Source organism: Magnolia sinica, chromosome 5 (genome assembly GCF_029962835.1).
Source record: "Magnolia sinica isolate HGM2019 chromosome 5, MsV1, whole genome shotgun sequence".
In the NCBI taxonomy this organism is placed as follows: Eukaryota; Viridiplantae; Streptophyta; class Magnoliopsida; order Magnoliales; family Magnoliaceae; genus Magnolia; species Magnolia sinica.
The window spans coordinates 27993506-28065594 of NC_080577.1; the positions used below are offsets into that span (position 1 = coordinate 27993506).

At 40.2% G+C, this 72089-nt stretch overlaps 3 protein-coding genes across 7 annotated transcripts in view; 1 reads left to right on the forward strand and 2 right to left on the reverse strand.

Annotated features, from left to right (window-relative positions):
* Positions 1-8864: 8864 nt before the first annotated feature.
* LOC131245854 (large ribosomal subunit protein eL14z-like) lies at positions 8865-14630 on the forward strand. Its single transcript, XM_058245581.1, has 5 exons — positions 8865-9024; positions 9186-9287; positions 12132-12261; positions 12387-12499; positions 14409-14630. Exons 1-5 carry the CDS (start codon positions 9022-9024, stop codon positions 14463-14465), a joined length of 405 nt encoding a protein of 134 aa, XP_058101564.1. The 5' UTR covers positions 8865-9021; the 3' UTR covers positions 14466-14630.
* Positions 14631-17647: 3017 nt separating this feature from the next.
* Positions 17648-44772, reverse strand: LOC131245855 (diphthine--ammonia ligase). 2 transcript variants are annotated; one of them, XM_058245582.1, is made up of 12 exons: positions 44620-44772; positions 44440-44511; positions 43521-43600; positions 38445-38670; positions 38301-38333; positions 36912-36994; positions 29846-29918; positions 28654-28993; positions 28223-28554; positions 20694-21019; positions 18361-18712; positions 17648-18139 (listed from the first exon to the last, which is right to left on the reverse strand). In XM_058245582.1, the coding sequence occupies exons 1-12, from the start codon at positions 44695-44697 to the stop codon at positions 17927-17929; spliced, it is 2208 nt and encodes a 735-aa protein (XP_058101565.1). In that variant the 5' UTR covers positions 44698-44772; the 3' UTR covers positions 17648-17926. The 2 variants fall into 2 exon arrangements, with proteins under 2 accessions (XP_058101565.1, XP_058101566.1); XM_058245583.1 differs by having other exon boundaries at positions 44610-44712.
* A 23578-nt stretch (positions 44773-68350) lies between these two features.
* LOC131245856 (COP1-interacting protein 7-like) overlaps positions 68351-72089 on the reverse strand; it is a 20518-nt gene continuing 16779 nt past the window's right edge. For 3 of the 4 annotated variants that reach the window (XM_058245586.1, XM_058245584.1, XM_058245585.1), the window contains 4 exons: positions 71534-72089; positions 70349-70757; positions 68765-68827; positions 68351-68628 (listed from right to left, as the gene is read on the reverse strand). The exon at positions 71534-72089 is cut by the window's right edge and continues 383 nt beyond it. In XM_058245586.1, the coding sequence (XP_058101569.1) occupies positions 68561-68628; positions 68765-68827; positions 70349-70757; positions 71534-72089 (1096 nt within the window). In that variant the 3' untranslated portion in view covers positions 68351-68560. The remainder of the gene's footprint in view (positions 68629-68764; positions 68828-70348; positions 70758-71533) is intronic. The other variant, XR_009171009.1, reaches the window with a different exon arrangement.

A 72089-nucleotide genomic window follows, 5' to 3' on the forward strand; every position in this document is an offset into this window, starting at 1 on the left:
TAGTATATTTTCGCTTACTCTGATATTGTATGATTCATGATCTTCTCAGTATTTACACTTATTCCGATGATATATGATTTATGGGCTTTATTGTATACTTGGCACTTATCTTGTGCACACACTTTCTCCACCCTTTAAGCTTTCTATAAGCTTATGCACGATAGATGTGTGAAGGTGGCGTTAAGTTGCAGCGGCATTGAGCATAGAGTGTGCAGCGGTCTTTTGGAGCTTTGATTTTATTTAACATATGTATTTTCCTTTCAGCATTGTATTCAAGTTTATATTAGTGGATATGTGATGATGATGTTGCCTTTGGTAAACTTATGGTTATGCTTATTACGAGGCAAATGTACATTGGAAAATCCTCCTTGTAGGATCCCAGGATCAGAATCTGGTGTATAGACGCTGGGATCCGAGAATAGGGTACTACGGAGGGTGTCGGCATCAGATTCAGCGATCGAGATTCCTATGAGTCCGATCTCTGGGTTTGGGGCGTGATAGATTCCTACCATAATCATTTAAAGTAGCGTGGTCGTCGGTCTAATATCAGACCCTGAGATCCTTATGAATGATCATCCAGAGTCTTAAATACAACCCACTTATGAGAAAATAGAAAACCGTATTCAGAGTAATGAGCTTTTAAGACGATTACATATAGAGAAAAGATTTGCGATTTCGGAGAATTGTATCGTCTATCTACAAGAGCATGAATTTGACATTAGGGCTGAAAACGATCCTTTGTCCTTTTCATAAGTCGAACAAAGTGCAAATTCTTCTCATTAGTTTGATGCCATGAAGGATGAATTGAAATCTATGAGGGATAACAAAGTTTGGGACCTTATTGAATTGCCTGAAAAGATTAGGCTAATTGATTGTAAGTGGGTGTTTAAAATCAAACGGGACTCTAATGGCAATATCGAAAGGTATAAAGTCAGACTAGTTGCAAAGGGTTTCAGTCAGCATGATGGCATTGACTTTAATAAGACCTTTTCACCTATGTCTAAGAAAGACTCATTTAGGATAATTATGTCTCTTATGGCCCATATGAATTTAGATCTACATCAAATGGACGTGAAAATTGTGTTTCTCAATGAATATCTAAGTGATAACATATATATATAGCAATCAGAATGTTTCAAATCTAAATACTCAGAACATCTGGTCTACAAGCTCAAAAGGTCCATTATGGTTGAAACAGGCATCACGACAGTAGTACCAAAAGTTTCATGAAGTCATTTTCTCATATGGTTTCATTGAAAACATTGCAGATGATTGTATATATGTGAAAGTCAGGGGGAGTAAGTTTATTATTTGTCTTGTATGTTGACAACATTTTGTTGGCCAGTGGTAATATTGGGTTGTTACGTGATACTAAGAAGTTTTTATCTCAAAACTTTAAAATGAAATATCTTAGTGATGCATCATTTGCCATTGGCATTCAGATTAGTCGGGACTGGTCACGTGGACTGCTTTGCTTGTCACATAGGGCCTATATTGATAGGGTTCTTGAAAGGTTTAACATGCAAGGTTGTGCTCTTGGCCAAACACATATTACAAAAGGTGACAAGTTTGACTAATTTCAGTATCCTAAGAATGACGTAAAAATGGATACGATGAAAGATATTTCATATACGTCAGCAGTAGGGAGTATCATGTATGCCTAGGTCTGTATGTGCTAGAATGTTGGGCGATACCTTAGCAATCTAGGGATGAGCCATTGGATAACTGTTAAGAAAGGACTCGACACTCATGTATAGGAGATCCGACCGTTTGGAGCTAGTTAGATATACAAATGTAGATTTTGCGGACTATCTTGACAGCAAGAAGTCTATATTGAGCTATGTATTCATGATGGTTGGTGGAGCTGTATCACGGAAGAGCATGAAATAGTCGATTACGATATCTTCAACCATGGAAGCAAAGTATGTAGCTTGCCATAAAGCCACGAGTAAAGCGATCTGCCTTCAGAGTTTTTTCTTTGGTTTACGGGTTTTGCGAATAGTCTCGAAACCATTGAAAATCTATCGTGATAGTTTAACTGCAGTTAACTTCTCTAACAACAATAAGCATTCGTCGACGTTAAAGCATGTTGACATTAAGTATCTTGTTGTGAAGGAAAGAGTTCAAAATCGTTAAGTGTCTATATAACTCATCAGCACAAGGCAGATGATAGTGGATCCTCTCACTAAAGGTCTTCCTATCATGCTCATTAATGAACATATGACATCAATGAGAGTTATAAATCTCAAGGATGTATTTGAGTAGTGGGAGTTTTTAGTTTTGATTCGATTATGTATAGCCGTTTTAGATATATCTTTTATATGCATTGATAATTCTATTATTCAGCTTATATCTTTCTTCTCTTTTAATGTGCACGTTCAGTTTTGAATAAGCAACACTTTACTTTGTATCTTGGAGACACGTTCAGTAGAACCACTTGAAGATAGCACATATGATCACATTAGACTTATAATCTTCATACCACACCTCATATCCTTAATCTATATCGTTAAGGCTATTGGTATTCGTGACTATGATTCATCGTACTTAAAAAAGGATAGATGTTATGTTGACTACCATGATCCAGTATCAGTGGTTTTAATAAACCGGATCTGATGAGCATTGCTCATAATTATCCAATGATGTTATTTTGAAATTCAGTAAGGCGCCCATTAGAAATTTTCAAAAGCAAATGTGTTTTATAAAATTATTTTTCACAAATAAAATAAAATATTTTATTTTCTTTCGAAGATCAGTGTAGCCCTAGTGGGAGAATATAAGACTCCATTAAGTGGGGCCACACATATCATGGTTTAGATATGACCATTGGATTATTTAGATTGAGCGATTCAGTGGGCCCCACTATAGTTGTGATCATTGCAAATAGGTTTGGGGCAGGATGCTTGAATTGTGGTCCCTATACATGGTTATTAAGTCGGATATGGAAAACTACGGTGTGGAGACTCTAAAGGAGAGAAGTGTGATGGGTAAGCTTCTCTGACTCTCCTTCTTATAAATACATATAAGCTTTCTTTGGTCCTCTCTCCTATAAATGCATATCTTGGTCCCCTCACCCATACAAGAGAGAGAACCTTAAGTCTCATTGAAGGTTCTCATAAGGGTGTGAGGTGCAAAAGACTAAGATCCTCGTCGACGATATCAAGGCATTGTGAATGTCTTCCTAATCAGGTACGGTTTAAAACTAAAGTATTAAATCTCCATTATTGATGTATAAACGATTCGTTAATTCCGCAATCTAGAAATAACAAACTTAGGCTTGATTTTATATGCCCTTATCTGTGGTTAACCACACCATTGTCAGATTCTCCACTATTAATGATCCCCCATGCCTCTCTCTCTCTCTCTCTCTCTCTCTCTCTCGTGAGAGAGGAGTCCTTGCAGGCTATACACCCATCACTACAGTGAGCCCCTCTTGATGTCTATTGAAGAGATCTAAACAGTTCATCCCATTGCTTGCAAGGCTAATGCCATGTGTGGCCCATTAAAATTCTAACATGTATAACATCCAACTTGTCCATCATGTCTACCCTAACATGAAAGTTTGACACTAAAAAAACTAGGCCAATTCAACTCTCATGTGAGCCACAACATGAATTCAGAGGTTTTTTTTAGTTGTCAATTGTTTTATATAGTTTAACCTTGAATGATTGGATAGGCCTGATTTTTTAGGCTTCCCATCGTCATGATGAGGTCACCTAATGTTCACACCCCAAGTATAGGGTTGCGATGTAATAATAATCTCAGTAAGACTAAGGTCGAATCCACATGGACTAAACCTTGTACGTATTCTGAAAGTAACTAGAACTAGAACTAGAACTAGAAAAAGATGTAATCTAAATCTGGAGAAGTTAAGGGAATAATTGTAAACTACTTAACTAAAACTTGTAAATCCATAGGTAGAGAAAACTAAGGTTTCCAAGGGTCCACTAGTAGAGATCAGGGAGATCTATGCTTGATTAAAAAACGCCACTGGAATTAGAGTCCCATCTTCATCCAATTGGAAGATATTTCATTAAAAACTCATTCTGAACTTCCTTTGATCTAGTCCTCAATAGATGAGAGGTATGAGAACTAAAAGTGATTCCATTACAAAACCATGCCCATGAGACAGAGTAAACAACAGAATTTACCAATTCACAAACATTCTGGGAGAATTATGAACATTAGGAAGGATTCCATCATCCAACCATGTCCATGAGACGATGGCGACCAACAGGGTTCCTAAGTTCACAAATGAAAAGAATATACTCAAAGCTATTGCAGATCTATTGTAATTTAAGTCACAGCAAACCATTAAAAACTGAAAGTATTCCTTATGGTCAAACTAGAATTAAAGAGAGTTCAATGTAAACATAAATCAAGTTGTAGAAAGCATCCCATCAAGCTACAAGCTTCACCTCTTAGTCCTAGCTAAGAGGTTTAGCTAATCATAGACATGATTAGCTAAAAAAATCTCAAGGAAAGATATAAACAAAAGGATAAAGAAAGGGGAGAAAAACTCCTGATGCCTGTCGGCTCCACGTCTTTCTCCTCTCTTGTCCTCGTCTGATCCCCCACAGCTGGCCCTCTCTCTCTCTCTCCCTTTATAGACGTGCGGCCAGCAGGTCGGTCTGCGTTTAACGCAGCCGACTTGCTTCGCAAAGCCGTGTGCGAGAAGAGAAGGTGCGTAAACAGATTGTGCAAAAGATCTTGTGACGGGTCCGGTTGCAGACCGATTTGCGTGCACGGTGGGTGTTTTTCGAGTGTGAAACAAGCTAGGTTGGGGCTGAACCTGTCCTCTGAACATGATAGATGGATTGGATTACCCAGTCCGATCACAGGGGTGGGCCACATCGAGTCGCAACGGCAAGGCTGCCTGTTCACGTGTGCAATGGGAAATCCCATTGATTTCGGGATTTCTTGTGAAAATACTTTCTATTTTCTTTTTCTTTCAATCCTTCTCCATGTGTGGCCCACTTCCTACAAATCCTCCAACCTGATGGACGATCTGAATCATATGTGGGTCCCACCATCTTGCAAACAGGACCTGTCCATCAACGCCGAGGTGTTTCTGCTGAGAAACATGTACATTTACGTGTAGATGTCCACAAACACACACCTAGGGTCCGGTCGGATTCAACCTGAGAGCACTCTGGACGGATCTGATTGCTCGGAATACTCACGATGGTGGGCCACATTGAGTCTCAAACGGACGTTGTCCGTTAGTATTGCAATGCAAAGGCTCTCTTTCTACCGGGAATCACGTGCACCGACGTGCACAGTCTCGCATGAAAACTCCTAGGTTTAGGACAGAGGTGGCCCCTGAACCTAATGAATGGTTTGGATCATTTACAGGAATGACCATGATGGGCCATGAAACGTCTCAAACGGACGTGGTTCGTCCGTCATGATGGGCCATGACACACGGAAAGAAAGAAGAAGGAGATTACTTCTCTGGAACCTCCGATCAGCATAATCTTGGCTAGCTCTTGGTTCTGGTGATCCGCGGGAGTGTACACATTTTGTGTACACTCATCATGTGTGTGGAGCCCACGGAGATGGTTAGAAAAATCTATACCATCCATTTGTTTTCTCATCTAATTTAAGGGGTTGAGCCCAAGTTTGAAGCATACCCAGAGATCAAGTGGGCCCCAAATCGGTAATTTATTGGCTGATCTGTCCATTGGACCACTTCCACAAAGATCCAACAATCGAAATTTTACGTGTATGGTTACTTTATGATCCTCAAGCTAGATATAAAGATTCGAACCAAATGGATGGCGGGAATCCCGTGATCTTGCATTCAGTATGATTTTCAGGCCCCTTTAACTTTAATCACTTGATTTTCTCGGATCTTTGGCGTGTGAATTCTTCAATCTCGGTCCCCTAAAATCCGACCCTTGCCTTAGTGATTTTTTAGCATTAAATTCATGCATTTAGCACCATTTTCAGTCCAAGCTCTTAAATTCACCTTGCAACAAAAACATGATTAAAATATAACATTAAACATTACAATGTTTGTAAAATCAAATAATAACTGGGGTCTAATATGCAATATTTGACCCTCAACACCTAACATGCAAGTTAGATAGCGTGCAGAGACAAAATTGTTCCACACAGATAATAGTATATAATCATGTGAAGTTTAACATTCAAAAAATTTTATTTTTTATGGGTGGATAACTAACTTACAAACTAAGCTTACTTTGCGCAACCTTTTTATATTTGTTTGAATGGCATCAATTAATATATTTTCTTTGGCAAAAAAATTCAATACTATGAAAGAGCGTGATTGTTAAACATTACATATGTGGACAATTAGGACCTGTTTAGATACCGGAAATAAATTACTTTTTAACTTATATTAAGTCATTAAGTTATTTTTTCATTTAAATTAGTTTGATGAGCATCATTATAAAAGTAATTTGTGTGTTAAAAGTTACTTATCTCAATAGTTTTTAATTTTATTTTTTAAAAGCTTTTTAACTTATTTCTTTTCTACTTATCTCTCTCTTCGTCTCATGGTCCATAGCAAATGAGGCTCTCTCACGTTCCATGTCAAAGGAGGCCCCACATGATAGACTATCTACATTAAAGGTGAGGCTCACACAATGGACGATCCACATCAAAGGTAGGCCCCACATGATAGACTATCCACATCAAAGGTGGGCCCCACATAGTGAATGACTCTATATTAATGTGGGCCCACATAATAGACCATCTACATCAAAGGTTGACCCATAATGATAAATAGCCCACATCAAGGTGGGCCCCACATAGTGAATGACTCCATATTAATGTGGGCCCACATAATGGACCATCTGCATCAAAGGTTGACCCATAATGATAAATAGCCCACATCAAGGTGGGCCTCACGTGATGGACAGTCCACATCAAAGGTTGGCATAATGATAAGTGACCCATATCCAAGGTGGGCTCCACATGATGGGTGGTGGATATTGAAGGTGGGACCCACATGATGGACATTAACATTGATTGCGGGTCCCACATGATGGATGGCCAACATCAAATGTGGGCCCTACCAAATGAACAGTGCACACTAAAGGTCGACCCCTAATGATGAATGACCCACATCCAAAGTGGGGCCCACTTAATGAATGATCGACATCAACGGTTAGCCTCACATGATTGACGATGGATGTGAGGTTGCCTATACAAACTTAAGGGATAATTATTTATGATGTTGAAAACCAAACATGCTTTTCTACTTTTTTGTTGATAAGTATATTGTTTACCCAATAGAGTTACCTACTATCTTATGACATATAAGTAGCTTATCTAAAGGAACTTACCATCCAAATACCCTCTTAAAAATTCCTTAAACTTGTCGCATACAAGTAATTCAAATTAATAAAGGAGTTTGGATGTACCTTAAACAAAAGGTGTGGTTGTTTTGTTTTTTAACTATCAAGATTTGAACATTTATTGGACACTTAATAATGAAATATTTGCATGGTCTTATTTCAACGGTTATAAAGAAAGAGTAGAAAAGTATGTTTAGCTTCCACCATTATACAAGTACTTATTTCTCAATTTTGTTTAGTCCCCCCTTAAAATTCACCATCTGTCGTGGGACCCAACCTTTGATGTGGACCATTCATTATGTTGAGCCCACCTTATTCCTATCTTCAATGTGAACCGTCCATTGTGTGGGGCATACCCTCAATGTATGTTATCCATTATGCGGGGCCCACCTTAGATGTGGGTCGTTCATCATATGGGCCCACCTTTAACTTGGACCGTCCTTCATGCAAGACCCAACTTCAAAGTGGGCCATCTGCCAAGGAGGTCTGACTCAGATATAGGTCATCCATCATTAAGGGTGAACCTTTGATGTGAATTTTCCTATGTGGGGCTCACCTTGATATGGGTCATTTATCATGTGGGGCCCACCATCAATGTTATTGTCTATCACGTGGGTTTAATATCCATTGCCCATCATGTGGAGTCCACCTTTGACGTGGACTGCCCATCATGTGGGCCCCGCCTTCGATGTGGACCATCCATTATGTGAGACCCACCTTGGATGTGGGTCATTCATCATGGACACCTTTGATGTGGACTGTACATTATGTGCGGCCCACCTTAATTGAGTCATTCATCATGTGGGGGCCACCACTAAAATAAATTGTCTATCATGTGGAGCCCGCCTCTAATGTCCACTGCCCATCACTTGGAGCCCACCTTCGATGTCAGTTGTCCATCGTATAGGGATGCCTTGGATGTGGCCCATTCATCATTGTGGCCTGAACTTTGACATGGACTATCCATTATATGGGGCCCACCTTGATATGGGTCCTCCGTCATATGGGGCCACCTTCAATGTTATTGTACATCATGTGGGTTCACCTCCAATATCCACCACCCCTCATGTGTAGCCCACCTTTGATAACGACGGTCCATCGTGTGAGCCCCACTTTAATGTGGGTCGTCCATTATTTGAAGCTCCATTTGGATGTGGGCCAATCATCACTAGGGGCCTACCTTTGATGTGTACAATCCATTATGTGGGCTAAAGACCTTGATATGGGTCATCCATAACGTGGAGCTCACCTTTGATGTGGGCCGTCTATCATGTGGACCCCACCTTTGATGTAGACTGCCCATCCCTGTTGTAAGTTACTTTTACGATAGTACTCACCAAACTAACCCAAGTTAAAAAGTTATTTAAGCCAGGCCCAAGCGTAGCCCACGAGCGAAGCTAGCAGGTCAAACCGGCCCCAAAGATGGGTCGGGCAGGCTAGCTAGCCCATAGCCACTCTTATAAAATGAGTTCTTTGATGGCCCCCACCAGATGGAGGGTGCTTTGGTCTTGAAAGGGCAGTTTTGTCCGTACATTTCTACCCAGATGCTAACCCTAGATCGGACGGTCAAAAACTCTCTATCCAAAACGACGTCGACTTAAAAATAAAAAGCAGGAAGCAGCCCTAACCTTTCTCCTCCCTCTCTCTCCACGCAAGGAAGAAGAAACCCTAAACCCTCTCTCTCAAATCTACAGCCATGGTACGGAAAATCTCTGCTATTCTCTCCATTCCATTGCATTCTCTTGTTGAATCTCTTCTTCGATTTTCTCTGTCGGATCGATTTCGATTTTGATTTCTCTCCACTCGATTCTGTCTAAATCCAAGGTTTCGATTTTTTTTTTTCGTTGGGATGAATCTCAGCCTTTCAAGCGTTTTGTGGAGATCGGGAGGGTGGCCCTCGTGAATTACGGGAAGGATTATGGAAAGCTCGTCGTCATCGTTGATCTCATCGATCAGAACCGGGTACACCCTTTGATGCATGTTTTGCATTTATGCATGTATGGTTGATGCATGTATATATGTATCTATGGATGGATGTTTATGAACAGATCGTTTGATTTTCTTCTCGATTTTTCAAGCTTAGCTGTTTTTCTTTTTCGATTTTGGGGAAGTGATCGATACAGCTGCTGTACCATACGTTATGATACAGCCGTTTTCCTGCCAACGTTTCACGTATGTAGAATATCCCATCCGTACGAAAGGTGGGCCCGAGGATGATGTTCTCGTGATACGAACATCAGGCCGATCCACTCATCGGTGGGCCACACCAGAACCCTATTTCATGCCATCAGCTGTCCTCCGATATTAACGTTGTGGATTGGCCTGATTTTCGTATCAGGTGGTCATCATGGTACGGATACCATATTCTACATATGAGAGACGTTGTCAGGGGGAAGTGATTGTATCATCACGCATGATACAGCTGCACACGTGTGTTGATTATTGACTATTGGTCATCTCTTTCAACCGTACATTTTTTTTCTAATACATGTGTGCGCCTCCTGATGGTTGTACTTGTTGGGGCCATGGTTCATGGTGTGGCCCACGTGAAGAATGGCCTGGATCATTTACACAGTTGCTACGTTTATGCTGTAAATCTTCCTAGAACTTGTACTTATGTCCCTTGCTGGATGCAGCTTGCAATGTATTGCTGTGTATTGCATCTGGCTGTAGGAGAACTTTATGTAGTTTGCCCCTTGTTTCTCATGTCAATCTCAAAAGGATGACTACACTAATTATAGGGTTGTCAGCCTATGGATGTGTAAAGTGTTCTAAGGTCTCCCAGTCCATATTAGTTGGGCTGTGGTTCGATGGTCCGGATTTGATCTGTTGGGTCATGCTGTGGATCGTTCCTGCTCTAAAAAATGTCGGCGGAATGGGGAAATTTTAACTAAAGCTGGCAACGGGTGGGAGTGGGATTGATTCAGGGCTGGATATTAAACAATTCAAAATGTTGGTGTTGATAGGCTCAGCCCTGGACATGGTCCATTGCCAGCCATAATTTTAACCTTCAATCAGTATTACCTGCAAATATATGGTTGATGGAAATGTACTGCAACAATTTCCATTGAATGGAGAAGGGCCTGACGATCGGATGGGTAGGTCTTTCTTGTTGTGGAGATTGTTGAGGTGTGGTTTACCCAGGTGGGGCCCATTTGGATATATACTGATGTATATATCATTCTTGCCTTGAGTACCTGTTTGGTACTCTTCCCCTACCGGAACATCACATGTGCTTGTCCCATAGTTGCTAGATGTTTCTGGTAAAATGGAAAAAGTATGCAGAACTAAGGGTGGCAATGGGCCGGGTAGCCAGCCCAAACTGACTTTGGGCTGGCCTTAGACCTACTTGCTTGGCCTGTAGGCCGAGTTTGGGTCCCTCACGCATGGCCCAGTTGATTTTCTGGTTGAACTTGAGCTCAAGTCAAAGAAGCCTGACCCAGCTGGGCCTGCCCCAACTTTATATCGCAAAACTATGCCATTCAAATCCCTACCACTGATTTCGTTCCTCCAAACTGTATTACTTTGTGCTAGTGTGGCTCACTTGATCAGTGGATAGGTTAGGAACATTCAAGTGGGAAACAGGGATTTTATCAATCTTTGGGTTGGACCAGACTGGATCGGGTCAGGCTCGGGCCTGGTCATAGCCTAGCTTGGCCAAAACCCAGACCATTGACACTCCAATGCAGGACACAAAAAAATGCAGAAAATGGGTTTCAGCACTTAACACCATGGGGGAGATGGATTTTCAACTTTAGGCATCTTGGGGTCCAGCATACCTATCAACATTTTGGTGTCTTGGGTTCATGTCTGGGTTACCTATCAAAAAAAGAAAAGAAAAAGTAGATGGCAATGGTTCTGTCTCTTCAGTACAAACATTTAAAGCCTGTTTGGCTTTACTTAACGATAAGAATGGAGTTGGATCCATATTTCCCATAAGCATCTTGTAGAAGTGGAGCTGTGGTGTATCCTGCAAAATGTGTTTGAACTGATGGATTAAATGCTCTTTTCCACAAATGAGCCCCAAGATGAGAATGAAATGTAACTGTTCATACCTGTCATCGCTCCATTCTACTTTTGATCGGTAGATATGTGCATGCATTTCTGCACTCGTAGGTACATCTGAATTGGCTCTTATATCATAGGGACTAATCTTGTCTGAAGCAGACATGCAAACAAGAAACAGATGTATAGTTGTTAGATCTATTTTGACAGGCATTTTAAAGATTCCAAGAGAACAGAAAACACTCTCTTCCAAAGTGAATGTTTCAGCACATTTCCAACTTTGATGAACCTGTTTGTTCAATTGAGAAGTTTTCTTTTTCGTTTTTGTATGTAAAATGCTCCTACCGGCATCGAGAAATGCTGGGCAAAATGATCACAAACAACAAAGTTCCAGAATTTTATTTTATACATGCTTTGTCTGAAAAGCAAAATGGCCCAAAACAGATTTTGGAGTAGTGACCACTTGGTGTCATAAATTGTCCTCAAGAACTACAGTGCATGCAAACTGAGGTTTGAAAAAACAGGACTCAACTTGGATTTATTGAAGCCCTGAGGGTCCAAGGTCGACTTGACCGATTCTTAATCTTTATCATGTACCAGCAGCCTTTGTTTTATCTCTTTTCTCGCAAATGGTTAGCCAGTAAACTACTGAGTGGGGTTATCTTTAATTCACAGCTCTTGCATTGAGTCTTCATGGGCTAATTAGTATCATGTTTCTGACTGCCTCATATTCAGAAGTTACACTTACTTATCATATTAGAGATGGGCCAACTTATATTCCATACCATGTAAACTTGACAGGCTCTTGTTGATGCTCCTGATATGGTTAGAGGACAAATGAATTTCAAGAGGCTCTCGCTGACAGATATCAAGATTGACATTCCTAGAATCCCGAAAAAGAAGTCTCTGATTGCTGCTATGGAAGCCGCAGGTAATGCTTAGTTCTTGTCGTAAAAAGAAACGAAAGAATGGTATTCAAATTTTGTCAGATACTAGATTTTTCTTTATCTTCCCTTTCATGCATACCCCCTTGTTAAAAAGCACCCATGGTGCCAGATGTGAAGAACAAGTGGGAGAACAGTTCATGGGGCCGAAAGCTGATTGTGCAGAAGAGGAGAGCTTCTCTCAACGACTTTGATAGGTTCAAGGTCATGCTGGCGAAGATCAAGGTTTGCTACTATGCCTTCATCATCTGCTATCCTGTTGTTTGACACCATTGTTTGACATCATCATTTCCCACACCAATGAGGAAACAGTATCTACATTATGTGGGTTTTTGTTTTCTCCTTCATTCCCCCAAACTTCAAGTGAGTTAGGACTGTTACGAAAAAGGAATCTCAAGTGAGTTGTGTACGAGAAGACACAGAAGACATATCACTTATGTTTTGTGCCAGTGAATCGTGTTGAACTCTAGAATCAGGAAGCCTCCAGACCTGTTGACGCAGGACAGCCCTAATTATGATGCATGCTCATGGACATAATTAAATAGTGGAAATAAAAGGAATAAATGATCTAAAATTCTAACAGTAATCATCATAACTGAGAAAATCATAAAGGAAACATGCAATGAAGCGGGCCATCACCACAACCATGGATTATGAAATTCAATTACTACTTAGGTTGGATCCGACGAAGGATGAGACCTCCCGATCTTGCATGGTCACACCCAATCGATCAACGAAGATCACTAGTCCGAAGAACCAAGAAGTTTCTCGGATTAGGGATTTGAGAATTTGGGGGTTTAGGGTTTAGATCGGTTCTCAAGATTTTGATCGAAGAAGGATTAGCCAAAACTGGAAAATAGAAGGAAGAAAATTATTACCTTGAAGAAGTTGGAGGGGCACAAGAAGAAATTAGAAGAAGAAGATCAAGGGAAGAGAAGAAGCACCATTAGAGAGAAGAGAGGAAGGAGGCAACCAAAGGATTTGCTTTTCATTAATCAATAGTTAAAAATTCGAGTTTAGGGCTTTAGCCCATTTAAATAAGCAAATAAAGACATAAATTACTAAAATACCCCTAGGATAAGCAAATAAAGACATAAAATTACTAAAAGACCCCTAACTAACAAATAACATAAGTACGGGAAAGTTTGGGCGCTTTTGGGCGCTCGGTCTTCTTTCTCCAATCTTCCTTCACATGTCTTCCCTGAGTGGGGTCTTCTATATGTCCAATCACATGTGAAAGGTCTTCAGCTCTTCAATAGTCGCCTATCCACATATCACTTATGTTTTGTGCCAGTGAATCGTGTTGAACTCTAGAATCAGGAAGCCTCCAGACCTAAGCTGTAAAATTCATATCTGGTAGCGGTTGTTTGGCAGCATGGATTTTGGGCAGTTAAGAATTGGAATCCAGAATTGTCATTGCAAACCATGCTCGACACCCCCCCTATTTTTTTATTGGAATTCAAGTCCTACCTGGATTGGAAATTCTCACAAGTGTGTGTGCGTTTCAAAAATCCAAGAGAAAAAAGTTGGGGGTGCAAAATCCTGGATTTTCGACAAGTCCATTCTAGACCTCCAATCCTTAACCTTTCCTGTAAGACTATCTAGTATAGGAAAGTTTGACAAGTTCAAGGTCATGTTGGTGAAGATTGAGGTTTTCAACAAGTCCAATGCTGAATGATTAGATCAGTTCAGTCATAGAATGATTGATTTCACAAATATTTGAAAAACCAGATGATATCAAAATTTTATATTTACTTAATTGAATGCTCCATATGGTTATGGTAGTAGGAGATGATATCATAATCTTTATTTGGTCCATCGAGGGTTTATTTGGATGCACTATAAGATTGAAATGGAGTTGTTGGTCTAACTAAAATGGAAATAGCCAAATTGGCCCGTTTAGATTATGTGGTGTCCAAATTGTGATTACATTACCTTCAGGTTGACTCCATATGAACCTAATTGCAATGCAAGTTCTCCTTTGGTTATTCCACATTACTGCTATGAGGGAGCATCATAGCTTGTCATTCACTCTTTATCAAACTGTAAATGTTCACAATTTAATTCACTTGTGCACCCAAACAAGACCTTTTTAAGGTCTTAATGCTAATATGCTTTGCGTTTGCTTGTGCAGAGAGGTGGTGCAATCAGGCAAGAACTCGCGAAGCTGAAAAAGCAGGCTATAGCTTAAATATATTCTCTCAAGACTCCCCTGATTTTTGTTACAGATCTGTCCTAGTTGTGATTTTGGTACTGTTATTTCCGTTTAGTTTTTGTTTTAAGTGCGACTAGGTTTCACCTTTTTCTCTTTGACGCTATTTGAAGTAATCTTTGAGAGACTTGCATTTAAGGTCAAGTGCAATGAACTGTGTTGATTTACAAAATCGCAAATTGTCCTTTTAGGAAAAAAAAAAAAAAATCCTTTTCTAATCTTCATTTTTTCTATGGCAATGGCCTCATGGGCAGGATACCTGTTGGAGTGGATTGTCAATGGACAGGGGACCGGCTCAGCAAAATCCAGATTTCTGGAGATATCTGGTCCACATGCCCAACCTGATCAAGTCCAGGTCTGGGGCCAAAATTTACACAGGTTCCACACATAAACGGCCCTGTTTTATGGAGGGGAATCCCCTTCATGCACATAATCGCCTGAAATTAGCTCATTTCATAATGTGGCAACCTAAACAGGGCTTGGTAGATTCTCTCTAGAATGTCTTGAAATGGTAGAATGGTAACCATTTGATCTCTGAGCAAATATCCACATGGAACAAGCCAAACGTTCTCAAGATTGGATGGTTAGGATTGTTCAATCATATGATTGTGAGTTATGACCATCCATGTGATGGCAGACCATTTCCATGGTTTCCATCTCCTGGCATCAGCTAGCCAGCATTCATCAGGGATCATTTCAACATTTTGATGCATCTAGAAGCATGATATTTGCACCCAAACGAATTGAAAGAGTTCTGTCTAATTTCTATGTTTCTTACAGAATGAGCTTTGGCTAAGTGCACACGTGTGTGCAAATAAATAAAACTCATGTACATGCCACACGTGCTAGCATGGCACATCAGTGAGATTCGATCCTTTCTCCCACCAGGTTGGCCTGACCTCCTTATTTTTCCCAAAAATAGGCTCCAACTATTCAACACAGGTAGATTGGTTCGAAATTTTCAGCCAAGTTTTTTCATAACCAGTGGCATTTGTTTTGCAAAGTAGCTGACCTGACCAGTGGATCAACCTGATTCTTGGGCCAGGCCACCAATATGGGCAATTTTCTGATGGATGGATTGGATCTCAGTTATCTTGCCATGCCGTGTTCTTTATTGCACCAACATGTCTTCTTAGCAAAGCTCTTTACTAAAATATAGGGAATTTTACAAAATAAAAATACTACCACTTAAATATATATATTTTTTCAAAAATATTTTTTGATAAGATACTCTACTAATTTAATTAATTATCATTATTAGAGCACCTACCTTCCGTGCAAAGATATATACAGCAAGAGTGGGCCCCACCATCATGTTTATGTGAAATCCACTCCAAGTCCATACGTGATTCAGGTGGACGATTGGAAACAGTGCACAGGGCAACCCTCACCCACCGAGCTATTTCCCTTGGTATGGCCTATCAGAATCATGGATGGGCATATGATGTTTAGGCACCTCCTGTAGATTTTGGTTGGTGCGGCATATAATGATTCTGAGTGAATTTCACATAATCATCAAGATGGATCTGGTAGTGGATGTCTCTCTCCAAACTGCTGTTTCCTTGGTGTGGCCCACCCAAATCATGAGTCAGCTTGAGGTTTTGGCCCTAGGACTAAAGTGGGATGCTGCATCTATTGATATACTGGATTTCACATACACATCATGGTGCCCCCCCCCCCCCCCCCAAAAAAAATAAAAAATCAAGGATGGTGTCCATTTGGCAACCGTTCAAAAAAAAGAAAAGAAAAGAGAGAGATCTAATGGGAATTTTACGCAACACCCACCCTTGGGTTTTTATGAGTCCGCCCCTGGTTTTTACTCGTCGATGGTGATGTATATGTGAGATCTACTCTAAGCATTAAATGTGTAATCCCACGCTGAGCCCAAGCAAAAAAATTAGGCTGACCTGTAGGACTGTCAATGAGCCAAGCTGGCCCGTCAGGCTTGTCCTACCTTGGGCAGGATATAGGATAGAGTATCAGGGCCGATGGCCAGGCTCAGACTTAAAATTCAATCCCACTTCTTAATTGGTGCGGGCTTGGACTGTACACAACAATCCGCCAGCACAGCCTCAGCCCATTAGGGCTTGCATCGATAATAATTCTTAACAGTGTCGAGTGATTGGCAGCTCGGGTGGGCCCACCGTCATGTTTATGTGAAATCCAATCCAACCACTAGGTGGGTTACCCAATGTTAGATCTAGGGCCCAAACATCAGCCCCATATATGAATCAGGTAGACCATAGGATTAAGAGAAATGTACAGGGCAATGCTCACATTCCAAACTGTTTCCTTGATGGGGCCTGATTTTTAAGTCCCATGCCTAAATTTTGGTGTTAAATCTAACGGTTGGAGTAGATTTCATATAATCATCATGGTGGGCTCTCTAAAAATCAAGGGTGGACATCTCTCTACAAATTATTTCCTTTGGATGGCCCGCATGAATCACAGGTTAGCCTTAGTTTTCAGCCTTGGGCCTAAAGTGGCATTACACATCTATGGTAGAAGTGGATTTCAAGTTACATCAAGGTGGCCTGTTGAAAATAAGGGTAGCCTCCCAGTTGTGAAAGACAAACTCAGTCCATTAGATGTGTAATCACATTTTAGGCTCAGGGCAAAATAAATAGGGCTGACATGTGATTCATCTGGGCCACACCAAAGGAAACAATTTGGAGAGACGTCCGCCCTTGATTCTTATAGGGCCCACCATGATGATTATATGTAATCCACTCCAACCATTAGATTCCAAGCTAAACTTTAGGCATGGGGCCCAACATAGGGTGACACACCTAGTTTTCAGGTGAATTCACATAAACATCGCAATGGGGTCCACCTGAGCGGTTGGCCCCTTTGCTCGCAAGACCCACCCCAACTTCTGTTAAGAAATGGGTCCTTACTCATGGCTTAGTGGTAGTAGATACAGGAGTTTTTCAACACTAAGGTCATGGGTTCGAGTACCGATTGTAGTGTGTGTGGGTATGGCTTAGTGGTAGTAGACACACGAGTGTTTCAACACTAAGGTCCTGGGTTCGAGTACCCATTGTAGTGTGTGTGGGTGTAAGGGTGTGCACATTAAAAAAGAAATTCTATTAAGGAAATCCATCATAAGGTACTCCAGTGATAATTACTAAAAATTAATGGTGTAGCTTATTAAAAACATCTTTGACAAGGTACCGGAATGTAAATTCTATATTAAGGAGGTAGTTATCTGTAAAATTCCCAAAAATAAATTGAAGGAATTACAGACAAGCAAATATTTTCCGCCCAAAGTTTTAAAATGGGGCCCCACAAAATTAAATTAGTAGTGCCTATGAAATGAGAATAAAACACCGGGTCCCTTACATAAATTACCTTTTTTGCTTTCAGGGCAGCAAAAAAAAGAAAAGAAAAAGAAACTGCTACAAAACAGAGCTTTCGGCTGTAGATGAAGTGAACGCTTTTCAAAGTTTCGACGCAAATAGTTCACAGGTAATCAAGTCATTTATAGATGCACATCTACCAGAACCTAGGACGGGAACAAGGTTGAAAATATGCTCCTTACCCATCTCAAATTGCCGACTGATCTCTGTACATTCATCGAATGCCTCCGTAAATGTACCCAACAGCACATCCACAGTCCAGCACAGACTTGTTGTGAAATAAATCCTCAAATTCTGCAAAAGAAAATCAAGAAAAATCATACGTTTTCAGCATTTTCAACCTTCTTTTCAAGAAAATTAAAATATAGTTTTAATCAAAAGAAACCCGCGTTATGTTTGAACGTTTGATTTCATTACTATGCAAAAGAAAACAGATTGTTTCAATGAATTTCCGCAAAAATAACTGCAATTCCAGAAGACTCGAAAATAAGTGATTGGTAAGGGAAGAAACCAACCGTCAGATAACTCCATGAGAAATCACTGTCCATCAGGACTTTATTGAGAAGATAAATGCAGAATCTTGCTATTCTTTTCATGTGTTTGTCAGTGCCAAAATATCGACAGTCTGCAAGGTTTTGACCAGTTTCTGAACAGATCATTGCAGCAGATTCATTTGTAACAGACACAACTATCGAACATATCTTCCCATGAATGATAGATTTCTGGCAACAAGAATCATGCCATGTTGAGTGTTCAAAACCCCAACAGTTCAATATCTTCGAGCAATCTGGCTTCCATTCTTCGGCTTCAGTTACAGTCTCCTTATCCTGTGGAACGTAAAGGACAGGCTTTACTTCAACAAGTGCTCTGCAAGACATTTAATAATATGAGCATCTCTGAGCTAGTTTGAATATATTATGGTAGTTATCTTTATATGCATTCTTGTATAAAGAACATGTAGAACAAAAATAATGATCCATCCTATAATTACTTTCAAGGACTGTTGGATATTCCAGCAACACTAAGTAATAAGTGCAAAACAACATTGAGGTAACTCCATAATGTAATGGAGCAGGAAGTTGGACCAAGGTTCTTAAAAACTTGGAATTTGGTGCAACCGTAACTCTTCAAGTAATTTCTGAATGGGATACGGTCCTGTTTGGATGTATCCCTTAATGAGAAGGGGTGCACACTGGTGGTACTGGGCAGAAATTGGGTTCACGTAATGTATTCAAGATATCCAACCCACCCATTCAATGCATCAACTCATGTTACCCCTGGAGTCCAAAAATCAAAGCAAAGGGAAACTCTGTTGGGCTATACACGGGGGACAAGTTGAGAGGGCATGCCCACACTTGATTTTCATGGGGACCCACCATGTTTTTTTGGGAACACAGACCAACCAGAACCTTCATATGCAATGGATGAAGTGTCAGGACAAGAATCCAGACCATCCAGACCCTTCATATGCAAGGGAATCAATGATTCGATGGTGAGCAGCCCCTCCCAACTTGTTCCCTGTTCTATGGCCAACCAGAGTCTTGGATCGAGCTTATTTTCGGGCCCTGTTGGTGACCCAAGGGGACGCATCTGCTGGAAGGGTTGGATGTGATACAAACACCACGTGGGTCCCATATCTGCCTGGTAGCACCGTAACACTGCGGTAGTACCGGTGCCACTGGAGCACACCTCTGATGAGAAATGAAGCTCATTTTACAGATAGAGAGCTGTTTGGTGCATCCCCACAAAATGAGCATGCAGGATGCACTAAACACCACTGTTCACAGAATCTGCCAGAAAATGAGAATCCAATAATAATGGATCAGACATGTTAACCATCCCATTCTCGTTTGGAGCAGCAGACACATGCTTCCATCAGCATTTGGTAGACATTTCTACACTGGAGAATTGTGTTTTCAAGCTTTTCATGCACTTCATAGAGTTTTCTCGGTTTTATAAAATCTGAGTTGCCTCCTAAAGTTGAACCTAGTCTTGATTGAGTTGACACAGTGAGTTCTTTTAGTACTAGACCAGTTTTTAAGTCTTGATGCAGACACATTCATACATAGACTTAACAATAAGCTGTGCTCATTAGGGAGAACAAAGACTCCATCTGTTTAGTACTTTTTGAACATGCATGGAAATGGCAATACCAACCACAAAGCTGATGGCAATCAAAGTTGGTCTTATCGTCATTACACAGTCCTTTGCAGGGTCCTTGCTTGTCTTCGGCTGCCAATGAGAGAATGGATTGAAGACTTGTGACTTGGACCGACTCGTCCAGACACTGAGTCAGGCACAACTTCAATGCTGACTTGTTGTACCCAAGTCAACTCAGCCGAGTCGGGAATAATTTCAATGCTTAATTGATGTGCCTGAGTTAACTTGGATGAGTGGGCAATCCATGAATGAGAGGGCTCTGCTGTAGAAAAAATAAAAACTCTTTCATTGTAAATGAAAAAGCATTTTTGGTAGGATTTCTTTTATACATGATTCAAGGGTGGTCATTCCTTGGCTGATGAGGAAAGGATTTCTAGATCTTCCTTAGAGGTCAACTCCTCGGCTGATGGCCTTTGCTGAGGAAGGGGTTTCTAAATCTTCCTTGTGTACTGGAAACTACTATCCATTAGATCAATGGATATCTGCTGCACTTTCCTCTCTTCTTGATACAAGTTTTAACTACTGATACGGAAGGCAAAAAAGAAAAAAAGAAAAGAAAAAGAAAGATCTAACTATAAACTGCTGAAGCCAAGAACGAAACAGCCAAAACTAAAATATGGCACAAACAGATTTCCTCCAAAAGCTGCAGTCTGAAATGCATACCAAAATTAAGATGACAAGACTTAACCTTTTTGGAAGATTAGGCACCAGAACATACAGAAAAATGGGATCTAGCACTTTGGACATGCTCCCATTCTGTGAATACGATGTTAGGAAATCTTCCAGCTTGTTTTGAACTTCCATTCTTTTGGAGGATGTGAGGGATGCGGAACAGTAAATGACGAAAAGAATAGCAGAGGAAGCTAGAGAACAGTTAAAGCAATTGGCCACTGCTTCACTATTATCTAATGCTTGTTGCATTTCGGCGAGAGCACCTCCAGAACGAAGCAGCATCGTGGGTGGGTCAAGCCCCAATTGTCCGGCCATATGAAGTATTTCTTTATGTAATGTTGCCTGAAAGAGAAACATGGAAAATGCTAAAGGCGTGCTATGAATAGCAATGCTACAATGATAATTTGGCAGACGTTTGTAAGTTTCACATAAACCCGTTTTAGAAATGTGTTTTTTAAATCATCCAAGAGAATTTTTATAATGCCATTGTAAGAAATGTAGGAGTTTGTACAATGTCATTGTAAGAATGAGAATAAAATGAAACACTTTTCCTTCCAGTGCCATTGCAAAAGGTCTGTTGTTAAATATTCAAACAAAACTGATGTAGAGCCGCAATGACATCTGAAGAATATTGTAAATGAAGAAGAAAACTCAACTGGATGGTTGTAGGTGCAAATTAAGAGTCACCACTAGCCAATTTCTAAAACATAAGGTAGCAAAACCTTGTCTTTGAGTTTTTCAAAAAACCCGAAAGGGCTCTTCAAAATTTATGGAAAATGACTCCAAGGGTGACCTCGAATTTGAGATTCTAGGCAAGGGTCTAGGTGATGTCATTGTTTAGAGTATCCCCAATAGTATCCGTATCTCCAGCTTGGCAATACCGATAACACTTGTAGCAATATTGATAACATTGGTAGTATTATAAAAAATTATTGCTAAGTATCACCAATATTTTCGACTGTGTATACTCCAGGTGTCACTTGTATCGCTAGTGTATCAGCAATATTTTGATAATATAGGCAACGTATTGATGTTGCCAAAAATCTGTTTATTAAAACAATTTCCATTTCGATCTTTTTTTTTTAAAATATATAATGGGTGCATGGTTGTATGCAATGTTCAAATTGTCGATGATGATCGTTATTGCAACATGGGCGATATCGAGATCATAATCTTCATATCCTTTCCGATTGTCAATGATTTCTCTGTGAAATATGATGTATTGTTGATATTCTGAAATATCAATGGATGGATAGGTGGGATTGATGGGATGGTTGAACTAATTTCTTACAACATTACATGCTTCTAGGCCCCCTTTAAATGGAAATTTATTATGTATGCATTCTTTTTGCAATTTTTTTTTTTTAAAAAAAAAAAAATTCTTAAATATGCAAATATGCATATTTCAGCACCTTCTAAAGTTTCACTAAAAAATTCCACTGTTTTCCTCATGTTTCCCTACATTTCCGGTTATCGGCGATATCAATATTGTTTCCGTATCCCCAGCCAACGAAACTTGTAGCAATACTGATACTTCAAACGCTGGGTGATATCGAAGGAAAGTGTTAAGCACCCCCTTCCCCACATGTGCAAAACAAGGTCTCTAATTCATGTGGGGAAATGAAATTCTTCGAATTTTTGTTAATTGCTTGAGATAGAAGTAAAAAGAAAACAATAAGAAGAAGAATAGAATGGGAATAATATAAGAATGCTTTTGCAATGTAGTAAACTTGTTGTATGGAGCTTCGTCTTCAATAGTTCTCAATCTTCTTTGGAGGTCTTTTCTTGCAACGTTCATCTTCAATTATTCTAGAAAATGGGGTGACAAGAACAAGTGAACTCTTTTGCCCTTAAGGGCATGTTTGGATTCATGAAAAGCATGAGAAAGGAAATAGTGGAAATATTGTTTTCCTTGTTTGTTTTTCCACAAGATTTTCATAGAAATTTAGAATCTATTTTCAAGTTTGTTATTTGGCAAAATAAAAATTTTTAAAGCAGTCACTTGTGCTAGATTAGCACATGTGGCACATGTGGGATGCTTAAAGATGAATAGTAGCACATGTGGCATACACAACATATGTGGGCACTTAAAGCTAAATTGTGGCACACATGGTACATGTGAGGTGCTTTAAGTTGTACAGTGACTAGAGCTGACTCGACTCGGTCCAAAATCAACATGGCCTGACCCGAACTCGATCCAATCCGGGACCGAGTCCGGGTCATCTGACTCGAACCGATCCGAACCACTGCTGACCTAAACTGATCCGAGTCCGACTCGGCCAGGAAAACCGAGTCGGATCGGATTGGGCAAGGTTTGGTGGAGAAGATAAGCCTGTCCTACAGCCAATGATATCATGACACGTGTCGTTCACGTGTACCATTACGTATTCTTTAATGCACTAAGATCTCATTATTCGTGTTAAGAAATTTGAATTTCAAAACTCACACAATCTCTAACAGCTCTTTTTCTCATCCACAGACCCAACTCTCATCTGCTTCTCCTCCACAGAATCCACTCTCATCTCATCTCATCTCTCTCTGAAACTTTTCAATCGCCATGGCCAAGAAGGTTCAAAATCAAGAAAACCGAACAGAAGCAACAGCCCACGACGATACCTCGAAGCAGTTGGCGAGCTTGAAAGCCCTCAAGATGAAATTGTTGCGTCCGAGATTGAGCAAGCCATGAGCATCCTCATCATCGCTTTAGAATTGGGTGAACGAGAGGAGAAATGGAGCGAAAAGATTGCAAGTGTGGAGAAAACGGCGACAGTGGAAGTGGAGATGAAATCAGCAATGACCCAAATGATGAAATCGATCGAGCAAGATAGGGAACAGCTGATGACACAAGTCACACTTTTTGATGCGAGGTTGGAGGAGAGCGTCAGAGACAGGGAAGAGATCGAGCGGGCCATGGCTGAGAAAGAGATTAAGGTCAAGGAGATAAGGAAAGAGGTGGATGGCGTTCGAATGGATATCAATCTGCATAAAGAGGTGGCGGGCGGTTGAGATTGGCTGTGGCGGAGCTGGAAAAGAGCAGTGCAAAGGGTCGAGCAGGAAAACCGAGATTTGAAGAAGAAGAAGAAGAGCACCTGCTCCGGATCGGGTCAGATCGGATCGGTCCGGATCCATTCAGATTAGGATTTCGGATTGGATCGGTTCGGATCCATTCAGATCAAGTTTTTGGATCGGATCGGTCCGGATAGGCCACTATCTGAACCCGACCCGAAAAACTGTTGGATCTGAATGGCCCTACCCGATCCGCACCGATCCAGGCCGTCGGTTCGGTTCGGAACGGGTTGGATCGGGTCTGATCGGGTCAGACATGCCCAGCTCTAACAGTGACACATGTGGCACAAGACATGCATGGGCACATTTGACATGTAGGCACTGACGCTAGATGACGGCACTTATGCACATTGGCACCATTGGCACATGCCATTTTTGAAGCATTGAAGATGGACAATGGCACGTGCTATATGTGGAGGATTGAAGATAGACAATGGCACGTGTGGCACATTGGCACGTGTGGGGCACAAGTAAGATGAATGGCGGTACATGTGACACAATAACACGTGGGGGGAAAGATGAATGGTGACACATGTGGCACATTATCACATTGGGGGCTCTGTACACGTGGGGCACAAGATAAGATGGATGGCGGTACATGTGGCATAGTGGCATGTGTGGGGCATGACCAAAGATGGACAATGTCTCATTTGGGACATGTGGCACATGTGCAGTGATTGAACATGGATAGGAGCGCATTTGGGCCTTAACTTTGAGAAACCCATTTTCCTTCTACCGTGGGAAATGCATTTCTTAGAGTTAGGGGTGGAAGTGGAAAAATAAATTTATTTATTTTCCAACAGATATAGAAAGTGGGAAATGCTGTTTCTTACAATTTCCTACAAAGAAAGGCTTAACAAACAATGGAAAGTGAGTTTCATGGGAAACACCATTTCCTTTCCCATGCTTTCCATGAATCCAAAACTTTGAGAAACTCATTTTCCTTCTACCGTGGGAAATGCATTTTTTAGAGTTAGGGGTAGAAGTGGAAAAATAAATTTACTTATTTTCCAACAAAGATAGAGAAAGTGGGAAATGGTGTTTCCAACAACTTCCCACAAAGAAAGGCTTAACAAACAATAGAAAGTGACTTTCATGGGAAACACTATTTCCTTTCCCATGCTTTCCATGAATCCAAACAGGCCCTAAGGTGAATTTTGCTGAATTTTATCAAGCTAGTTGAAAAGTATAAAAAAGCAAAAAAGAAAAATATAGGGATGATGACGAATATCAACCCTTAGGCTTGTGGTTCATCCTACCTGCTAACATTTCCAAAATTTCCTCCATAGCACAAATCTTAAGCTGGGGAATCCTTTTTATGCCGTTTTGCCCTATGAAATATTGCTATCTAGCATTCCATCTTGTTTTTGAACAATCTGTCATGCTCTTTCCAAAAGGTAGGGATGTTTTAGAAGGGTGATAAGTAATTTGATTGATAGGGTTGATTGGGTAGTAGTGAGGTGAATTTTTGGCTGTTTGAGGGGTAACCAAGGTGGACGAAGGTTGTAGGAGGTTTTCTAGGAGTTAAGGTTTGAATGGGTAGAATTTGGACATGTGTCAAGATTAATAATGCAAGTTAGGGTTTAATTAAGAGTCCAAGGGGTATTTGGTCATAATTACGTCTAAAGGGTCAACTAAAATGGATCTTGGGTTTTGAATTTTTGTGCAAGGGAATAAATGTAATTGAGAATTGCTCTGTTGCAATAAAAGTGTTTGAGTCTTACCTAGCACACTTCTTGATTTAAGATCGGGTCTTAGTACTTAGCTATTGATTTTTGGGTGATCTTAGAATTGTTGGAAGCTGATTTAGTAGGCTCTCTAATAGTTTTGGTTCGAGGTTGAAAATCAATATGGTTAGAATGATATGGGCTTTGTAAATTGGGTCAACTTTCTGAAATTGCAGTTTTACAGTTTTCTGCACTCTGTTTGGTAATTTGATGTGATCTTGATGCTCGGCAAGGTGTTCCGTAATGGTAATGGTGGCCGTAACGGCCACCACCATTACCTTTACGATATGGGGCATAACGGCTGTTACGGCCCCGTAATGGCCATTATGGTCTCTCTTTTTTATTATTTATTTATTTAATGAAAAAACTCCCAAAAAACCTATATCTATCCCGTAATGTTGATTAAAAAGTATGAAAAACCTGTATATGTCCTGTAATAGACTATTACGGGGCTATTATGGCCTTTATAAGGGATGTAACGTGTTGTTAATGGCAATTACAGGTCATTTTTTTTTTCATAACGGTTGTTATGGCCATTTCGACCCCGTAACGTGTAACAGTTGCCACCGTTACCTTTACGTAACGGCCTTTACGGCACACCATGATGCTCGGAGACTGGATCGGTCGGATTTTGTGCTCTCATTGTAAAGCTAACTCCATCGGTAGCTCATTGGGATTGGAGTTAAGGAACTAGTTTAAGGAGATGGGAACAATTGGGTCCCGAAGAAGCTTAGAAAGCAGAGTGCTCTCTAGGTAGCGAAAAGAGGTTTACTGCGTAACGGAGAGTTATCTTAAACAACTTACTAGAACGCAGAAAATGTTTTTCTGAATCCAAAGAAGCTTAAGAAAAAGGGGGTGAGGGCCCCCAGACATAGATTGGGCTGGTTCCCACACCTCTTAATCTCTTGGGTTTAGGTGAAAACTAGGTCTAGGCTAGGGCTTTTATGATCCCCACAAAAATTGAAGCCAAGAATACAACCCTCCTGACTGAGTTTGACAGGATTAACTAATCTAGACTACCAATATCAGGCAGTGTCAAGATATATGCAATGTTCAAAATATCGGTATTGCGTTATGTATCACATGATTCACATCCTTGGGATATAGATACGTATCGGTTACGGGATATATCGTTTGTATTGGGTAATTTATCGCTTTTTTTATAGGAAACATGGGGAAACATTGGGAAAATTGTTGAATTTTTCAATGAAACTTCAGGAATTTTTTTTTTTTTTTTTTTTTTTTTTTTTAAAAAAAGACCTCAATATGCACTTTTGAATCATAACGTCTCAAAAAAGAAGTGCACATAATAAGTTTCATTTGTATAGGGTCCTAAGCTATGTGTTGTTTGACTGAACTAATGCAACTATATTCAACTTGAATGCATAACATTTAAAGTGCATGTGATGATCATTTCATCAAACACTCCTAAATACTTCGAAATCAGTCTCAATTAACATCTGGTTGAAGGGAAATTTTGGGGGAAAATATTTTAATACTTATTTTTATTAATTTTTAATTAAAATTTATTTTTCGAAAATTGACAAGGACTTAACAAATCAGTAGATCAGCCCTCATACACTCAAAATTTGAAATTAAAATGCTTTTGATAATCATTTCATCAAATATTTTAAAATTAGTCTCAATTGACAGCTGGTCAAAGGAAATTTTTGAAAAAAAAAATATGGAGAACATGAAGACCAATGGATTTGTAACCATTTGACATTGATTTAACATAATTTCAACAAAAACAAGGGATTGGAAATTGAAAATGCTCACCAAATCGAACATGTAGGATATATTGGCACTACCTATGCATTTTGTATTGCACAGGTGAGATACAAGATATATCGTGGGATATATCAGCCGATATCGTCAATATTTAAAACATTACATATATGTAAATGTGTGTAGCTTGTAAAGACCATTTCCGAATTAAATTCTAATTTGACTTTACAAATACACTTACAAGTAATACTAATATCCATGTATCAATACATATAGAAATGATCCAGTAGAGTGACTTTGCAGATACACGTACATACAAGTAATATCCATGTATCAATACATATAGAAATGTTCTAGTAGAGTGAACTAGACAAAGTGCATAGTGGCCTCCCTCCCTCCTGCCCGCCCACCCCCCTGACAATGAATTGTCTGATCAGTGTGATTTTTTTATTTTTTCATTTCAGACCACCAAATGCACCCTGGACCTAATGGACAGTTCACATTGGTCAATCGAAGTGCCCAAGTGTCCCGATAGGAGCTGATTTCCCTGTCCGTATGCATGCACAAACATCTTTTCTGACAAACTATCACATGTGTGGACATCAAAGCGATTGAAAACATGGATCAGCATGATGATCACGTTGCATGAAAATTCATCAGGTTTGTGCACTATGTTGTGTTGGACTGTTGGCTGTGCGATGATTTTGATGGCATGGGACGCCTAATCAGTTGGCTGCATCTATTTTTTCTTACCCCCTTCTATTCGGTTCTTTTACCTATTTTTCTTTTCAATATTTTATGACATTTTCTGATTTACCATTGTTGCCAGTTAAAAATCGACTTAACTGAGTCACGATTTCTCATCCACCTAGCCCAGTTGAACATAGAAACCAGTTTCTATGTTGATTTCAAGTTTCAAATATTCGTTTTGCATATGCCATGGGTGAAACATTTCCGGGAATGATCAGGAAAGGAACATTTGGATTATAAGAAAAAAAGGGGAGAAGAATATGTTGGTTTTTACCTGGCTATATGGACCAATGCAACTGGGTGCCCAGGATGAAATGCTTTGTACATGCAGAACTCTTTTGCTACGGTCATTTGCCACTAAAACCTCGACATATGCTTTCCCAAGACCAACTTCGGTCAGAGGCAGTTCGATCGTACTGCGAGATGGAACACCCAAGTTGCACTTCTTTTCTGTAATAAAGCTCACATATGTTTCATTTGCTAAAGCAAAATCATTCATGTTGGCAATGTAGAGATGAATGTATAGAACATCCACCCAATCAAAACCACCTCCATGAAGTTGGGCTTCAATTTTCTTCAGAACAGCGGTCAAATCTTTTTCCAGACCTGCAAATACATATTCAAGATCACTGGGCAATCACCTAACATTTGGATGAAAAGAAGACTTGAATGGGAAACATGCTCCTAGAGCTCAAAAGTTCTTACGATCTGAACTTCCACAAGGATCTTGGATCCAACAACAGATAGAAAATGTATCCCTTTTGGTTCTTGAAGTATGCAACTTTGCATCCATAACAGTACAAATATCGGAAGCTAAATCTGCGGATTGGCAGTTGAGTACAGATGTTGATACACTATCTGCTTCTACTTCACATACATGGCCTGTCTTCTCCGAACTGCTATCAGGCTTGCCATTATTGCTGAATGAAGTGGATTCTTTTTTGTATTCCAGATGGAAAGAAGAAGGATGAAGGATGCCTACTGGAGCTATGGAATCCGAAGAGTGCCGAACAACTTGAAAATCATTGACAACAATTCGTGCATTCTGGAAATTCTACACATTAGATGCCTGATGCAACATCTGTAAAGAAACAATAGAGTAGAAAATATCCCAAAACCATAAAAGCAATTTGATTGTTGCAATTTAACATTCCACAAGCAACTGAGATTGTTAGGATGAATTAACAGCCATGAACAGACCACGTCCACTTGAGAATTAGGTGCAAGAGAACACGCGGTTATTAGATGCAAGAGCAGGGAAGCATCATCCACACAAACATACAGATCACATCCACACTTGGAAATTAGTTGCAAGAGTAGGGAAGCGTCTATTTCCAAATGTTAGTGAGTATAACAGATAGGGAGCACAAGCAACACCTAGTTAGAAGGATCATGCAATTAGGGTCTGTTTGGATTGAAGGTAAACTAGGGCAATGCATGGGAGAGCAAAAACATGACATAAGTGGGAAGTAAATTGAGATTGGCACTAGGGGAAACAAATCCTTTGCACCTACTTGTTTGACTAAGAGAAGTCCTAGAAAATGCTTTCCTTTGCATTTGCAACTGTTTGAATTACAAACCTATAAAAGAAAATCTTTTATCCTTCAAAATTGCCATTTAAAATGTTACAGCAGAGGCAAACTTTTTCCCTGCCATTTGAATTTTTGAGAAAAGGCTGTTCTCTCTTGTTGAGCGAAAAGCAAATGCAAACACTTACTGTAGCATTCTCTGCTTCCCAAACAGGTGCAATGGTCTTGTTGATGCAAACTGGTTGCATTTCCTAGTTTGCATTCTATCCAAACAGGCCCCAAGGGACAATTGAACCTTCAAGCTCATCTACTTAAAAGAGAAAGAAAGCATAGATAGGGACTGGAACGACGCAAAAATTGGAACTTACTGTAAAAAGAGGGCAGTCAAGGGTGAGCGTTTCATATTCTCCACCTTCACCACATACATTTATCCCATACAACCTGTGAAAGAATAAATAGATAACTTTTTTTTTTTGGAGATGATTTATTATTGCTGGGCCGAAGCCAAAAGAATACAACATACAGGAAAGAAAAAGTACAAGAGAACAGAGAATAAACTTTCCTGTGGCTTTAAAAGCTATCACCCATTCCAATACATTCGCATTAGCCCTGTTGAATGCATTCGATACCAGGCTGTTTCTATTCTGAAAACACCTATTGTTCCTCTCCTCCCATTCCACCCAAATTGACCACCAATGAAATCTTCCATACTTCTTTCTCTTCCTTCCCAATGCCTCCCTTGTGCCAAGCCCAAAAGAAACTTTCAATTGATCTTGACAATACCCAAGAGATTCCAAATTCTACAAAGAAAATTTTTCCGTAATTCTCTTGCAAAAGGGCAATGAAGAAAAAGATGGTCCGCCCTTTCTTCATTCTGCATACGCGTCAAACATACATTCAGCAGAATCATCCATTGCTTTCAAAGATTATCAACATATAGCACCTTGTTCCTTCCCACCAACCATGCCAAGGCCACCACTTTGGGGGGGAGCTTTATCATGCCACATGAACGACGTGTGGCTAATTTGCCTACCCAATGAAGATCTAGAAATGAACTTATAAAATGATTTGAGTGAGAATTTCCCTGAATTTTCTTTTATCTAGACCATAAATTCCCGCTCACCCACCACTGGTACAGCTTGTTGAAGCCTTTCCAACAACTTCCCCACCACAGCTGTGCTTGTTGAAGCCTATCCAACAACTTCCCCACCATTGGTGCAACTCGCTGAAGTCTTTCCAACAACTTCATCATCTCCTCACTTCTTCTTCCAATAGATTCCTTCTACACAAAGGGGCCCCTGTCACCTCATGTCTTTCAACTGAGAAGCAGCAAGCAACCAATATGTTCAACTCCTTTGCGATTCTAGCCGAATTGGGAAAGTCTTCTTGAAGAGAATTATCTATCATCAAAACATCTTCCAAAAACGAATGCTACTACCGTCTCCCAAGGAGAAACTAACCCCTTATGTGATGGGGACATCTCGCGTACACGCACGCCCCCCTTACGCACGTACACAAGGAGGGCCCCACCTTCGATCTAGATTGATGACGACATCCATGGAGGGCCTCCTAATTAGAGGACTATGTTTTGGTTCCTTGGGGTGGACCCGATCATCATGTGGATCCCATCATTGGATCTCATGATCGTGGCCCACTACCCTAGGTGACCTAGGACTTTGAGTTTTGCTTATTACCGTTATTAGGAATATCATGAACGGTTTAGATTACATTGATTAGTTGTTATTTTTTATTGCTTCGTCTTTAAGTAATAGTATGCGCACATGGCGTGGCTTTTGGGGTATAGGTTTTTCTTATAAATAGGCAACCCCTTGTAGGGTTTTTTTATCATTGAAGATGATTAATAAAATTCTGCATTTTCCTGCTTCTCTAATTCTCTAAGTTGTGGAAACCTAATTAGGTGCGAAACCCTCTCTTCTTCGAAGGGCTAACTACCGTGGTGCGAAACCACACCCATCCCAAATCACCCCCATCTCCTACCCTCCATATTCTTCATCTCCTACAGCCATCCCCTCATCAAATCCACCCATGTTTGCAGCTAATCTTTCCCCTACAACAGATTTTCAGAATTTAGCCCTGCAGGAGGGCTGAAACTTCGGCGGAGCACCGTATTTAAACCGATCATCCGTTTGGCCTGAAATTTGGAAGGTGGCCCAATCCTGGCCGACCATACCGTAGTTGGCTGATTCCAGATTCGTGGGCCCCACAAACGTACGGGCCGCCATCCACGCACGTGCATCAGGCCGATTTGTTGTCCCACGTGGAGACTGATCACAGGTTCCCTCCCGTCTCTATTTCACTCCTCTTTTGCCTTGTTTCCATAACCCTAACCTTAGATCATCTCAAATCCCCAAGTTCTATTCCACTTTTAAAATCCTAAGTTTTCCCGAATTGAAACGTGAGAATCCCTTGAATTGGGAAATAATCATTTGCATGTGTGGATGAATCTACTATCCTTTGGGCATTGTTTGGTCTATAATTGCAGGCTTGGACCCTCGTAGATTCCCCTTGCTGAATGCTTGATTTTATGTGGGATGTGGAATTATTGTGATTGTTTCTAAATTATTATGATCTAAAGCTTGAAATCTTGCATATCATATCTAATTTTCATGTCCTGCATCATTATGTTTCCTCCTTACACTTGCTATAGTTTTCCAAGCCCCTGATGATATAAACAAGACTCTCTTATCCATCTACCTACTTCCTCTATTCTATATTTCTTTACTATGAGATGTCTCCATAGATGACTTTCCTCCTTGCCAAGCCACCATTACCAGTTTCCCAACAGCAACAGCTTAATCATTTCCAAATTCTAATACCTACTCCCCATGGTTTTGAATATCCGTATTAGGGGATGTATCGACCCGACCAAAAAACAATACTATATGGGCATCGTGTATCAATATCGGTTCGTATCGGACAATATCGGCATGTATTGGTCAAAAAAATTTTAAGCTAAAGAATTAAGGAAAATATCAAGAAAAAAGAAGAAGAGAATAATAAGATATTCAAGAATCAATGTTCTTTTTTTGTTTTTCCTTTTTTCGTTTTGTATTTTAGACATGCATATGATGGTGTATCAGACCATTCTTTGATGAGAATGTTGTCTATTGGTTTGACGATATGGGCTTATTGGATCTATATTGGCCCCTGCCAGACTGTATTCGTTGATTTTTTTTTTAAGGCAAAATTATTGTAAAAATATAAATGAAATATGGGTGTGGGGAAAAAAAATAGAAATTCAAGAATCTCTAACTTTTTATATTTTAGACATGCATATGATGGTGTATCAGACCATTCTTTGATGAGAATGTTGTCTATTGGTTTGACTTGTTGAAGGTCAACTAAATGGGCCCTAATTGAACACAAATCAAGCATGATTCAGTGAACTAGGACCCACTGCATTGAAATACAACAAAAGGAAGATGAAAATAGTGAAAAGAAAGTGAAGGTTTACCCTTCTTTCCGATTTTTCCCATAATGGTCCACTTCGCTTCGATTTGTTGAATCTCATTCAAATAATTTGTTTTGATCTCAAAATAGGTCTAGATCTAGCCTAAAATGAGTTTTTAAGCTTCTTGGTTTAAATGAAAAAAGAAAAGGAAAAATGGGCAGATTTATATAAATATCAAAATTAGACTTTTATGAGCGTATCGGTACCGATATGCCCCGTATTAGCCGATATGGGCCAATACGATCCCGTATCATGTATCATCTCGTGCCAATACGAATACGATATGGCCGTATCGGCTAATACGATATCAATATTCTGATCTATGCTCTCTCCCTTCCTAAAATGGCTTCCGCACCTCTCTCTCTCTCTCTCTCTCTCTCTCTCTCTCTCTCTCTCTCTCTCTATACACACACACACACACACACACACACACACCAAATTTGGACTTTTATAAGCATATCGGCTGATAGAATATCGATATTTAGACCTATGCTCTCTCCCTTCCTGAAATGGCTTGCACACCTCTCATTTTATCAAATGGAATTTATGCTTATCTTTTGCTCCTTTTTCATAAGAAGTCTCTTCTTCATTTATCCTAGCGGTGAAGCACCCACTTTGGGCATCTGAACAACGACATAAAACATACCAAGAGGTTAGATAGCCGCCTTTATCAACATTAACCTTCCTCCTAGAGATAGATGTCTTCTCTTCTAGCTTGATAGCTTCCATTCAAATCTTTCCACTACTTATCCCACAAGTGTTTAGCCGGTTTGCTTATAAATAGCAGGAATCCTAAATATGTTGAAGGAAAAGATCCCAACCAACATTCAAAGACTCTAGCATACGCTTCCACCTCTTTTTAGATAACTGAATTCCTAGTAGTTCACTTTTATTGATATTCACTCCCATGTTTTAAATAGTGTTTGTAACGTAGTGTAGCGTTAGCAAATAGTGTAAATCCCTCGTAACATATGCTACAGGGTTTGTAGCGTATGTAGCACCCTGTAGCATGCATGAAGCATCATAGCGTATGCTCTTCATGCTATGTTTTTTATAAATGATAATTGTATTTTGTACTTAATACTCTCAACCTGTGGAATTTTAATTTCTTTCCATACTTGTGACTTGGATTTCAATTAGACATTATTAATCAAATTGGTTTTTGCTTATAAATTTGTTGATGTGATAATGATTTGATTTAGTTTATATTTGTAGATTGGCTTTTGATAAATGATAATTAATAACTTGTTTGAACACTGCAGGCAAAAGTTTCATCTCCTTAAATGGGGGGAAGGTCTGCAAGCTGATTTCTGAAAGGGGAGTGGGGATCAAGAACTTGGGGCTTATGAACATTACGCTTCTTGGGAAGTGGTTATGGAAATTTGGTATAGAAACACGGAGCCTTTGGAGGGGAATCATCTCGGGCAAATATGGAGTTCAAAAGGGGGGTTGGTTTGTAAAGCCCTCATCTTTATATCGGGCCTCCAGTATATGGAAAGCAATTGCGTCAACGGAACACCGATTTCGAAGAGGGATTTCATTCTCTTTTGGTAAGGGGGACAAGATATACTCCTAGATAGATGAGCGGTCTAGTGAAAGGCCACTCCAAGAGGTGTTCCTTACTCTAGTTTCTCTTAGTTCGGATCGTTATATCTTAGTTTTGAGGTGTCTATCTATCATCAACAGTTCTATGGTTTGGTGCACCCGTGCCAAAGGAATTTGTCTGATGACAATTTCCTGCTTTGTTGGAATAGCTCAAGCTCACCATCGCCATCCCCTTTGGCGAAGGACTCCATAATTTGGAAAGGACACCATTCTCAGATATTTTCGGTTGCTTCTTTTTTATTCTCTCCTTTTTTGGCCTAAGTGCGACCCCTCACCCACCCCATCCATTTCTCCATTGGCATTATGCTTGCGCCTTTTGTGTGGCTTGTTGGTCAGCAGAAGGTGCTAACCATTGACAACCTCTAACGAAGATCTCTCATTCTTCCCAATATTTACCTCATGTGCATGAAGGATGCGGAGTCTATTAACCACCTATTCATTCATTGTACCTTTGCTCGAAAAATGTGGGAACTCTTCGTTGTTGAGGCTCACATGGCTTGGGTTATGCCAAAGTCTGTAGAGACCATTCTTTAGGCTTGGCATGGTGGGGACAGCAGTAAGGCTTCTAAAGTTGTCTGGAGACTACTTATTATGGCTCTTTTTTTTTCTTTTTCTTTTTTTGTTGCCATATGGAAAGAAAAGAATGAGTGGTGTTTCAGAAATGGAATTCATCGGTGGATTGGGTGATTAAGGCTACAAAGGGGTTTGTGAGGGACTGGACTCCCCATGTTGATGAAGCTAAGGCTACCCCTTATTTCCAATTTTTGTCCTCTTAGTTTCGTGTTGTATTCTTTCCCTACCCTTGGGCAGGCCTTCTAATAAATTTTGTTCTCCCTATATAAAAAATAAAAAATAAAAATTTGTTAGAACATGCTTATACTTGAAAAAATGAATCATCCTTTAGGCATTTTTATTTTTATTTTTTTGATTTTTTTCTTACTATTTATCATATTTTTCTATTTTTAAATTAAAAAATAGAAGTATGGTGTAGCTTACACTACACGCTACAGAGGGTTGAATGCTATGCCATGAAACTGCCTCAAAACAAGAAACAATCTTAATTGTCCACCTTGATCACATCCACATCATAAAATAAAATAGTATTATCTGCATACTGAAGGTGAGATACCTGAAACTCTGACATATCAACCCTAAACCCTTCTATTAGATTTCATTCCACACCTCTTTGTAGCATTCGACTGAAAGCTTCCATCACTACCACAAATAACTATGGAGATAATGAGTGTCCCTTGTCTCAAACCCCCTGAAGATGAAAAATAGCCCTTTAGAGATCCATTAACCAAAATTGAAAAGTTTGCCAACTTGACACGCATCTATATCTACCTTCTCAATTTCTGACCACAAACCAAACAATCTAACATGTAGTCCAGAAAACCCCAATTCATGTACTCATACGCCTTTTCTATATCTAATTTACAAACAACTCCTCTTTTTATTTCTTTCTTTTCTTTATGCTGAGAGTCGATCACTTCCTGTGCGATCAATCGATGCACTATCCATTATCTGCCTGTCTGCTACAAATGCTCCTTGCAATTTGGAAATCACCCTACTCAAAACTACCCAAAATCTTGAAGCCAATATCTTTGCTAATAATTTGTATGGACTACCCAATAAATTAATTGGACAAAAATGTCGCAAACTCTCCGCTCCTCTTTTTGGGACCAAAGCTATAAATGTTGCACCCAGTTGGGCCAGTATTCTTTTGTATAGATAACAATTTACCCATGATATTAAACTAATAGCTGCAATAATTGCCAGAATGTACATAATTCATACCGTTTGCCAATAAAGAGTTACAAATGGAAAAGGATCTGACGATATCACTTATATTTTAGTTATCAAGCACAGCAGGCATGTAAACAATCCAGACCATTACAATCCAGACCATTCATCTGCTCACCCTAGCCATCAATTGGAGGACTTTTGATAATTATAAATGGACAGTTGGTTAGTAAAAAGTAAAAGTCCTACCACCAATTGACTTTCAACGGCCAAAAATCCTCCCACTGTTGTTGGATCATCCAATGAGTCTGAATTATTGGGCAGGGCCCATCTGCAGTAGGGCCTAATTAATGAATGGTCCAGATCTCACACATGCATCTCACCAGTATGGAGATTGATTGCTGGATAACTTACCTTTATGTGGTTAGCAACAAATCCTTTTTCATTACAGACTCTAGTTAGGAATTTGAGGGTCTTGGCAATCAAACAAAATTCATTGCTTCTCAGCATTTAATGACTATCAGTATTGACAATGAACAAAAGAAAAGAAAAGAAAAGAAAAAAAGAATGAATATATATAAGGACATTGCATAAGATGATCTACCCTGACATACTCGTTCAATTGAAGCAGTTGGGGTTGCAAGTGCGCAATCTCTCTGCCCAAGTGTTTTGCCGGATTCAGCCCCATGGCCGCAACCTGTGACATATCCACATCAGTTCCTTTCATCATTATTTTCCACAGCAAGCCATAAGAAACAATGATCGAAATAATATGGTACAAGTATAGTGCAAAAATCCATGTGAGGTATCTCATGTGAGTAACATACAAAATGCATGTCTGGTCCGGAATCAATGCATATAACTCAAGTTATTTCATTTCATCTAGAATAAAGTTGGCAGGTGTTTGCGCTCATTACAAATGCACTAGGCGGTTATCAATGCATAGCTACATTATCACACTAGAAATTTGTTTATATATGGGTAATAAACATTAATTAACAACATTTGAGAAAGGAAGCCAAGAATTTAGAACTTCCGTCATATTTCATTATTCATTCATTCCACAAACTACTAAAATTGAAGGGAAGGCAATGCTAATGCTTGGACTGAAAAACTTGAACCAATGATATTACAATGATTATGAACGCAAGGAATCTGCAAAGCTATGATGAAAATGAAATATAAATTGTCAAGGACTATATTACAGGGGAAGTTCTAGAAAAATCTTAAGGGGGTTGTGGGAAAAGAAAAGAAAAGATATGGATTCCAACGGCACTATTCAAACATGGATTCCATTTTTACGGGTCTTGTTTGGATAGCAATTGGAACTCTCATATTCCTCTCACAATACTAACCTGGTATCTTATGCAAGAGAATTTGATTATGGAAAAGGGCAATGATTGCTATGTGGCTCATGGTTCAAATTATCATGTATCGTTTTTGTATCAATGACCATTGATACATGATACAATATGTATGGTATTGCCAATACAATCGATTTATTGGGATATCGGTATGAAATTTTCAAAGGTAAAAAGATATTGAAATAATATTTTATATTGTATTCTTGTATATATTTGTTTTTCTCAATTAAAAATACTTTTATGTATTGATAAATGACATTAAATACTTTAAGGAGTAAGTAAAATATGCATTTTTTATGTTTTTTCTCTTGATTTTTCTTTACTACACAATAAGTATCAATTTATCGTATTGATCTTGACTGATACACAATGCATATCAACTGATATGTAAAACCACGATGTGGATTCCAAACATTTTCTTTGTTATTCAAACATTGTGAAACATCCCATCATGAGAAAAGTGCTTCATTTTATTTTCTTTTCCCACTATCCAATACTCTAAGCCACCAGCCGCTCATTGCATTTTCAGCAAAACAGAAACCACACATGCAGTATACCAAGAGAAAAGAAGCAGGCAAAATCAATTCAAATAAAAACAGCGAAAGAAGGATGAAAGACATAATAAATAATAGCTTTTACCTTTACAATGATGGCCACAATTCCATTTGTTATCTATTAAGAGTCATACAAGACATAAGTTATATGGTGTCAAAGTACATAACTGAAATAATGTAGAAACTATCTTGGATAGGTGCTCAACCAACTGACAAATAAAGAAATTACCATCTCTTGCAGGAGCAAAGATTGATCTTGTTTCCATAGATATGCCAGAGAAACAAGTCCTAACCTGGAACAAACACTCTCCACCCTTAGCCTTTGATAGTCAGAAGCAATAGCACCAGAGGACACTGCAGTGATTGAGGGAATCTGTTTTTTTACTTCATTGAGCAAAATGAACATATCTTCAACTTCATCATCTGGAGTCACTGTGTAGTTAAGATGCTGATGCCTATTTAAAAAATATATGTAAAGCAAAGATAAGATTTTGAAGAAAACCCAAATCAAGCCCAACTGATCCAATATAAGAATCTCAAAGGGAACCAAACGTATTTATGAGAAGTTATATAGTTTTTGAGCAAACATGAAGGACACTATTCTTGACATGAGGCCTTCATGCAGAGGGTTTTATGGTGTATTCTTATGTGTTCTTATCTCATGATTATCGATTATTGATTATCTTGGAAAGCTCAACACTCCCAAAAAGGGTTCTCAAGGTTGACAGAGAGATTTTAGATCTCTCTTGTTGAGGTCACTTGATGTGCACGTCTTTCTACCGAACTCCATGCATGCATATGCTTCTCCATGATGATTAATGTGATACAAGCATATAAAGATGATGGAATGGGACAGATGACCCAGGTAATATTGTTCATCTCAACCCATTCTTCAACACCAGTTCCATAGAAACTTAGGGCATTGTTTTTCCCCTCCTAAGTAGAGAGGTGGCTACTGAAATATATACACACTCACACCAAAATCTCCTTATTTCACTTATATCTCTACAAGTGTATGTGATGATGAAGTCTTTCATGAATTTAAGTGGACGTAACTTTCTCTTGGACGCATACTTGTGCTGTTTAGATTTAACTGTGATGAAGCTATCAATATAACTACCCTTCACGCCAGCAATCAATTCATGGTTGCTACAAGTTTTCATGTGTTTCTCATTATATATCAATCCCACGGCTTACTTCAAAGCAGATTGGAATTCACTGTTCAAACAATGAATAGCAATATGCAATCCAAATAGGGGTGTACACCGAGTCGAGCTGGCCTCGGCTAGACTCGGCTCGGCTCGGTCCTCGAGCCTGACTAGCTAGCTCGGCTCGGTTCAGTCAGCAGCTAGGGCCAATTCGAGCCAAAATCAAGCCTCTGCGGCGTTTTCACAAACACATGCTGTGCACTTTCAATTTCTCACTGTATGTAAAATAGCGGCAGCTGTTTACAAGTATTTTATCAAACGCCTTGTAGGCAACATCAAAATCAAGAAAAAATGGTATTTGTTTCATATACATACCTTCCTTGCCACTAGCCGACACTTCGCTGAGTCATTTCATCAAACACTTGGTGAGCAACATCAATTGCAAATGAATCGATGGGTCCCTCATTGCAAATGAATGTCTCCATTCCAGTCATCGATCCAAAAAGAAATTTATTTTCTGCAATTTGGACATGGAAAAGGCCTACGATCACGTAGACTGAGATTTTCTTCTTTATATGATGAAGTGTATGGGTTTCGGTGAGGTATGGAGAAAATGGATCAAGGAATGCATCAGCTCGGCGCGTTTCTCTATTCTCCTGAATGGATCATCGAAAGGATTCTTTAAAAGCTCGCGTGGTCTATGTCAAGGAGATCCTCTGTCTCCCTTTCTTTTCCTAATCATCGGTGAAGCCTTATCTTCAATGCTTCTTAAAGGTCAGACGGAAGGTATCTTCAGGGGTGTCCAAGTGGAAGGACTTCATGATCCAATCTCTCATGTTCAGTTTGCGGATGACATCTTAATATTCTCTGAAGCCAGCTCTGAGTCTGTTTCTAATCTGCGTACAGTTATTAGATGCTTTGAAGTGGTAGCAGGGCTGAAGGTGAACATGTTCAAATTTATAATCTACGGAGTCAATATGGACAATCAGGAGGTTAGCGACATGGCAGATCTTATGGGGTGCTCCTCGGGATCTTTCCCGGCGACTTTCGTGGGCCTTCCTTTATGCATCAGCCATCCAAAAAAGTACCAATGGGACAAGGTCATACAGCATTTTCATCATCACTTGGTTGCGTGGAAATGTCGTTACCTATCTATCGGTGGTCGGCTCACGCTGATTAAAGCAGCGTTATCTAATCTCCCAACTTACTTCATGTCTTTGTTTCGCTGCCCTGTTACGGTCCTTAAATCCATAGACTCCCTTAGGCGCAATTTCCTCTGGTGCAGGAAAGATGACAAGAAGAATTTCAATCTGATGGAATGGAGACAAGTATGCAAACCGATAACAGAGGGGGGCGCAGGCATAAAGGAATTAAAAATGATGAATCGGGCTCTCTTAGGGAAATGGATTTGGAGACTTGGTACGGAAAAGAACAGTCTGTGGAATAAAATTATAAAAGGCAAATATGGGAGTTTGGAAGGAGATTGGTGGACTTCAGAGTCTTCTTTGTATAGGGCTTCTGCGATCTGGAAAGGCATTTATCGCCTGAAAAAAGATGTCATCCAAAGGATAGGTTTTACAGTAGGCAAAGGTGACTGCATTCACTTCTGGACGGATATCTGGCTTGGAGACACCCCGCTGAAAGAGAAATTCCCCTCCATTTTCCACCTTGCCGTGAAGAAGAACAGTTTCATTGCTGATAACTACACTATCGCTACAAATAGAGTAGTTTGGAATATTAAATGTCATAGGAACTTGGAGGATTAGGAAATTAGTGAGTTTGTAGAGCTTCTGGACTACGTGCATCATGCTATTCCGAACCAGTCTTTGAAGGACAGTCTAACGTGGAAAGCTGACAAATCCTCAGTTTTCACGGTCGGATCTCTTTACATGCATCTCTCTCTCTCAATCACAGTAGATCCTCTTCACAGGGTATTCATTTACTTTGGAAGTATGTTGTCCCCCCAAAATTTATCATGTTTGGTTGGCTGGCTGGGAACAGGAAAATCCTCATCATAGATAACCTCAGGAAAAGAGGCATGGTCTTAACCAATGTATGCATCTGTTGCTTGAAAGTGGAAGAATCTGTGGACCATTTGTTGATCCACTGCCCATTTGCTCAAGCCATTTCGTCAGATATGATCTCTTGCTTCGAGGTCAGTTGGTGTTTCCCTAGGGATGTAGAAGCGCTTCTTAAGGCTTGGCATGGCATTAAAATAGGTAGGCCAACATCTTGTATATGGCAGATGGCGATCATGGCAATATGGTGGGGTGTGTGGACAAAAAGAAACAACTGCTGTTTCCGCAACGAATCAAAATCTTCTCATGGCGTGGCTTCTTACATCAAATGTCTGATTGCGGAATGGGTTTTCCATATGGATGGGCCTGATGTAGATCTAGCCTTTATTAAGGCTTAGCTTTCCTTCTGCTATCTCAGCAGTGTTCTTTGTTTGTTCTGTTTTTCTTTTTCTCTTAATATAAGTTATCTTTCAAAAAAAAAAAAAAAAACACATCAATATCAAAGTAAGCGAGTCACCGAACTAGTTTGATTCGAGTTGGGGTTCGATCCGAGTCGAGTCGAGCTCGGGCAAGCTTGAACTCGGTACGAAATTTTTTCGAGCTAAAAAAATCAGCTCGACCGGCTCAAACTCAGCTTCGAATCAAGCTTTTTCAAGTCAAGTCAAGCGAGCTAACCGAGCTAACTCGGTTCATGAACACCCCTAAATCCAAATATGGTATAAAACCTAAGCATGGAGTTATGCAAGCCAGATGGAATGAAGCTTTAAAGGTATGTTCTCTTAACCATGATGGTGGGAAGTGTGCATCCTTGTCCTGATTGTGAAGTGACTAACAGTGAAACAAGATGAACTATGAAGTCAACGCTCAGCCTGAACTACCATAGAAGTGGGCCCACTTCTCGTGATCCAGAGTGATGATCAGGTGACAATACTGCAAGAAATAGCCCCATCGTAAAACCCCATCCGCCAACACTTGGTCTAAAGAGTACAAATGGATTGCTAAAATAACTAAAGTGGGGCCTACCAGCTGAATACTGGTAGCCCAAACGAAGGCACCATTAGCTTGGGCTGTGCACAATACAATACCTCATAAGACAATAGATCTAAGTATTGTAAACGGAAATTAAATCAGATGAATTAAATAATCAGCAATGAGCGGACGGATCACACACAAGCCATTCATATGATACAACCCACTGTTTCATGTCCATAGAAGTTTGGTTTCCGAATTTTCCCTTAAAAGGTCATTATATGTTAAAAGGTCATTATATGTTTTCAAGGGCAAAATGCTTAGACTACAAGGTTGTACATTTCAACCTACAACTTGTCATTGTAGGTTAACCTACAATCAGTCGTAGGTGATTAGTTCTCCAGTAACTAAGCCTCATACCAATTAAATGGGGTCAGCTACATGAATCCTGTTCTGCCATTTAACTTTGTCAAGGACCATATCCTTCGTTGAACCATAGGTCATCAAATATTTTTTTACTACCTCCACCCACATCCTTTTAGGTGTTCCCCTTATCCCTTTACAGCCTTCAACTCAAACCCACTTACTCCGAACTAGTGCAGTCCTTGGTCTCCATAGCACATGGTCAAACCATCTAATTCTGCTCTCTCTCATCTTATTACCTATCGGTGCTACTCATAAGTTCCCTCGAGTGCATTCATCTTTAATTCCATCCTTCCTTGCCTTGCCACCCATTTATCTCAACATCCTCATTTCAACTACATCATCCTAGGAACATGTTCCATGATTGCCCAACATTCTGTTCTATAAAGCATGGCTGGTATTATAGCTCTATAAACTTCCCCTTTGGTTCGATTGTTATGCAGCGATCACACAAAAAAAAAAAAAAAAAAACCCAACCCTAAGGCACATCTCCACTTTATCCAGTCAGCTCTAATTCAATGAGCAACATCTCCAGTAATAAATTGCAAGTAGAAATCTTAAGACCATACCAAAGCATTAAAGAATAAAAAATGGAACCAATATCAAGCATCAACATGGTAATAATAAGAGGATAAAAAACTACTTAGACTTGTGATCCATTCATCAATACAATGCTGGGAGAGAATATACTATTCTCTCATAGGGTAATTGATTTTCCAAATAATTTGCCCATATAGAGAGTTTTACCTTGTGGATCCCCGTATCCGCCTTCGAAACAACGGCAGTCCCATGCATTCGGCATAGCTGACCACAATTTGGTGCCCCACCTGGGAAACAGAATTAACACACACCTCAAAATGAAATGCCATATAGATGAATCATAGGGTCCTAAGCCACTCTAGGTTATGTGTACTTCTCCTGAAGCGAGTCTGTACAAGTAGGACCCATAGTTTGGTGATCCAGACTGGTAATTTTAATGGGCTGCACTTTGTTTCGACCATACCTTAAGAATCTCCCTAATGAGGTAATCGTAACCTTTCAAACAGTGGCCTGCAAATTGATCGGTAAGCGAGAAACACAGCAACGGTCCACATTGAATGGGTCAAAAATGTCAAAGATTGGATGCTTAGGATACACCCCTCAGGTGAATTTTCTGGGCATGGTCCATCCATGATGGGACCCATAATATCAACAGTCTGGATCGCAGAACCGTGGGCTCCATTTGCACAAACCAGGTGCCTCAAGGCATTAGACATCCTGATAGCTGAGGACCCAATGTTTCCTCCACCAAATATCAAGCATGTCTGTCATGAGCAATGATAGGTTGCTTGGCATTCTACCACAACAACAGTGCAGAGCCCTTCCCCTGTTTTACACTCAGAATATACTTCAAATCCAAACCACCCAAATAGTGGGGCCCACTGTAGATGGACCACAATCCAAAAATTACACTGATTATATCCTCAATGACCGATCGGTGGTCATCTAACAATCAAAATTCAACAAAAAATGCCCACTGATCAGAGATCAGGATACTCCACCCAATCGGATCCTGCAGATACAATCGATCGAAACTGGGCCCCACTACAGAATGATTCACTTAGATAGGAAATGCAAAAATCACAAAATAAATAAATAAATAATAATGACAGTGGAGGAAACGTACAGTTTGATACATGTAACTGTCCAATTCATCGACGGAATCATCGGACGGCTTCAAATTCGCCAGCGCGACGATCTGCAGAGATAAAATCAAATATATAACAAATAAGGATAAATGAAAAGAAGGAATTTTTTTATTTTTTTTTTTAAGGACAAGAAAGATGAGGAAATTACGGAGATAGACCTCGTGTCCGTATTGGATGCATTTCATCATGGCGTAGCAGCTGTCTTTGCCACCGCTCACTAACCCTACCACCTTCATCTCTCTCTCTCTCTCTCACACACGAGTGATAAGGAGAAGTAGAAAAAGAAGAAGGAGACGGCGCTTTGACTCGATTGAAGTTTAAATGGGAAACCGGTCTCGTACAAAATGACTGGCTGAAATGACGATTCGACCGGAATCGTGGACAACATCTGTTTTACGAACCAAGTTCTGTGGGACCCACCATGTTGTATATATAAATCCATTCCGTCCATCAGGTGTGAAACCTTATTTTTACTGTACATTAACAAGATCATCCTGATATAATAATTTAAACGGCTACAAAATTAAATTGGAAATATATAAAATTACTCCTGAAACATCTAAGTTCACACGGTGGGACATGTTTGAATTTTATATCAGATTTTTGCATGGCCTCTTAATCCTTGTGATTTAAACCTAATTAACGGGTTTGATGAATGGTATATTGTTATCCCACATACAAACCTATGGTTGGGATCCCCTTGGTGTGGCCCTTCTTAGTTTTGGATTAGGCTGATTTCCACCCGAAAGATCTTATATTGCGGAAAATCTGATGGATGGAATGGATTTTATATTTACCTTTGGTGGGTCCCACGGATTGGGTGTTTTGTGTTGTAAATGTACCCAGAGGGGACCCTACATTGATGTATTTATTTTATGCTCATACTGTTTATCCATTTTTCTATAACATTATTTTAAAAGGAAAGGAGATTCAATCATCTATGGGTCGTACCATAAAAATTATTGGTGATTGAAGACCTTATTATTAAAAACATCTTAAGTTGTACCTAAATGCTTTTATAGTGTTTATTGGCCAATTTAATACATTGATAAGGTAATATAAACCTAGATAAAAAGAAAAAACAAAAATTAACTTATCCAAAACATTAGTGGCTCATTAATAGTAAATCACTGCTGTTTCTTATGGTATGATCCACCTGGTAATTAGATCTGCATCAATTTTTCAATAATATCTTTAAATGATATGAAAAATGTATAAACTAGGTAAATATAGAATAAATGCATCAATGTAGGCCTCATGGTCGGGGCCGTACTGTTGCTCACCAGAGGACTCCGGTTTACAAATGACTGTCAATGGGCCGCGCTCAGCCTCAAATTTTACAATTTTGAATAGTGCTGGCCAACGGTCCAGCGCCAAACAGCTCAAATCCGGCTCGAAAAATAACTCAGGTCCGGCCCGCTGGCAGCCTTAACTGAATCCACGGTAACTCATGCCACGTGCGGAAGCAGGTGGGATGATTGCCCAAAACCAAAGGTGCTAAGCCCTGTGGGACCACTGTGATATGTGAATTTTATCCACGCCGTCCATCTGTTTTGTTATCTGATTTTATGTCCTGATTAAAAAAAAAAGTAAATTAAAAGCTCAAGTGAACCACACCATAGAAAACAGTGGTGATTAAATGCCTACCATAAAATAAAAATAAAAAACTTCACCGAGGCCACAAAATTTCGGATCAAATTGATATTTGTGTTTTCCATCGTCAAGATTCCATGTGACCTTATAAGCAAGCTGAATGGCAAATATACATTACAGTGAAATCTAAGAAGGTTTCAACGAGCGTCACTCCAACAAGGTTTTAAATCTAACTTTCATTATCCCTATTGTTTCTTATGGTGTGGTCCACTTAAGCTTTCGTATATGTTTTTTGAGCTTATGCTGTAAAATGAGCTAGCACAACGGAACGGTCACATGGATAAAATCACACATCACGGAGAGCCCGACAACACCCAACACCAACTAGCTGGGTGGTGTTGGGTCACCACCCAATCCAGGGCGTCTATGACCCACCATCTTGTATATGTAAAATGCAATTCGTCTATCAGGTGAGCTCCTTGATTATAGATCCTAAGACTGCTAAACATCAGCCATTTCCACAACTCAGGTGGGCCACACAGCAGGTAACAACAGGGAGGAGACGCTAACCATAGGTTTTTGCGTAGGGCTACCCTGCTCTGTATCTTTCCTCAAATTCGAAGATGCAAAATATCAATATGATCCAGGACTCAGTGGACCACAATGCCTGAACTTGATATTTTGGGTACAAATTTACATTGTTCCAGTGGTGTGGACCACCTGAGTCTTTTATCGGGCTGATTTTTTAGTATGTAAGGTGAAGATAAAGATTATCACCTGATATACGGTGTGGATTTCACGTATAAAACATGATTGCCCAAAGAACTTGGTGTTTTGGATTAGGAAGGCCTACTACTTCCTGTGGTGTGGCTCACTTGAGTTTTGGACCCTTTTTTTTTTGGCCTCACGTCCTAACATAAGCAGGCCTAATTGATATACGGAGTGGATGTTAGACAAACATCATGGTGGGCCCCACAAAGCTTTCTGTCAGGACTCACATAGCACCTTTACGAGCAGCAAACGAGCCAGGTTGGGAAGCATGCTGGGCATTTGAATAGAGTATAAGGTCGACTCTATCGTGAAGATGACCATGCTCAACGGTAGGGATCTTCCAATCATGAGGGCAACATGTGTGCTTTTAATCTGGACCGTTTCTTTAGGGGTTTATTTTGTTTCTCCATTGTTTATTTTAGGCCATCTAATAAACAGCCAAAAGTGATGATCATATTGAATTTCTTTTTTTTATCATTAATTTAGATCATTCATCATGTATCCCATTTTTGATTACCCATATTTCTCTAAAGGCACCATCAGCCAATGATTCTAAACCATTTGATCAATTGCCATGAAGATGGATGGTTTATATTGATTGTATTAGAAAAGGTGCAATTAATTATTTAGACCAATAATCATACTGAGCCAGCCACCTTTGATTTCACATGGCTCCTTAAAATGATTTTGATTAAATGACCATAGCTAGCCAACCAATGCCGTGAAAATAAATGATCCATGTAGATTATGGTAAAGACTTAATAATTGATGTAGATCATCATGTGTGGGCATACATGAGTGTGGATCCCTCCCAAAAGTTCACTTTGTTTGCATTGTCCTAGCCATCTAATACAAAATTAGGAAATGGATGACTGATTTCTTATATATCTACTTTAGAAGTTCAATAATTGTAATTTATATGTGGCCATTTTTTATTGTCCATCACTATCAAAATTACTTTCATTCGATGTTTAATGTTTAATCGATGAATGGGGATACAAAAAGGTCCATCTTTTTCTTTCCTTTTTTTTTTTTCGTTTTTCAAGGAGAGGTAAGAAAATTTTCTTATTACAAACCAGGAGGACTAAAGGCCCTAAAAATTATATTAAGAGGAAAAGGACAAAGCAAGAAGGAAAGGAGAACAAGCCTTCACAAGACCAAATAAATAAATAAAATTGGCTCACACCTTGGGCTGAGGGAAACAAAAGGAAAAAAGGCTTACACGCTAGGATAGGAAAAACAAAGAAGAAGAGAAATCAAATCAAGCTGACTAGCTATGTTAGTGGTAGAAGCTTGACCAAGGAGTGGGAGATAGAGATTTCAATAAGCTTGGAGGTAGAATTCTTTCTTCAGCTCCCAACAAGACTAGCATAGACCTTCATATTCTAAAGTTAAGCATAGAGTGAGCAAGTGTAAAAGCGCATGACCCAAGAGGGACACTTGGGATTTTTCATGGTGTGGACATTGGAGAGAGGTTTCCCAAAGGGATGGGAGATCGGCTTGCATTTCCACGAGTTGCTTCACTCGAGGGCTTTCATTTAGGGGAAGATAGTGTTATATTTTACCACAGTCACCACTAACCAATTACTTTGAATCTACATTCAGTTAGACCTTATAAAAACGCTTAGGATTGAGAACCCATAGATCCTTAACCCTAAGATGACTATTGAGTTTGGGTTACAGAGATTTTAAGTAAGGGACCACGGTTACAGAGAGGGAAGGTGTTAGGCACCCTCTTTGCCCGTACAGATATATGGTCTTTACTTCATAAGATCTGACTAATTTTCGAGGAATGGGTTAGTTCTTACGTATAGAAAATGTAATGTGATGCAATGACAATAATGTGGATAATCGGTTTGAATTTCTGATGGGCAAGATCTGATTATATCAACAAGTCACGGAGCATATAGTCGAACCGACCAAGTGCAGGGTGCAAAGTATATAAAAATTGTGATATATGGGATGCTTGATGCTATATTGATATTTATGATAAAACAATGGCTAATTGGCTAAGGTTTCTGGTGGGCAAGCTCTTATCATATCAGCAAGCTACAGAGCATATGCTTACCAGTTAAATATGAGAAAACGATGGAATGTGATGTAATGCTGATGTATATGACAAAACGATGGCTAACTGGCTAAGGTTTCTGGTGGGCCTGCTTCAATTACATCGATAAGCCGTAGAGAATATGCCCGCTAGTTAGATGCAAGAAAACGGTAAAATGCAATGTAATGATGATATATATGAGAAGAAAGGGAGATAAGAACGAAATAAGTGTTATACGATGCTAATACTCTAATTTCATAATACTGATTGAAGCTTAAATAGTTGGATGAACGGTAATATGATAAGGATAGATCGAGTGGCTTAGAATCTTAGATTATGACTCGGGTAGCTCAGGAGACTTAGATCCTGTCTTGATTAGGCTACACCAGGGCTGGACTCTCTCTCTCTCTCTCTCTCTCTCTCTCTCTCTCTCACTCTTACTCTCTTTGGTGGAGGGATGGTTGAAAATGGGAAGGAATGCTTCCTTGAATGCCTGATGCTTCTGAATCTATTGGATGCTCCTGGATGTAGTGAGGGGCTCCCTAACTCTATTGGATGCTTGAAATGAGAAGGGGAGGAGGTTATTGATAGCCTCCAAATCCAATTTTCTTATAATTCCTGTAAAGTCCAGGGGTAAAAGATAGTTAAAGGGTTAGGATTAGGATTGCTACATAAAATAATCTCATGGATTGGATGAGGTAGTAAAATGATAATTTTGGATAAAGAGATGGACATCGGAGTAAATACACCTTAATTAACCACATACTTAGGGTTTGAAAAAAGGAGATCCCACGTGCTTGAGGGATACTGCCCTAAAGAGGGGGAGTGCCACATGGCCGATGGTAAGTTGGTTACCGTCGATCCCCACTTGGACTCCATGCTCTGGGAGGTAGCCTCCTCCAAGCGCGTGGAGGCTCTGATGTGAAGGACGTTGTGTTGATGTTTTGTATGGTACACCGATTGGGCTTGCTTTTGGGCTTTGGTCTAAGCTTACTTTTGGACTTAACTAGGTGAGTTCAATGTGTTGTTGGACTGGGTAGGCTGATCGGGTGAGTTGACTCAGCGAGTTGACTAGGTGAGTTGACTCGTTGAGCTAACTCAAGACTCTAGAGTTTTAGGTTCCTATGGTTGAGGATTAGGTTGACTGGATTGATTGGGTTGAGTTTAGGATTTGGGATTAGAGTTCCTGGGGTTTAGGCTTTTGGGGTTAAGGTTTAGATTAGGGTTTTGATTGGTTATCTATTGGTTCAAACTCGATCAACTTATCAACTTAAGGTAGGGTGTCTACACAAAACCAGAAGACAAGCCTCATCATTCAACTCAAGAACAAAATTTTAAATGTTAGAGGTAAAGAGCATAGAGCGATCAAACCAAAGGATCCGAAGACTCTTATCATCAGGGCCTTAACTATCTTCAACATAGACTGCACCTCAAATAGCCCTTGAATGGAGAGGAAAGCAAAGAAGGCCCATTTTTTAAATCATTTATGGTAGCACAAGACAAGCATCGGTTACTAGATTTAGGCCGACTAAGACAACCTCAACTATGAAAAGCAAGAACAGTCCGGGGGAAGTCACCAAGGTAGGGATGGAATCTATGGTTGTAATGCCTCAAATTTTAGGGGTCGAGTACACACTCAGTCCTCAACATTCCAAAAATTACTTTGATATTATGAAAACCTGGTTTAATACTATAATCAAATTGGCATCAAAATTAATTATAAAGTACCAAACCAAACAGTGTATAAAGTATAAAAGTAAAGTAATGCCACATTAATCAAGCAAATATTCATACAGTCATCCAACCCAATAACAAAGTCCACTCAATTAGGGACTCAATATACATGTCCAAGATGTACTGAAAAGTCTAATAAACTTAATAATTACTCCAATTGTAATAATCGAGTGAAAACAAGCTGGACTACGTCTTCTCATCAACAATTCAGAAGTACAACACTTCCTCAGTTGGAACCACATAAGGCTCATCTAAGACTGTGGCCTCAATAGTACTTGCATCAATGATATTTGCATGGTGTTTTAAAACATTGTCCTGAGAGGGAGTGAGTGGCCAACTTAGTGTTACCATTCATTTAAATTACTCACAATATCAACATAATCAAGCACAAGTAGTGATGGCATAATATAGTAATCAATTTCTTAATCTAGTTAATGAAATGCATATATGTCGTGATGTGTGAATGCATGTCTCGGGAATAATTGACAGTGATGTGACTCATCACCAAAATCACCCACAAAATTATCAAATCGACAATAATATGGCTTATCACCAATATTGCCTGCAATGCAATTTCAAACTGATAGTAATGTGGCTCATCACCCACATTACTCATAAATGCCATTATATGCATGTTTTAACCCAAGCCTTTATTAATCTATTTACATACAACCGTATTGGGAAAGCTGAAATGCCACAATTGTATCATGAGTCAAATAACCCAGATCATGTGGCTCATTGCCAGTGTCTCTTAATCCAAATGTAGGTTCATCGCCCAATTATCAAATATTAATAATCATTCCAAAGATAGGGCTCATCGCCCAAAGATATAATCAACATGATAAGACTTGGTAATATCAGAGTAAGTTCCAGTAATTATTATAACTGCCAATCTAAGTATAGGAGTTGTGTCTAGCTTCAGCCATTTAATGAGAGAGCAGGGAACGAAAGAAGTTGTAGCTTCAGTATCAATTAGAATGAACAAAAGTGTACTATGTTAGACAGATGAGGAGGATGACTCCCCTACCGAGGAGGCATGATGCTTTCATCCATCATTTTCTGATAACAAAACTGCATGAGGTGACCGGGCTTCCTGTAATAGGTACGAAACCTATCCGTCTTTAGAGCAGGAGCCGGATGTGGAGGAAGGTGAGGTCTCTTGTCAAATGGATAAGGGGGAGGAAGGTGAGGCCTCTTGTCAGACGGATAAGGGGGAGGAAGGTCAAACCTGATTTTGGAGCTTGACTGCATATGATCCCTGCAAATCCGCTCTCCATCCTATTCGGCTCGTAGCATCATGTCCACCATTTCTACATAAGTAGAGATGCTAGTGCAGCACATCCTAGTGCGGATACCAGGCCGTAGTCCATCTTCAAATCTTCTCATCTTGATTGCTTGTCCATCATGATCATAGAAGCATATCTAGATAAATGATTCTCGTATTCAGCCACTGACATATTTCCTTGTTGCAGTCAAATAAACTGACTCTCTTTCTCCTTTTGATGTGTGAGGGGGAAGTATTTCTTTTTTTAAAAAAAACCTCTTTCAAACTCAACCCACATTTATTGAAAATCAGTTGAACACAGTTCATAATACACTATCCCACCATAAGTCAACTTCCTTCTTAAAGACGTAGATTATATGCTCTACTTGTTCAACCTTTAAACACCATAATGGTCTAATAATCTTAACAATCCGATGGAGCTAGTGCTCGACCTTCAAAGGATTATATGAATCGATGAATGTAGGCGATCATAATCTCTGAAATCTCTCAAATATGCCCTCATCACAGGCTGGTGTGTGATGAGGGGTTGGCGTTGCTGGTAGGGTAGCCTGCATATTCTGAGCTATTGTCCCCATAAGCGTTGTGAGGGTTTGCTATTGTTGCTGCATAAGAAGCTACATTTGTCCCAATGCTCACTTGTAACGTCTCGAAAAAATCCGTACAAAGGCCCGAGTACCACCTTAGGCAGAAATCACACAGGACCAAATCCTTTAGAAATTAGGCAGGAATTAACTAGTGCTAAACTAGCTTATCTGTGAAATTAGCACTAATCACTTTAAATATGATTTGCATGACCTAAACCGTGCAGAATTATTACTGCCGCATTAGCTTAAAACTTAAGATCAATATCTAATCTCGGTTGCTCTTGGGAGCGCTTTGAAACTCCGTATCAGACCTAGACCGCACGTCGAAAGCCCGATGACCGCGAAACTATACTGTTATGACCATCTTATTGGACTTGACTACCACCTCAGAAATCAAGTTCTAATTGTATCTAAAAATGTACAACTTGAGCCCGGAGCGAAGTGGGTGAGAAACACGAATATCTTTAGGAAATGAACTGGGACTTAAGTAAACTGAGTCGTTCACTTGTAGGTCGAAATATAAGGATTCAGACCGTCAAAATCTGACCTAATTACACCCTTGGATCAGGGAAAATTTTCAACACAGGTCAGTACACTTGTGGCCCTGATCGAGTACTGGTGACCGTTGAACTGAAACTGGTCCGCCACAGTCGATCTGTAAATCTGATCGGACCGAAAACTCAGCTTGACCTAGATCCAATGTCAGGGAGCTTAAGTCCGACCGCACACAAAAGAAGGGCCACCAGAAGTGCTCTGTTGGGCTGAAACAGACTCCCTTTGGATATAACCTAAGTATACCTTGGCCCTGGGGCTATTTCCATCAGACCTGGGCCTATATAAGGGCCTTAAACCCTCTCTCTCTCTCATTCCATACGAATTTGAAAAACCCTAAGGGAGAGAAGAGAGAAAAGAGAAGGAAAGAGAGAGAAAGTGAGGGTGAGAGTTGGAGTTCGTTCTTGGGATTCTTCCCGCCGCTCCACGTGCTTAACCACCATTCCTGTATCGCTATACGGGCGATTTCGATTCCGTTCTTAGGTAAGAAAACCTAACCCTAATCTGTTTTAGGGTATCATATAATGTTAGTGGTGAAATAGCTAACCTAATTCATGCTATAGGTTGTCATTCTGCCGTTGATAAAGACTGAGTGTCTAAAACGAATTCGTTACACGTTTATCGGCATAAGGTGCGGACTATAAACGTTTAGGTTATGGTTTTCAAGGCTTTCACTGTCAGTAATGATTTATGACTAACTTGATTGCTATCTCATATGCCTAGATATGATGTTTCTCGCACTTTACACATATATATGAACTATGTTGAATATAGTGTATTCTAAGTGTTTGTTGATATGTCTGAATGAATATGGAATTTGTATTTGTGCTTGCCATAATTATTAGCTATGGATATATGCTTGTTGTGTATGTGGCAACTCTTTTGTAAAAGGGGCTTGTCGGGATGTATGTTGTAACTAGTCTATCACATATGTGTAATACGTGCAGGCTAAGTGTTTGAAAAAATGCCTGAATGAGGAAATGTTTGTTTAAATGTATGTAATAAGGGTGTTGAGATAGGATTCTCAATTCCCTTAACTATGGCTATAGTTTCCTTTATGTAACCTACATCGCTACTACGTGCTTTATGGCTGAAATGCCTATGTATGCTAACATGTACCCTATGTGTTTGTTGAAATGCTCAAATGAGATTTGTATTTGAGTTCAGTTGTCACATGCTGTTTGGCTTAATATGAATGCTATTGTTTGGAATATGATTGGGGCTACGACATAGTCCATGCAATCGGTAATGGTTTACGATAGGTGGTCGTACTACTTAGCCACGACAGACACGCCCGATGAATCCGAGTCGTACGCTGCTAGTCGAAAGTGGTTAGGCCACGCGGAGTGCTTATGCTCTCCATGTCAATCGGCTCGATGTATGCTCGTACCAGTCGAGCTTGTCAAGTAACCCGATTGCCCGATGTAAGTTCACCATGTATGGATGCTATTGTTTGAATCTAAGGTACCAACTTACCAGTACGAAGCCGTTTAACCTTGGTACCATGATCTGCTAAGACTCATGAGACGGGCATGATGGTATGGGACACCGTGGTCAAGTTGTCGGCCTACGCTGGGGCGACGAGCCTCCCCGTAGTATCCAGTGAGCAACATAACCTCGTGAGCCAAATACGGTAGTATGAGACACTGTATTCGAGCTGTCGGCCTACACTGATCAGGTGACGAGCCCTTTGTAGTGACCTCGAGCATACTCTGAGACTGCGTAGAGGCGACGAGCCTTTCTGTAGCAACTAGAGTACAAACTAGGCCTATACTGATCAGGTGACGAGCCCTTTGTAGTGACCTAGAACCGTAACACTGTATGAGATTTACTAGGACTGACAACCCTAGAATGGATCACTGTTTGGGAAATGATATAAGGGAGGTAGCTTAGCTTTCCAATTCTGCTATATGAAAAGGACTAATAAGAACTTGGTAAGCACGCTCATACACCGTATTACGTGTGCCTTTGGCGTAGCAGGTCAAGTACTGAGGAAGTGTTTCATGCCGCGATCGTGAGATGAAGTCGCTAAGGGAGCGCAGGCGAGGACATGCATCATTATTTCATATCATTCTTACATTAACAAGAGTACTTAGGACCTGATTGTTGTATTGCGTTATCATTACTGCTTGACTGAATTGATAACATGTTAACCTTTGCTTTATTGTTTCACTGAGTTGATTACTCACTCCCATGTTACGGGACGGTGTTTTAAACACCCACCAGACCCTGTTTTAGTTTCAGATGATGGCGATGTGTATGATGCCGAGCCGGACTTTGATGATGATAAGGAGGCATTCTCATATATACAGTATTCAGGCGGGTTTTTATAGACCGTTCTGATCGACGGGGCTTTAGGGCTTATACTTATAATGGACCATTACTTTTTTGACATTTTGTATTTTGAAACAATACTTGTAACTATTTGACCGGGCAATGCGTTCATACTTTGGGGACCTATAATGGTTTATTCATTTTATACATTTATCACAGTCTTCTGCTTGCATAAATTCAACTGTCCCTAAAGTATGATTTGCTGATTTAGCTTAATCTCATTCATGTTTTATGCACTAACATGGACAACATTAAATCATCATTATTTATGTTGCATAAGTGATACGTTGGAACTCGAGAGTTGGGTACCTGCTCGACCCCCAATTTTGTCCCAACACATCGCTGTTGGGGTTGCCTAAGGAGTAAGTAGCGAGGGTGGAGAGGTATGATTGTGACCAGTATTAGGGCCACCTTGAATACCCGACAGAACAAGATAATCCTCAATAGGCTCATCTTGAGTGAGTCCCTCCTATTGGGAGCAACTAGCCTATTGGCGACTATGCTTGGGTGTCATGTCTTAGATTTGCAATGAGTTTATCAGGATTTAGTATATAGGCAATTGATTCCAATTCATCGTACAACACTCCAATTTAGAGATTAAGACCATTTCAATCATTGACTTTTGGTAAAATTATAATTGTTTGATTACAAGATATCAAAACAAGACTACATTTAATTCATTCCTAGTCAAATGGCTTACATACAACAAAAGATGGTAAACATTGATAACTAACATTCAGTCCTATCTCACCTAACAACTACTAGGTTGGTGAATAGAGCTAGGCATATATGACACGATCCGGTGAATCTAACCCGATCTGACCCGTTCCAAACCGAACCGACGACCTGTATCGGTGCGGATCGGGTAGGGCCATTCAAATCCAACATTTTTTCGGATCGAGATCGGGTTGTGGTCAATCCAGACCAATCCGATCCGAAAACCCAATCTGAATGGATTCGGACCGACCCGATCCAAAGTGGTTCTTATCAATAATTCTACTTTTTCCAGTGGTATGGTCCACTTGAGCTTTGGATATGCATCAATTTTGGGTTCAACCACTGAAATGATCTGGATAAACGAATGGACGGCGTGGATAAACCACATGCATTCACTGTGGGCCCCAACAGAGTTTACTTAGTACGATAAGAGCCCATTGAGAAATTTCGTGATGTCCGCGTCAACACATCAGTTAGCAGCTTGGAAGCGGATTGCGTAGTGAAGATGAGCATTGACGCTCCCTTGAGCTCTGAGTTGTACGAACAGTTCAAAGGAGATCAAAGTTATATGGGCCCCATAGTGATGTATTTATTATATCCGTTCATCTATTTTTAGAGATCATTTTAGAACATTATCCAAAAAATGAATCATATCCAAAGATCATCTGGACCACACCACAAATAATTCGTAGGGCCCAACATAGCTTTTATTTTCCATCCAATCTGTTCGTAAGGTCACAAAGACCTAAATTAAGAGGCAAAACAAATTTCACATTGATCCAAAACTTCTATGAGGCTGTGACCCCAAAAAGGCTTTCAATGGTAGACGTTCAATCCCCACTGCTTTTTTTTTGTGTGGTCCACCTGACTCGCCAAATAGATGGACGGTTTGGATATAACACATGCCCCATGATCAGACCCACAAAACTTGCTAACGTAAATGAAGCAATGCAAGCACTTTCGTGCATGGCACATTACAGCTACACGCTGTGTACAGCACGTCAACGCAACTGTAGCACCTCGAGCTCCGAGTTGTACGAACGACTTAAATGGGGAACAGAGTGGTCGGTGGTCTGTGGGCCCGAAAATAATGTATATGTTTCATCCATGTCGTCCATATATTTTTCCAGGTCATTTTATGGTGTGAGATAAAAAATGAGGTATATCCAAATCTCAAGGGGAGCACATTAAAGGAAACAGTGTTGAATGAGCGTTGACCATTAAAAAACTTTTGGGGGCCATAAAAGTTTTGGATCAATCTGATCTTTATTTTTTCCATTCATCTGGACCTTTATGACCTAATCAACATATTGGATTTCAAATAAACAGTACATTGGGCCTCAGGAGGATTTTAATTGTGGATATCCAATCACTATTGTTTTCCTGTGGTGTGGTCCACCTGAGATTTATATCCCTCTCATATTTTGGGTCAAGTGCTAAAATGATCTTTAAAAATGGATGAATGGAATGGATTAAAAACACACATCATGGTGGGTCCCACAGAGCACTGACCACCAGCCACGGGGCTAGTGGTAAGGGGAGTAGCCAATCCGTTTCCGCTCAAACGAGATTAACATTACATGGGCCCCACAATGAAGTATTTATTATATCCATACCATTTATCCATTTTTTGTGATCATTTTAGAGCATTTGGAAAAAAAAAACGAACCATATCTAAAGCTCAAATGGACCACACTGTAAATAGCAGCGAGGATAATGATTTTCACCATTAAAAAAGTCGATCCAAATCGTACCCAACCCAATCTGACTCGGTTTCCCTAACCGAGTCGGACTCGGTTCGGGTCAGGCCAACCGTGTGTTGGATCGGTTCAAGTCTTGTGTCCCGGACTCGGTCCCGGATCGGATCGGGTTTGGATCAGCCCAACTACATTTCGAACCGAATCGAGTTGGATCGAATCCGATCCGACTCGGTCCGATGCCCAGCTCTATTGGTGAATTTGGAGATGGAGAGGCTGCTCCCTTTCCTATAGGCAGCACATGATGTTTTTCACCATGCGATATATTTTATTCGTCTTCTACTCCAAATGAGCTCAATCCTGCTTCAACTCGACCAAACCAGTTTCAACCTCTGTTAGTTCTTCCTTCATTTGTTCAGGTGAACTTCGATGTTTGGAGGCGCCTGGAATTCCTCTTCTTTGCTCTCACTTCTTCTTTTTCCTTAAATTCCTCTTATCTGAGGAGGATTTCTTCCTCTCTCTGTTGTTCTCTTAGGCCCATCCGACTGATTGTTTGCTAGTTGATTTCTTTGAATGGTGGCGGCTTGGAATTGGTGTTGGGTAAACCACACTGCCTAGCCAACTTACAGATTAAATGACCATTGGATAGAACTATTCCGTGAGTAGCAGAAGTGACTGTTAGAAAGTGGCGTAGGATGATGAAAGGAAGGCAAAGATTTTCACCTCTACCCAATCAGTATAGAACTTCCATCATGTAGGGCATCAGTTGCATTCGATTTTCTGCCCTCAGGCACAAATTGAATGTAAAAATATGGTGGAGAACACAGTCTATGGGTAGCATTTTAGAAGCCTTTAGACTATTGTCCTACTCTCACAACTCGTTTTACCACAAAGGAAGGTAGTTTTCTCCACTCGGTACTTCTTCCTCTCAATGTCTTTCTCTTGAAGAAATACTTCACCCCTAGCTACCCCAATGGCTCGAGAAATGGCGTCAATGTCGAAATAGGTAACACGTCTGTGAAGTACGATGTCAAAGTCCATCGGTTCCATGCAAGGATTTTGAATTGAGATGTAGAAGAGCCAGACTAGCTTTTCATCGGCTTTGCCACTGGGTGTCAAAATAGGGTCACATCTGAGTTTTGAGAGCCACTCGAGTGCTTAGTTATTGGCGAATAGGTTATCATTCACTCGACACTTGAAACGGACTGATCAATTCAAAAACTTGCCCACACCTATGACGCATTGATGATGTTCATCTTCATGCTCGGCTAAGATCAGGGAACCACCCCAAATCTCTTCTCGGTAGTTGGCAAATCCGGTGTTAAAAATTTCGTCCAACTCCGCCTGATGATCCTCAGAGGATTTGTAGGCCGCCACCACCCTCGGCTCTCTGAACGAGATCCTAGCCTCTAACTCAGTTGCCCTTGTACTCGCCTTTGCCACCTCGGCCTCCAGCTTGCCCCCCTGGCCATTAATGCGACACTCCATTGACGTTCCTCCACCAGTTGGAACAGGTTGGCCTCCCGCCCTTGGATATGAGAAGGGCGTCACGAAGCTCCTCCAAGGTTGTCGTGGCCAACACAAGCTCCCGAGCCTTTGCCTCAAGGTCAGTCCGGGCATAGTTAAGCTAACGATCTGTCTCCTTGACTCGAGCCATCAAGTTAAGGGATTATTGCCAGAGGGCTATAATCCCGAGGGCCTCCTACAACACAGAAAAGACCAAGGTCAATAGAAAGGAGAAAAAAAAAAAAGAATCAACCTTCTTCGGGCTACCAACATGCCTTAATGGCTGAGTTTGCCATTGCCGAGAATCACTGCTCTTGACACAGAGACAACAAGGAATTTACTTCCTCCTCAGATACTTGACTGTGCCCCTAGCCCAGGAGCATGACCAGATGCCTCGAGATTGGGGAAGACGAGCCCCCCTAGTGGCATCCTTGGGGGCTGAGCTTTGGTGCTCAGAAGAACCTCCAGTACCCTGGGCCTCCTTAGCCCGAACTCTCTTAACCCTCGAGGAGGGCAAGTCCAACTCAACCACTTCGAGTGGACGAGCATCAGGAGGTATAACAGTAACACCCCCTCCGGTCCCGGTTGGATTTGTTGTGGGAGTAGCACTAGCAAATGCCCTGCTTATCGATGGGTCGGAGGCAGGGGCAACAATTTTGAGGGGGGTGGTGAGAGGAGCCGACGGGGTCACCCTCTTTCCCACACTCTTTAGCCCCTCCATCTTAGCCCTGGACAGAAGCTTCCTCTTCTGGGACTAAGGACGATTCGACATCGTTGTAAAGGCAACGGAGAAAGGTCAATACAAGAGAAAATGTATCTACAAGACCAACGACCAAGAGCAAACTTAGGTCAGGAATTTTACCTTCCGGAGCAAAGCTGAATTGTTGTAGGAGCTGCGAAGTGACCAACCTTATATAGTCCCGCTGAGCAGTAGGTCTCTCTCAAGCAATATTGATCTAGCGCAGATGAAAGGTAGAAAGGTTGGGTTGTGATATGAGAAAAGATGTAGAAGGAAAAGAACTAAACAACATCACTAAAAGAGAAAGCAAACAAAATTCAAGTATAATGGCTTAGTATGTGTTCCAACCTGGGAATTCGAAGGAGGTAGGGATTCGAGCTTATAAGCCCTCTAGCTCTGCCATAGGATCCTCCCATTCCTCATTTGCAAAGAACCACTTATCCTTCTAACCCTTGTTGGAGGAGGGGTTGTTAGTGATAATGGCATGACCCTTGCTCGACCACGAAGAAAAGTAATACTAGCCATGAGAGCCAGGGTTGTTCATGGCTTCGTACAAGCAGAGGAGCTCATCCATTGTGAGCTTGAAATTTTTGACCAATTCCCAAAGAACACAACAACTGAAGATAGCTCATGGCGACTTTACGGTGATGAAGTACCCCTCTCACCACAGGATGGAGAGGAAAGAGGAGAGCGTAAGAGAAGAACACTGGATATAAGCGACCTCTCCAGTGGGAGGTCGGCTAGGGACTTCTACACCTTGGGGAAGTCGAAGCCCCATCGAGTTGGGAATCATGTACTCGGACATAAGGGCCTGCAAGTCAACCACCCAAAACCTGGAGACAAAAATATTGCTTGTAAGGGCCATGTCTTTAGAAGACGAGGAGGCCGACTCAGCTTGCCACGAGGAGGTTGCCTCAATTTGTGGTTCCACCCTTGATGGTTATTCCATCTCGGGTGAAGTAATGGGCTCCTGAGGCTCAGACTCTACAGACAATGCAGACCTGGAATTGGAGCTACTGCCCACTATCTCCTCCTGAAATGGGCCAGAGATAGTGGACGCCTCGGAGTCCTCCCCAGAAGACATAAAAAAAGTAAAAGAGGAAAATAAGAGGAATGGAGATGGGATCTGGTGTATCGAAAAAAGCTCCTGCACGGGAACTTCAAACTAACGGATGCTGGGGAGAGAAGACCGTTGGGCTGAGGTGAAGATCGGACACTGGTCGGTAGAGCTCAAGCTTCGTAAAACAAACAAATAAATAGAAAGGGGGATTGACATATTTATAGCACTCCCTTAACAATGCATTTACTCCTGCACAGTGTGACATGTCAGCACGAGATCCGGAGGTGACGCTTTGACTGATGCGCCCCTCCACGTGGCGCCTGAAATTCATCCAAGTAAAAATGTGACGGCCCAAGTGATAGCTGTCGACTAGTGATTTTTCCAGAATTCGTATAACAATCTACCGTTAATGCACGTCCCCTCATATCCTGTGATAGTAATCATCCCTTTTTGACTTCCGCGTCAGGCTTTAACTTTTCAGCTCCCGCCTTCGCTAGCAAATGACAAACTCGGGCTCGATTTAAAATTCGATAAAGATCGAGGACTGCTTGAAATTCAAATTTTAATTCCTGTACTTTCAGACTAATTTAAGATCTTACTTCTTGAGTACATGTAAGCCGACCGAGGAGGGCTTTGTGATATTTTTTGGGAGAAGATTTCTATCCAAATAAGGAACGTCCAACATATATACAATAGTCCTAGTACTTAAATTAATTTTAGATTTTTTTTTTTAATTCAGTTTACCAAACACACTCTTAGTATGAATTAGAATCCAATTACCAATGAATCAATGCTTTTAGAATCTCTCCTAGAGAATGTGATTTCAATTCCATTTACCATCGACTCCTCAAACAGGAGAAAATCAGACCACTGGATAGGAAAGTTTTTAAAGCAAACTACATACTAGTGTGGGTTGTGGGCTCTCCCACATGTTTATGTAAAATTTACCACACGTTTATGTAAAATCCACCCCAACCACCAAGTATGTCACAATCATGGTTTGACTAGTGACCCCAACACCAGCAAGCTAGCTGGTGTCAAAGCTCTATGGGCCTCACCTTGATGTATGTGTTTTATCCACGCCATCCATTCACTTTTTTAGCTCATTTTGCATGAGCAAAAGAATAAGGCATATCCAAATCTTAGGTAGACCACACCATAGGAAACAATGCCGATTGAACACTTACGGCAAATTGTTTGGGGTCAAAAGTTTTGGAAAGTTGATATTTGTTTTTCCCTTCATCCAAGTCCATGTGACCATATCAATGGGTTGGATAGGAAATAAACATTATAGTGGACCCTAGGAAGTTTTTAATGCTGGGCATTCAATCAACATTGTTTTCCTGTGGTGTGGTCCACCTGAGATTCAGATTTACCTTTGGGCTCATGCCTCAAAATGAGCTGGCAAAATGGATGGACAGCACGGATAAATCACATACATCATAGTGGGTGCCCAAGGAGTTTTGACACTAGCTATCTGGCAGGTGTTGGGGTCACTAGCCAAACTTTGTTCCTATGTCACCCTATTTTAGGCCCATGGCAGAAAAATCAACTCATTTCATGATTTAGGCAGGCCATACAAAAGGAAATATTTGGGAAGGGATGCCCATCCTTGATTTTAGATGGCCCACTGTGATGTTTACGTGAAATCCAAGTGTCATCTCAACTTAGGTCTAAGGACAAAAAATTAGGTTGACTAAGCCTCAAGAGAGACGTCCACTCTTGATCTTTTTTAGGGCCCACCGTAATATCATATGAAATCCACTCCAGCACACCCAACTGTGATTCGGATAGGCCACATGAAACAACATAGTTTCAAGAGTGAGTGTTGCCCTATACACATTGTTTCCATTCGTATGGACTGCCTGACCTAACATGGCGGGATGCACGTGGTAGTTAGGGTGATTCATGGTTGGCTTGTGTGAGAATTCCTGGAATCCCATTTGGTTCAAAGCTACGATAGTTTAAAACATCATGCCGTTTCACTTCAGAAATAATGGGCTCACTTTGTTGTCTACCTCGGGCTAAAAAATTTATAATTTTTACTGAAGTATATATTTCGATGAGCTTATTACAATCATTATATCAAATATCATATATAAACATTAATTTGGTATATTAAAGATGATTTGCTTTAATCAAAGGGTCTTATGAATATGGTACCGAATTCCAATGCATTTCATCACCGGCCAGCAGACATAAATTTTTTTTTTTTATTCCAATATATTTCAATTATAAGATGTCAAACACAACCGAAGGGCTCCAATTTAGATAAATTCCATAGAGCAATGATTTGGATTCTAATTCATATCAAATACAAGCTATTAAACCAGCTCGAAGTTATAATTTTTAACTACATAAATATAAATATAACTAAGGGTTCTATTTATATTTTTTAGTGGAGTACCTACTACATTTCAACTTCATTCATTTGTCTTTTTCTTCATTTTCTCTCATTTTCTTTTTAATTAATTCTCTGGTGGGGTATAATTGATGATGCGCAGAAAAGAAAAATTAATTAAAAACTACTAAATGAATTATAAGTAATTCAAAGTAAACCGTCCAAATTATGGTCCCAATTTCGATGCACCTGACCAATAGGCTTATTTGGTTATCCGAGTATCAGAATGGTGGACATTTATAGGACAGTTAAAAATGAAAATATCCCAATGGCCCTACTTCAAAAAACAAGTGTCCACGAATTAACGTCCAGGATTGTTTAACCAATCTGATTTTGCTATTCCACGATTTAATTGGTTCAATTTGAGTTAATCGTATGTTCCATTACAATTGGACTGCTTGAGTATGAAGCATCATGCTCTACCAGAGTGTCAAATGACCATTGTTTTAAGACTCCGACCAGTTTGATGCGACTCGTCTGAGTCGACTCGGACTTGGTCAGACCCAATTTAGTTTTAGATGCAATGACTCTTCCCTGAGTCGGGCAAGTCGGGCCGATTCAGCCCGAGTTGCGACCTGACTCAGAACCCACGAGTCACGTCGAGTAATCGAGTCTTGCAAGCATGCAAATGAGAAGTGATCGTGTCGAGTAACCGGTCAGCATTCAATAGGCGGAATCCTTCAAACAATGGCTAGAACGTCCAATCACTAATTTTGGGACTTTCCCCCTTCACAACGAGTCCCGATTTAGAGAGTTAAACGTTAGCATGCGGGGTACGCGGATTGCCTGCAACAGGAAGCTAGATGAGGCCCACCGTGATGTTTGTGAGAAATCCACCCCATCCGTCCGTTTTTTTCATATCATCATTGAACATAGGCCTAAAAATGAAGCAGATCCAAAACTCAAGTGAGCCGCATGACAAGAAAAGTGGATAGGAAAATGCCCACTGTTGAAACCTCGCTGGACTCCCACCGTGATGTTTATATCAGTAGAGCTGTATGCGAGTCGAGTTAGCTCGGTCAGCTTGCTTGACTCAACTCAGAAAGCTTGCTTGACTCAACTCAGAAAAGTTTGACTCGTCTCGGCTCAAAACTAAATTTGGACCGAGTTGAGTTGGTTTTTAGATCTCGAAAGAATTTCGAACCAAGTTCGAGCTTGCCCAAGATCCTTGGGTTAAACCCCAACTCGAATCGATAGAGATGAATCAGCTTGGTGACTCACTTATTTTGATCTTGATGCTGCTTGCCGAGTGTTTGATGAAGTGACTCAACGAAGTGTTATTTCTTAGACTGCCCTCATATCAGAGTATTTATGAAATGAGCATTCGAGGAAAGATACAAGAAATTTTAAAAAAAAAATCTTTATATTGTAGGACTACCCTCATATCTTGATTTTGATGTTGCTCACTGAGTATTTGATAAAGTGCTTGCAAAGTGTTGTCATTATTTTGCATTCTGTAGGAGATTGAAGATGCATTTCTGTGTGAAAAAATGTCGCACTAGCTCAATCTCAACTTGAACCGGCCTGAATCGCTGTCCGAACTGAGCCGAGCTAGGCAATTAGGCTTAAGGACCAAGCTGAGTCAAGTTTGTTCTAAGGTTGGTTGCTGGCCGAGTTGAGCAGAGCCATGCCAAGCTCGACTCATGTACGTCTCTATTTATATGCCATCCATAATGTTCATAAGGTCATTTCTATTGGGACGAACTGAATTCACACAAAATTTAGCATCATTTTTGAGCTCATATCCTAACTTCCTATGACAAGCTGCGGTTGTGGATTGCCTGCTACAACTTGGAAAAATGGATGGACGGGGTAAATTTCTCATAAACATCACGGTGGGCCCCACCTAACTTCCTATGACAAGTTGTAGCAGGCAATCCACATCGGCAAGCAGGTGTCCAACATGGCTACGGATAAGGTTCGGCCCTTACCATGGGGTCCAACTTGATGCATGTATTCTATGTCCACACTATCCATCCCTTTTGCGAGATCATTTTAGGGAGACCACCGTGGACCCAACTTACTCATAGTTCAGTGGTAAAGTCACAAGAGCTTCGACACAAGGTCATGAGGTGCGTGGGTTAAAAAGAAATAAAATAAAATAAAAAATAAAAATTTTGAAGCAGATCCAAATCTGAGGTGGACCATATTATAGGAAACAGTGGTGATTGAACACTCCACCATTAAAAACTTCCTAGGGCCCACTGTAATGTTTCTATAATATTTATTTGCCATCCAACATGTTGACAAGTCACACAAACCTGTATAAAGGGGAAAAACAAAGATTAGCTTGATCCAAAACTCGTGGTCCATCGAGAAGTTTTTAGTGGTCAATCACCACTGTTTCCTATAGTATGGTCCACCTCAGATTTGGATCTGCTTTATTGTGTTTCATGCCCTAAAATGATATGGACGGCGTGAATGCAGAATACACACATCAAGGCAGGCCCCACAGTGGCCGCATCGTCTTGGGTGAGGCGGGTGCCGCACCTAACCCGCTCCTGTCTAACATGGCCTATGCTCATCTTATCGTATTGATGATTGAGGTATTATACAGTGATCGGGTCAGCGACAAATAGGGCTCATGGTTCAACAATCCAAGCAATTGATCTTATGGACCCCACTGTGCATGGACTATTATCCCAAATTCCCCAGATTGAAAGAATCCAAACCCTTCAATAGGTGCTGACAAATAGACAGTCAAGGACAAAATACAGCAATGGTTGGGATTGAGCCCTGTATCAAGGCACAGCCCTGAACCATATCTGCCATAGACGTGCCTGTACACTCATGCCAAGCCTTAGAAGAAAGAGAAACTTTGATGCTCTGGCAGGATGTGATGGATGATACACAAGTAGGTACAAATTAGTTAGAAACTACAAACCTTGGGAACACAACTAATTCAAATGAAACTGTCCAAATGATGGGTCCCAGTCTTGATCTATCACGACCCAAAATTTATGCTTATTTGATTTTCTTCCCATCGTATTGTTGTACAATAATTGCAAGGTTTAAAATGATTAAATAAATAAATAAATCCAACGTTCCTATTTCAACAAACAAGTGTCCACAAATCAGAGGATAAGAGGATAGGGTTGTTCAGATTATCTGATTTTGGGACTGAACTAGCAACAGTGAGTTCTACAACTTTAGTTTAATTTGGGTCAATTTATGAGATGTGTATAATTTTGAGCATCTGTGTGTCAAGGGTAATATGCAGCCAGAGTATCAAATAAATCCCCTAAAGAAAATCTTGTCAGGCCTCGCCTACATTCAGGCTCACCCCCAACACACAGGCCCAAGTTCAGGTCAAAGACCAAGGCCCATGGTAGGTTGGGGCTGGAAGACCATAGGCCAGCCTCGCCCATTGGCATGTCTAGTATAAAAAAGGACCCATATGGCTCCACATTGCATTTACAGGCATCGGTCTCTACGGACAGACTCTGTTCAACAAACCATTGGCTGTACCAACTCATGGCCCGAGGAACTAGTCATCATGCATTGATCATGCTAAGGCCCTGGTGCGGTCTGGTTAAAAAATAAAAATAAAATTACAAGATTAAAGAGGTGGATGGAGGTAGTAAGAAAAGACTTGATGAACTATGGTCTAACCAAAGTTCTCGCCCTTCATAGGGTATAGCAGAATGGGATTCATGCAGCCGACCCTAATTAATTGATATAAGGCTTAGATGATGATGATGATGATTAGAAGATTAAAGAGATTTAGTTAACCATTGAAATGTTAACCTTAACAGAAGCTTTTCTAAGCCCACACACATGTACAAGTCAGCTAATGCGCACACAATCACATGTGCAAGTGTAGCAGACAGGTGCAATAACCAAGCCATCCATCAGACGGGTACCACAATGTAGACCCTCTATCCCAGGAATCAGGTCAGTCCAGTAGTCAGGAGGGTCACAATCAACTGAACAAATGTACAGTTGTGAAAAAAAAAAAAAAGCCAACTTAAGTTTTCTAACCAGCTCACTTATTTCTAATATCATGGCACACCTACAGAGTGGACCACCTTTATCTTTTGGTTGTAGCGTCTACTCAGTAAGGTCCACATGATGGATGGCTTGGATATTTCACCTGTGTGCCACACAGGCATGTGGTAGCATGTGCATTAGCCGGCTTGTTACCATCTGTGTTGAGTGTGTTTACCTTCACTGGTCTTGATCAATATATGTGCTTGTTGATCAAAGCTGTCAACTACAACACCCGCCTGTTCTTCTTTTTCATTTTCCCTTCCTTTTCTTCTTCCTGTTCTTTTTTTTTTTTCAATTTTTTTTTATTTAGTGGAAGGACCAGGGATTGAACCCTGGATTACTTAAACACACTACCCATTCTCTGCAGGCTCATCTAAAGAGTGGGAGACTATAACACCCACCTTTTAGATAGGCCATGCTCAAAACCAAGGTCAGAAGGACCAGTAGTCGGTGGCCTCTAGTATTCATTAATAGGTAGATTGTAATTTTATCCTACTTTTTCAACAACTTTAGGCTGAAATTGTATTTCCAATTGATGGATATTGTAGGCTACTTTTTGCACGGTTCAGAACACCCAATCCATGTGGACTTTGTCAAATGGCCTATCCAATAGGTGGGACATTCTAACGGACACCCAGATCGATACGTGCATTCTCTAACAAGTGGCAGTGAAGACGGGTGAAGGTTAACACCCTTCACCAATGCAGTGAATGTGGGCAAAACCCTTCTTTAACAAACTTACCAAAACAAAAGGCTTTTCCAGGCTATCATGGGCATTTGTGATTTTGAAAATGTTCAAAGGGGGATTGTAGTTTGTGTTTACATAAAATAAAGTTGGCATGAAATCTTGTAGCCAATTGAGCATTGCAAACTGTAAGGTACAAACCATACATAATAATATGAACATTAAAAATGAATATGAAGAATGCAGTTTTTACACCAATATGGTTAAGAGCCAAAACAATTACAACTATAAACACACATCAATCAAATCATCTCGGCATTTCCGGCTTATCAAACACAAATAAACAATCGATGAAAGAAACCATGCATTTTTTCATCCTGACCTTAAATTTTGGGGGGCCCTCGTCATGTCATCAGCTTCTTCTCACCGGTCTTGCTCCGGAAAGTCGACAGTAACGAGAAAGGGCGGGAAGCTGAAAAGAGAGAATCAAAGAAGAGCCTGAATCCATTTCTACCTTGGGTATAAAACATCAAAGCTCATTCGTGTGAGGAAAAGAGGGTGTGAGGGAAAGAGGGAAAAAGACAAAAACGATACGAAAAAGTCCTCACCCTTTTGTGCAGTGCCTCCAATGGGGACATCGTCTTGGGGGATAAGATTCTTCAGCATATGAACTGAATAACATCAAAGATATAGATATACAGATCAGCTATACATTTAATGATTTAAGATGACGCTGTAGCAATGTTCAAAAACTTGGGACTCATACTTGGATATCGATCTTCGGAATTGAGAGTTTAATTTGGACTGAAACTAACGCCCTGTTTGGGAAAGGAAGTGATAATGTGAATTTGGTGAATCCATAAACTTGTCAAATTCATGGACTTTCATTGGAATTGAGATTTAGCAAAATCCAACGTACACTTTCGGAATCAAACACAAATCCAGGGATTTGGAGAGAATTTTCATTTATTGTAAAGGAATTACCTTTTCAGCTTTTTCAAGAGTTGATGGTAGTAAGAAAAGGATGTGGATGAAGGTAGTAAGAAAAGACTGGATAACCTATGGTCCACCTGAAGGTCTAACCCTTGATAGAGTAGAATGGTGGAACAGGATTCAAGTAGCTGACCCCAATTAACTGGGATAAGGTTTAGAAGATGATGATGAATTTCATTTTCAGCTTTTCCATGAGTCTCTCAGTTTGAGGTTGGAAGTCTTTAGTTTTGTTGGGGATTTGATTATGCCCTAAATCCATAGATTTATGGAGGTGCAAATTTGGGAAATCAATGGATTTGTCACGTGCCCAACAAAAAACAAACAGGGAAGATTTGAAAGCCATGGATTGCACAAATCCTTGCTCCAAATCCCTTACCTTAGCCCCTAAGAGAGATTTAACTTTTGCTAACAGAAAAATGGTTTTGATTAAACAATGTTGGAACTGGGTTTCCAGGATAAATCATAACACTGAAACAATTGAAAGTTCACCCAACACAAAACCCTGACATCTGCAGTACTGATTATAGCAAAGATCAGATGACAAGTTTTACTGAGATCTTCTAAGAAATCAACAAGTTAGCAGGATACTTTGGTAAATACCAAATTAATTCAACATGAGTAGATAAGACACTTATGAATTCATTTTTTTTCACACTAGGCTGCCTTTCAGTTGATAGTTTCCTTGAAATTTACTGAGATCGGTTAATCCGAAGTGGGAAGACTAATCTTGCTTTCTCCAAGAAACCTCTTTTTCCTGCTTGTATGTTATCTGGGTTCCAAGCATCTGAGATTTACACCGTCATGTCTAACATTCTTTTACTTAATGATTAATGTTGAAGTAGAGCAGTAACAGCCAAGGTTTAGAAACAAGAAACAAAAATCAAGACTCAATGACGACCTGAGTAAGAGCCAATTCCAACATCGGGCAAGTTAGATAAAAGTACTTGATTAAGTCCTTTTGAGTACCAAATTGAGTTTTGAAAATCTCAACTGAGTTTTTGGAGTAACATATTGAGTTTTCATCATGTTCCAGGGAAAAAGAAAAACAAAAAGACAAAAAACCTTAAACCTCTAATGTGATCCAAGTCTATCAAGTTTTTCAAGTATTTGACCAAGTTTCCAAAGAGCAAAAACAGACACATTCAGGCACAGAATTACAGATTTGAGTCCAACAGAATACAGGAGTGATGAGTGTTTACCTTCACTAGAAGAAGCGGTAGTTGCAATATGTTCATCAACAGCTGAGCTGTCAATGCTCAAGTTATCTGAATCCACGTTAGGTTCAGTCACAGCTGAACTATGGTTCTTTCTTCCGAACTTAAGGAGTCGTCTGAAACCTTTCGAGGATTCCTTACCACGCGGCTTCTCCACTTCTTTGGAAATTTCTTCTTGGAAATTTGGGTCAGTAAAATCAGATATGCGCAGTTTGACAGTCTCAGTGCTTGTTGCCATTTCAGAATTTATTGTTGTTGTTTTACTGCATTCTAAATTGCTGGTGCATGGATCTTCCAGTGATAAGTTTCGAGCATAAGGCGCATGATATGGGGTTTCAGCAACCCCGATACTGGAAGCATTCGGCATTTCATCCCCTGTGTAATCTAGTGTCACCTGATCATCAGAAGAAGGATTGGGTAACCAGAATCAGCAAATAAAGAAGCAAAGCTGTGCCACGCTATGCGAAAAGAAAAATACGCCATCATACTGTATCACCATATGCAGGCTCCCAACCAGCACCAAATACAAAAAATTCACGATAACCAATTTTAACTTCCAAATGTGGATTTGATTCAAGCAGGGGCAGTTTTGGCTCTGAGGTAGAGCAGGTCCAAGATGACGGAAACTACAGCAATAATCTTAATTACTGTTCCCAATATTCTTTTTACGTGCAAACAACTGACACCAAATCACTCTGATATTGGAGACCTGACTGGGGTCCTTGCAGGAAATGTGAAAAGGAAGTTCAATTGATTTGAATAAACACTAACTACTAGCAGAAGAAATCACAACTACTCGGTCCATTTCTTAAAAAAGAAAAGAAAAAAAAAATCAAAAAATAACTAGAATATGGGAGCATCCCATATCTTGAAACATAACTTCTTCAACCTGAAGATAACTAGAATATGGGAGCATCCCCATATCTTGAAAAAACAAACACTAAAATTTGCAAATGAAACTATAATGAACCCTATGCAAGTCATTCCATTTTTAGGTAAAAAGGTGATGTTTTCCTTTCCCACAATAAAAATGATGACAAGTGATGGTGATGACAACATAGTTATAGCTCTCTAACGACAAGTGCATCCAAGATAAAATAAGAAGAAACTAAAATAAAGTAGAACACATGAAGAAAAGAACCACTTAAATGCTTTTTCTAACAAACATACCTCATTAGATTTAGGCTGCTTGTCAAGCTGGAATTTGCTAGGGTCTTGACCAACTTCACCAATGACAATAGGGGAAGGCGGTGCACCAATAGCTGCATATTCTGCTACAACCTCAGTCTTCTCTTCAGTATCATCACCATATGAACCTCTCTCTATCTCTATCTTTTCTTCAGATGCCTGCACAATGGGAATGGCAGGCATCTCATCTTCAAGCATCACAACGGTCTTCTCAATAACAGAGTTATCATCCAATTGATGCGATGTCTTCTCATTACTTTTTTTCAGTTTGATACTTTCAGAAGTCACAGAAGATCCGCTAACATTGCTCTTCTGCACTGTCCCCCTTGTAGTTGAGTTGTTCTGATCCAAATTGCTTCTTGGTGTTCTAATCTTCATTTCTGGTAGTGTTGCAGATTTAGTTCTGTCAAGGCTTGTAATTGAAGAGATCTTCTTGCTTTCAGGTTCACCAGATACTTTTGGCTTTGGTACTTTATCACTGCCTCCTGATTTCAGAGAAACCTGATGGCCGCTGCTGCCTTTAGGGTCTGATAGTCTT

Bases quoted from the DNA above. Each gene is read 5' to 3' on its own strand.
- LOC131245855 (XM_058245582.1), bottom strand. From the start codon at position 44,697: ATGAAGGTGGTAGGGTTAGTGAGCGGTGGCAAAGACAGCTGCTACGCC. The intron at 18,713-20,693 runs GTTAAGTCTTGT...AATGTCTTGCAG, and splicing joins GTGCCTAATCTTCCAAAAAG to AGCACTTGTTGAAGTAAAGC. The intron at 18,140-18,360 runs GTTGGTTTCTTC...TTTCTTTTGCAG, and splicing joins TCTCATGGAGTTATCTGACG to AATTTGAGGATTTATTTCAC.
- LOC131245854 (XM_058245581.1), top strand. The intron at 9,288-12,131 runs GTACACCCTTTG...TAAACTTGACAG, and splicing joins ATCTCATCGATCAGAACCGG to GCTCTTGTTGATGCTCCTGA. The intron at 12,262-12,386 runs GTAATGCTTAGT...CCATGGTGCCAG, and splicing joins TGCTGCTATGGAAGCCGCAG to ATGTGAAGAACAAGTGGGAG.